The sequence below is a fragment of the Amblyomma americanum genome, chromosome 1, assembly GCF_052857255.1.
Source record: "Amblyomma americanum isolate KBUSLIRL-KWMA chromosome 1, ASM5285725v1, whole genome shotgun sequence".
NCBI lineage: Eukaryota > Metazoa > Arthropoda > Arachnida > Ixodida > Ixodidae > Amblyomma > Amblyomma americanum.
Window position 1 is genome coordinate 16651869 of NC_135497.1, and position 72089 is coordinate 16723957.

Sequence of the window (72089 nt, forward strand, 5' to 3'; positions counted from 1 at the left end):
TAGGGATGGTCGAATAAGAGATCTGTAAGCCAGCAGTTTAACATCTTTTGTTGCCCTCCCCAGTTTTGCTCTTAAAAAACCCAATTTCTTCTGTGCCGCTGAGCACACTCTTTCTACTTGATTGTGCCATTTTAAATCATGCGAAATAGAAACACCAAGATATTTGAAACAAGAAACATTAACTAGATTGTAGCCTGATGCTTTCAATTACTTACGCCTCACTATTGTGGTTGCATATGCTGTGCATCGCGGACAATCAAAAGAACATCTCTGCCTAGTATATATTTCACATTGGACTTGTTACATAATATGAGTGTGGATGTCTACGATACCAATGGTTTTAAACTAAAACTTATGGTTTCTATTTTTTTAATGGACTTGAATTGAAAATACTGCAGAGGTGTTCCACAGACATCTCACAACTAAATATAAATTTTTCTCATTATTATATACATTTCTCATATTAATATATGTAACCGGATGAAAAGGAGTATGTGGTAGAAGTGAAAGGATTTTTTCAACTACATGTTCAGTCAGTAGTGTAATTATGTTTTATTTAAATTATCCATTCACTAACATACACATGTCACACACAAGTCACAGATGTGGAAACTGTATGTGTAACTATGGTTACACATGTGTACAAACACATGCATTTTATTTGTCTGCATCTTAGGGTGCCTTTGCAAGGCCAAGATTTGGTCCACAAATGTGCACCTGTTTCTTTAGATATATTTTCATTGTGACATGGTCACTATTGAATAAGACACAAAGCCATCACAGCTCATAATAAAATATATGAAGCAATATAAGAGCAGGAAACACAGATTTAGTTTACAGGACTAAACAAAACATTTCCATTAAGCATTTCTATTAAGTATTAAGCAAGAATAAGATGGTTTATGGTGTTTAGCATCCCAAAGCGACTCAAGCTATGAGGGATGCCGTGATGAAGGGCTCTGGATAATTTAGACCACCTAGGGTTTTTTAACGTACACTGACAATGCATAGCACACGGGCACCTTACGTTTCACCTCGTTCATGTTAAAGAACCACAGGGTCTATGAATAATGACGTTAGAGTCACAAATGTAGCAAAGGAAGAACAACTGACTTGCATCCAAAAGGCAGCAAGACAGCTTTTTTGATGTTATTAATTGGCCAGTATCTTAATTCAGAAAGCTTAGACACAACAACAATACCAAGCCTTGATGATTCTAATGGTTGCACATAAGGGTTCTCTTGTTTCAGGAATTCGCACCCAATGACAACTGGCGAGGACGTGTTCTCATCACAGGCAAAGTTCTTTGTCAGAATTATATGGCCATTAATAATGCAGCAGTTGTCTGGACTGCTGCAGCTCAGATTAAAGTTGCTGGTTCTGAGAGTTGAATATTCAGGTGCCTTGCACCCTGGAGGCAGCACCTTTTTGTTGTGCGCTCCTGCAAAACTGTGCTCATTACTAACACTGCACCATTGAGACTTCCTGGGCATGCTCTTTTTCGACCATCCTACAGTACAGCTGTTGCAGCAAAGCTCCTGGCTTGCGGAGTTCTCTTTTAATTTGTTGTAGACAATTTTCGAAAGGAAAGGCACTAAAATTGTCAAGGCAGCCATAATGGCGAACATCGTCTGCAAGGTGAAGGAGGCAGTGCACACTGAAAGAAACTTACTCTTGGCCATAATATTTTGCAAAGGTACCCACAAAGCATTCTAGCAGGAGCTGTGCATATGATGCCTGTTGGGTGCAGAGGTCCTTGTTAATAAGCACAGCGATGGCACAGTGAAAGGCAAGGAAATTTGAATACAGTGGTGCTGGCAAAATGTCATTAAGAACCACGGGTCCCGTATACAACAGGAAAAGTCGAAGCTCAGTGGCCTTCCATCTGTCGAATTCCGTTAATGCCCTGCCTTTGCGTACAAACTCTGCTGGCACATACTTGCTGGCATGCAAGGTCTTCTCGGACAATTCATTTCGGGAAGTGGGCTCAATACGAGTTGTCAATGGCCCAGATAGCCATAGCTGAATTAGTTTCCTAACAACACCTAAACAGACCAGGTGCATATAATCAAAAGGGATATCTTTGACTGCATCTATTGGTAGTCTCAACAAAACTGATGCACCACGATGGTGATCCCCATCCGTTTGGTCTCTAAAGGAGGAGTTTTTCCTCGGTGCAGAAGCTACTGGTGGCAGAGCCACCCTGGCATTTACGTATTTGCCTTCAGCAGTGCAGTGTGGGCAACTGGAGTAGCCTGTGTGTGATTTTGTCATCATGACAAAAGCTCTAGCAGGAGCGTCACAAACAAAGCTGTGAATCTGCACACAATACTTAAAACTGCTCATGGTAATGCCACTCTGTATTAATCCCAACAGTTCATCGACAAACTGGGAAAGAAATTCATTTGCATCAGACGCCTTTGTGTCGCCAGCAAACACCCCAACAGGAAACGGGCCCAGTCCTTTACAGTTTGTGACCAAACACAATATAGGAGGTATTCACTGAGGCCGCGCTACCAGACGGCGAAAGCGTCGCCGCGACAAACGCGCCATGTTTGTGGTCGTTTCGCGAAAGCTCACGCAGTGTCACGGTGCGCCGTGAGGTATCCGGCCTGAATTGTTGGTGATCCGTAACATCTTTGCACGTTGTTAAATGCGACAACGTTCAATTTTCTTTGTAGAATGCTTATTGTGCATGAAGTTTGCAGCAGAATTCTGTGCCAAAATTTAACTGAGCTGCGTGCCGCAACTCGGCAGCAAAACTGGCCGGCTGCATTGCACGCAAGAATGTAAACGACTTGCAGCTTTTAATATCAGTTCATAACTGTCAGCTACTCATGCAGCACACATAGTGGATAACACAGCACATGATTAATTACCCATATTCCTAAGCGGATGCTGCTGAAACTCATATTTCCAGCGGTTGTAGTCCGCGAACCGCCGAATACTCATTGTTTCAGCAAAAAGGCATATTGTGTCATATCTGCTTTGTTTACGCGACAAAATGGTCGAGCAAATACTGTCATGCACTCGCAGCACGAATGGCAGACACCAAGAATGTTTTGCAGGTTTGATTGTAGAAACGTAGCGTTGCTTCCAGTGCACAAGACCTGGAATCTGTAGCCGGTTCGCAGCAACGCGATGTGCAGCAATTCCGCTACATTCAGTAGTAACACGTCACTTTCAGCAGACAGAGATGACAAGTTAAGCTAGCTAAACGAACATACACGTTTAACTACTCACCTAGGTGAAAAACGGCACTTCGGCCGTCGGCACCCTCAGCACGGACGTTCGGCTCGACCGCATGTCAAGCAATTGCGCCCTCTCATAGATTTGCATACTTTAATTCCTCGGCCTGTCGGCAAACTTACGCCGTGCACAAGGCAGACCTCAATATCGGTGAATTCAACGCACGGCAGCCGTCTTGTAGTACGTCGCACACCAAGCCGGCACCTGCACATTCCTACGGGTCGACGTTTTCACAAAATGCAACATTTTCAGCGTGCCTGCTCTTTCTGCATCGCGCAGTTCACGGCGTATCCACTCAGTCACACGGTGTTACGGGTCGGACAGAAATGATCTGCGGCGAGACGCTAAATACACTCACATTTCACACATCACAAGCCAGGTAAATGCTGCGGCTGCCGCGCGCGCGACCACCAACATGGCGAATGCCGCGCCGGCCACTAGCGCCCCTTGCGGATGACGTCATGTGAATACCTCCTATAGGCCAAACTTGAGTATGTGAACTTTTAGACACAGGAAGGCCATCGATGTTGAAGGACAGAGAGATGGTTGATGGCACACTGTCCACTGTTTTGAGAGCTTGCTGTAAACCTCTTAACAAACCAAAATGGCAGTACTCGCCAGAACCCATGTCAACAATCTCGGCTCCGGGCAGTCTAGGGGTTTTCAAAAGGGCACGGGCATCACTTGGAAATTTATTGAAACACTGATGCTTTTTAAGCATTTTTAGCAATGAGGTGACAGCAGTCTGTGTGATGTGGTGAGAGACAGCCCAGCTCTGAAGACTTTTCATAATACTGCTTCCAGAACCATCTATTTCGGGTTCTTCTGCATGGCTGGTCTGACTGGCTTCTTTGGTGCCTGCAGAATTATTAGCAGTGATTAAGTCCCAGTCATCAGGCTGCACAGCTGCATGTGGCACATGATTTTCTGCCTCGCCAGCAACAGTTGGGAAGTCTAGCAATGGCCGAAACCTCACCAAAGGCATTTGATGCGCTAGCCAATGCAGGGCCTGAATGCTCGCTCGATTGGTCAATCCGGCTTTCGGATGAATCGTGTTCAATTTGTGGGATCTCCAAGTCCTGCAGTGCTGCAGAAACGCGTTTTGTTCAATGCCACGCATAATTCGCGAGCCAGTACTTAGCCTTGGGCATGACTGCCGCATAGATTTATAAAGACATGCAATGCATCTCTAGCAGCAGCAGTTGTGCTGCCTAAGCTTGCAGCGGTGAAACTCAGGATGGTGCACTTGCGAATATCGTCAAAAAACTACAGAACTGTCCAGTCGCATATCTCCTCAGTCAAGCTCGGTCTGCTCACAGCGTTACTGGTCGGGTGCGCGCGCGCACCACACACACGCATACACAAACGAAGCTAGTCACGTGGCACAGCTGCACAACCAACACAAATGATAATAACGCAATGACAAGACTTGATCGTTGCAACAGCGCACAAAGGAAGAATACGACGAATAGATAGCAGTCCGTCAGCTCAGCTGACACCGCTGACACCAAGTGCTCGGTACCTTGGCAGACAAGATGATCTTCCTGCACTGAAACGACTACAAGCTCAAACGACGTCTGACACTACTTTGAAGCTGACTTACAACTCTTGTTTTGCCTTTTCCAGCGTGTCTGCCATGTTTGTTTACATCTGCGAAATCATCTTTCGGATCAGCTTTCGGTTCGTCTTGGCTGATGACACACCCGACAAAATATTGCCAAACAAATTATAATTTTTACAACAGGTTTATTAATTGATAAAAACAATTTGTCTGCAATGACAAAAATAAATCAAGAGTCGCTGTTGTTGCTATTGTCAAATGTCTGAAAAAGTTGTTTCTATGCGGCGCTACAAGCTGATTGCAGCCAAGACAAGCCTTAACAGAAATCGACTCGAAGGCGCGAGACTTTCAACCGTTTCAACTTGCACGTGTGGCGGTGTCAGGGTACTTCGCTCTTTTTCGGGAGTCTGGTGGTACGTCCTGCTAAAAGGTTGGTATTCTTTTATCTTGCGTCGTGTTTGTGTATCCGATTTTGCTGGGCAATATAAGGCGCGACAACAATTGAACAAAGAGTATTGGAGTTTGAGCTAGTGAGTTCATAATTTGCTCGCAACAAGCTGCGGGATCTGTCCCGACCTTCTCATTTGGTGTTTTCAGCCCTCGTTTTTAGTTTGTTGTACTGCAGGTTTGCTTCAGGTTCTCAATGCCTTATTCTGGTGTCTTCAGCATGCTGTGAGAGTACGAAGCAGTCATATTCCTCCCACATGTGACGTAGAATATAATGGGACTAAAAAAAAAGATAGAAAAATGTGTTCCAGCCTGCTCTCATATGTGATATGAAAAAATCCATTGATTCGTTTTTTTTAGATGTTTGCCATCGTCGAGTTTCTGAACTCTAAAGAAGTTGAAGTTGTGCCGTCGTCATGGGTTGATGACGGCGTCTGTTCCTGGCCCGGCGGAAAGACTGAGCGAATTAATAAGCTCGTAAAAACCGCGGCCAAACCAGACGCAGGCTGGGCGACACACGTGGCCACAGTGAAAGGCCTTTTTTGGAAGTTTTATTATCGGAACATGCACGTTTGCTCTTTGCCTCTGTTTAATAAGTTGCGATCATGACACCGGCGGAAGCTTGTGCAATTGATTTTAGAGGTTTCGTTGCGTTTTAACGTCTCAATAAGTGACATTTGAGCCCGGATGTGGTTGTGCACATTTTGACCACTGCTATTGATCGAAATGCTGTCGCCGCGGCCGAGAATTTCACCCATAACTCCATGCAAGGTGCCAAACGCCGTTAACTTGTTGAAATGTTTCATTAAAGGATTTAACGAAGTGGTAAAAAAGATGACACGTTGGGCTTTAACTCTGCAAAGAATGGCGTGTGTATGCCATCAGCAAAGGAAATACTGACACATATCAGCTCGCAATGGAGATGGGTATGGCTGACATTAAAAACTATTAATGCAGTCCTTTTAACATTGCGAAATAGGCCATTCCCGAGCACGCTGATGGTTGTTCTGGAGGGTTGGAATGTTGATATTGATATTGGGATGGCAGACCATATAGCAATCAATGAAGACTAGTTAAATGAAACAGTGTAAGGAAGAAGCACAGCAATGTCGGCTAGTTGGTTGCACATTTGATGGGAATAACATGCTACACACGGACAAGAACCGACAACTAAAAACGACGGACACAGGACAAGTGTGCACTAACAACTAAAATCTGTTCTGGTACGAGGGCGCATGAATACATTTCATGCACATGCTCAAAACAATGAATTCATTGCCACCGGCTGTGTCACACGCTCCTTCGTTTCTTGATTAGATCTAACTCCTCACTTGATAACAACACCGAGGGTGCGCTTACGCACTCGTCTTCACCAGCCTCCCGTATCTCAAAGGCTTCTTTTTTTCCTGTCCCTTGCACGAGCTAAAATTGTAGCCTGTTAAAAGTAAGGTGAACAATTGTGATTTGCACAATGGGGGGGGGGGGGGCTTGTCCTGTGTCCGTCGTTTCAGTTGTCAGTTTTTCTCCGTGTGTAGCGCGTTATTCCCATCAAGTGAAATGAAGGTCACTATTGAATGTAAGAAAAAGGGAAGGGCCAAGTACAAAACCTTTGAGGTTGCCCGAGATTCCAAAAAAAAGAAAGGCAGGATGACCAAGAGTTGGCATGGGCCAACTGCTGTGAACTGGCTAGGATCACTTAAATCCCACTCAGAACGGTACGATGCAAGACATTATTTTATAAATGATTTTATCACATGCTTTCTCAAAGAGACTAAGGAGCAAGTGTATGTCATGAAGAACGAAAAGTTGGCTATCAAAGGAATTCTTTTCAAAAAGCGTACCGACCTGGAAGGAACAATTTAATGGGCCACAACAATTTAGCAGTGTGCGAGTATATAGTGTTTTTCACAATTAGGAACCCATGCTAGTCATAGAAATGGTGCAATGATTTGGTGCTTGTGACACTATCAGAACTCAAAAATTTACCACATTCTGCTGTACGTAGCCATGCCTCGTTAATACCCACGCTGTGATATGATGGCTTGAATTATGGACAGTTTTTCTGGGGATGAAATTTTATCAAAGCATGCATGCCTTAACATGAAAACTTGCTGTTTGAACAAATGACAGGGCCTAAATGCACAAAGCCAATTGGGACCGACATATTTTTGTCGTGTAATATGGACTGCAATGCGAACATCTGGACTGTGGTAGCCAGATACTATAACATAGCGCAAGGACTGTTAGAAGTGTTTGGCGACAAATACAGACTGAATCATATGGCTGTTGCATCCTGGAATTGCCCTCATACCACTTGCAGCATAGCGTGCAGTTTTTGTTAAACAATGAACTGCCGGGCATGCCGACTCTCTCTGCTTGCACTTTCTGACTGACGAAGCACTTCTCTTTCTGGTGTCAAAATCATTGGCACTGAAAGGCTCGGTGACTCATTTCCTGGTGCACTTTGTTCATTGCACAAATATATAATTAAGCCGCTTGCTGACTGTATAACATTTTTCTTATAATCTCACAGATGTTTACTTGCAACACTAATGTTCTTTTAAACAGAGCACACGGCAAGAAGGAAAAAACTACTTGAGTTAAAGCATGTCGGCCACGAGAATTCAGCACAGGTGCAAAGTAGGGAATCTGCAAATGCAATCCAAGCAGTAGGAAATGGGTTGAAATAAAATGCGATCTCAACCTCAACAGGTCGATGGCTGCACTGGCACTGTAGGACCGTCAGAAACGGCTCAATGTCAGCATTGCAGGGCCAACCACAGTGCAATGGCGCATAGCACATTTTGAAAAATCAAAATAAACCTTGCTAACGTGGTTTTGGCAATATCACAAATGTGGCCCTGTCCCGACCATACGACAAATGTGAACAGATGTGTGTCTACAGAAACCTATAGCTGAGCATTGTGGAAGGTGCAAACAAGCGTCTGCATTCAAGCAAACAAATTTAGAAATGCAGCAAATGCAAAGAAGGCGAAGAAATTCTAAGAAGCAATCTACATTTATGACAAATACATTCTCATAGGCCAATCATTGCCTTCATCCAGCAGGAAAATAATGTTCACTGCAGGCAGTCACACGTAAATAAACACAGTAGATGCATGTGCATTGATGACATATGCTTCTAAAGGCTCTGCGAATGTCTCACACAAGCTGGTACAGCTTACTTGGGAAGCGGTAGTCAACAACTGTTCGACACTAATAAAGTCAAGTTGTTGAGCACCTCGGCGACAGCAGTGTAGTGAAAGCCACAATAAATCGGGGATCAGGTGCTTATTCAAAGAGTAAAGTTTCTATCCCGATTGTCATGGCTCACGGAGCACTTCGAGCTCGCTGCATTTTACCAACAGCCATGGCTACCATGATAATGGGCTTAATATTGCAAGCATTTGTCTCAAATGCAACTTCACTGCACACTGCTATGGAAAAAATAAATTGTAGTCACAGCAATTTACTGAAAATGCTTTTCATTTTTAATCACCATTCACTGTTATGGAAAACTGTGTACAGTTCTGATCCAGAACGAAAGTGTTCATATTAATAAGGCACAATTGTATATGAGTTACTTGCTTTGAGAAGCTCAGGCATCTGCTGTGGTCTTTTTTAGCATCAGATAAAATGAAATCCTCATGAAAAAGAGCTACATTAGAGGGCCCATATTAGGGACTTGTGCATTGGGAAACACCGGTGAATGAGTTGTGACAATGGTTTTTGTTCGTACATAAGTGTTCCTGATCTGGTGATATGTTACAACCCAAACTTAACACTAATGCTTTGGCTCAGACCATGATCACATGCAGGGGAAGCTGGATTCATTCAATTTGTTACGCAAATATTGACTACAGATATGGGCCCGCGCACCCAGCAGGAAATAAATAGACTCACCATATGTGAGATCTGCTAAGCACACCGATGTTTTCACACAGATTTCACAGTGCCGCCGGCATACCATCGTAATCCGGCCACTCATAGTCGCAAATTGCACTTTATGGAGCACAATGCCGCAGATTGCTGACAACGCACCTGTAGTCCCGGCAGAAAACAGCCCAAGGGCTGTGCAACCGAGGTCGTTTCGCATATGCAAAACACAAATTTCAGAATGGTCTCGTCGCACTCAAGGCGGTTGTCTAAAACACAGTACATGCGAACTACGATTGATATCGGTGATGGATACGCCGCAGCACGACGACTTACGCTCGCGATCACTACAACCGCTGCAACGAATGCGACTCGCTGCAGAGCTCGAAGCTGGTAAGTTCATTTCGTCACGTCGCACTCACTCAAACTCAGTACACACGCGTGCACCCGAACCAGGATCTACCGTACAACTCTAAGTTCATTTCAGCCCTCGGAAAACAAGGCGTGCATAATAAGCTTTTCAAACGTAATTATACTTGCAGGCGATATCACTGACTGACGCAAAACCACTCGTTCCGACTGCAATCACTTTCACTACGCTGACGCTTGTCACTGCGCTGTGAAGCTTGCTGTATGCACAGGAAATTCACCCTGGGGAGCTGCTTCTCGCTGCTGTTCGTGAAGATCGTCGCGCGAATAAAGAACACTTGAAGCAATCACAAACGGCTCGAAGTAAACGCATCGCGACACCGGCACTGTTACGTCTGGCGTGCGCGCTCGGTCAACTCCGGCGCGATGCGCGCGCCCGTCGCGGTGGAAAAGGCAAACCGGGTGGGAGACGCGCGCCGGCCCGCGCCGCTCAGATGCTGCAAAACTGCCTGGGAGCGCATCGTATTCCTCCTTCGCTCGTTGCTTTGGGGATATTCTGTGGTCACAGATGAATTTCTGAGCAGGAGCCTGCAATAGCACATACTTGAACTCACCAGGGACGATGTTTTTCACGTCCGCAAACAAGTTCTACGAAGAAAAGCGACAGCAACAGTGGATGGCTCTCGTCCCGGCGGGCAGTGAGGCGGCAATCATGTCAGGATTCGCCGCATGACGTTGTTCCCAAAAGCGAAAAAGAAGGCACTCTACAAACCCCTGCATTTTTCTCACCATCTGAAAAGAATCGAGCTATTCCGCAATGTTGCCCTTGTATTTTGTGTTCTCATTTAGCCTTCCCGACAGAGCGAAAGGAACCACAGAACGCGTGTGGTGGCGCGCGCCGACGTAGCTAGGTAGTTGTTACATAACGTCCAATTAACCTGTGGTTTGGTCACGATATCAGCAAGTGTTTGTCAGTGCTATTGTTTCGTTTTGTTGATTCTAACTTTTTTTTTGGGAAGGGCCCCTCAAACACTCGGCTCCGAAAATGTGTTCATTTTCCAGTAATAATTCAGTCTTTAAATGAAACCATACGAAATGTTATAGTTACGATGATTTCCTCAATCATCATACAAATGCGAAAAAATTTTTAAAGAAAGGTGTATCTTGAAGGCAAATAAAAAAATATAAATTCCTATATTCGAAGCTGGACATTTGTAATTAAAGGGTCAACATAGTATACTGGATCAGCCATCTCCTGTGCGCATACCAGTGCTGTGTGTGGAGAGAATGATCAAAGGGCGTCTTATTGAGATTCGCTGCGGAGACCACCGCTATATACATGCGTCCTTTAAAAACTATTCTGTCATCAAGAGAAGAGGAATCCGACCCACTGGAGAGATAATTGAAGCCTTCGAAAAAAATTCTGCCTATCTACTATGTAAGTTATCTCAATTATTCTCACAGGCAGAGAGATGTCGCTTTCTATGAGCCTAGCTGGCCGACGTACGCGAATTTTCAGGCCTTCAGCTTCTCATATTTTTTCTCCGTTTCAGCTTCCCCTTCGTTCATTCCTCTTCTTCTTCCGTATCCTTTTCTTCCTTCACCACCACTTCCTTCGCAGCATTCTTTTTTTCACTCTCGCAGCTTTTGCCTAAGTGCGTCCCCACCTTTCACAACTATCCGGTTATCCCGCTTGAATGACTTGCTCGTGGCTGGCTTTGTGTCGCGTTGTACCACATGTTGGGGGTGCCACAAATCTTGTTCTGTATTTTTCTACTTCTTTCTTCACATTATTTTTTATCCCCCCCCCCCCCCCTTCAGTTTGTTGCTGTGTTTTGCTTCTTGCCATTGTGCACCCTTCTCCTTGTGTCGTCTGCTTTTTTTCTCGTGCTTTGCTACTTCGAAACAGAGGCCCAGCATAAAGCCAGGGCCCGTCCATGTCTCTCTGTGTTGTGTCTTCATGTTCCCACACTGTTTATTTATCGCTGTGTCACTCCAGCTAGGCCAAGTCGCCACCACTTCGCTGCAACAATCCCGAAAACTTTCCGACGGCCGCCCAAAAAAAAAACCAGGCGGCCGCGACTCTCCCAACGCATCTGCTCCGGCGGCCACCGGCGGCGCTGCCTGTTTGCCGAGAGTGCTGCCCCCTGGGTTCCTGCACGATGCCCATACGGCGGCAAAACAACTTGGGGGAAACTGCCGCTTGCCGCTGTTGCACAGTGAAGCTCGAAGTCGCTGTCAACACTCGTAGTAGTCACATGCGGCCAATATTATGCGTTTCTCGGCAGAGCTACCACCTATCCATGGTAAAGCTTGCTCAGCATTCCGTACTACCACCTCCTAGGCCTAGTTTTTCACTCCGCTTCGCGGGCGGCCATCTTGCTGAGGAGGCGCGACCTGGCGCCGGTGCGCTGCTACGTCACGGGACAGCAGCCAATAGCATGATGCGACCATCTGTTTCGTGCGGAAAAAAGTTTAAGTTGAACCAACTTGTGCGCACAGGCAGATTGCGGAAAAAAAGTGAACGTACAGCGCCCTTAAGCGTCCTCCAATTTTTGTTGCAGCTGTTCTGTTCGCTTGACTATGTCTGTTGCCTTGTTGCCAGACGCACTGCTGATGCGGACGGCGTTGCATGTGTTCTCTCAACAAGTTTTACTGCGTCAAACACCCGAGCGTCCGCCCCTGTTTGTTTATACTGCGTCGCAATGGGGACACCCGTTAAGAACATCACTTATTACCCCAGTCTTTCACGGACTCCCTCAGACGCCACTCCCATAATGAACTGGTCGCAAGACATCTCCAGACACGGCATAGCAGCATGCGTTCACTAATTCCCGCAGAGCTGAGACATACTCGGAAATTGTCCCTCCTGGTTCCTGCCACCTGCATTGAAAACGCTGGCGCTCGATCATGACATGTGACGATAGGGAACATATTTGCTTCAGAGTGGCGACTGTAGCTCTTCGTCTGGGGCGTCCTGGCACATTGCGTTCGTCGTCGTTGCAGGTGGCTGAATAGCTTAATTTTTTCGTGCATAATAATTGACACCATCCTAATCATCGAAGGGATAAATGAGGAGTGCACCTTTGCGCTTTGTTGGCAGCCGCGACCCTTCTTACAGCGACCTTTGGTACCAACTAATGAGAAACCAGGACCCAAGGCCGGCCCGGCTTCAGTATGAACGCCGGTGGCGGCTGCATGTTGAATTTTGGCATAACCGCGTACTGAGGCATTTCTAGAAAAACTGGAGTCTTCCTCGAAGAAAAAAAAGAAAAGTGAAAGTCACTGTTTTTTTTTATGAACGCTGACCTTCCAAGTCTACTACGCAGCGTGGAACTCTCTTGGTTCCGTTAGGCCTCGCATCTGACCATTGCCACCTTGCGCTTCCCACGCGTCGGGGAAGTGGACGCCACCGTCGTGGACTTGCGATTCATGTTACAAAAGATTATTTTTGGTTCCACACAAAACTACTATGTGCTTGGCCCTGTCCTTCTAATTGTCCCTCCATTACGCCTTGGATTAAGGCCGCTTGGCTGTATTTTCTGTCGATGTGAACGGATTGTCGGTTCAAATCTGGCGTGGTGGAACTTTTTTCATCGCAATTTGCATTTCACGTGACCTGAATGAGAAATCTCGTTTTGTTCAGAATCTCTTGAATATTATGCCGCGTTCTGAAATGAACTGCAAGCATCTCTTCATTTGATGCATACAGCGTTAATGTGAGCTGTCCGAAATCCGTTGTTAGCTCGCAGCGGCTTTCGAAGGATGGATGGATACGGCTGAACCCTTTAAATCGGGTGGTGGCTCAAGCCACCTAGCCATGACTTATGAAATGTTACTCTGGTCTTGCTTTTAGTCATGTCAATCATAAAACCTTCGCTTGGTTACTTCCACCCGCTTAAAACCTTCTTTCAATTCACTGTCCTTAAACCCAAATGCCTTGGGTAAATCAGCCCCGCTGCTTTCCACTGCAGTGTGAAGCCCTTTACAGAAAATTATCAAGTGTTCAGCCGTTTCCTCCTCCTCTTCTTTGCACGCAATGCACAGCGTGTCTATCTCGTGGTACCTGACTCTATATGTCTTAGTCCGCAAAACTCCAGTCTTGGCCTCAAACAACAAAGAGCTTCCCCTACAATTATCGTAGATATTTTCTTTGGCAATTTCCTGCTTAAAAATCCTGTATGTTCCCAGTGCCGATTTCGGCATGGCGCTCAATGGATGGAAGCCGGAGACGTCGCGGTAACCTGCCTGGGGAGTCGTTGGCCCGCAGGGGGCAAATCCCGTGTATCTAATGTTCTTAGAACTTTGCGAAGCGCGCGTCTGTTACAATCTTGCTGCAGAGAGCATTGCGAGAGATGTTACGATCGGGCGAAGAAGATCTTGGAAGGCCCAGCCTGCGCTATTCCTGGTCATTTTTCCGACGAGCTTTCGCCGAACGGTACCTCCTTGAATAACGGTGACAAATTTCAAATAAACCCATGCCCCTCTTCTCTATTCTTTCCGCAAGAAACACAGCTAGCTAGGTTCTTGTGTGATGCACACGCGCACAGTGACTTTGCGAGTAGCACAGCGGGCCTGACTGGCCGGATCTCTCCAAATGACAAGAAAATGCGTAGATGAAATGGCAACTGGAACAAGGGGAGTATCAGACATGGTCCTTGAAGGTATTGGTGAGCGCTACCAAAATACGGAAAGGGACGAACACACAGAACAAGCGCTTTCTAACAACTGTTTATTCTGTGAAGAAACATGACTATATACACATATTAACGCCAAATCATACACAGAAGAGGGAAGAGCACACGGCGCTGACAAAAGCGATACAAAGGAAAAAATGTACACTAAAATATATAATAACAGGTCAACACGTGCCTTTACAACAGCCGAAGATTACTATTCCTGAGGTAGTTTAATTCAGTTCACCCTAGCATCAACGAAGGGGAGCTGACGCATTGGTTATCTGGAGCAACATGCATAGCGAAAGCTTCGATAATTTCGCGTCCCTGTCTGTTTCTGGCCCGACCTATTACCTTGGTGTTTTTTAGCATCGGGGTGCATTTGCAGTGTGCGCAATGTGGTGCCAGTTTCCCGGATTTTGCTACTTGCTCGCATAATCTTTCGTGCTCTAGAGCTGAGCCCCTTGTTCAGGCATCTACCCGTTTGCCCTATGTAGGTTCGTTGACAGCTGAGTGGAATGCTGTAAATGACGTTTTCTTCACACTTTACATAGGTGATGTCGTGTTTGACGTTGCACCCAGGTTTCTTTTCGTGGTCTTCATTCTCGTTGACCTTTTTGCACATTCCAGTTAGCTTATTGGGAGCTGAAAAAACCACCTCAACTCCGTACTTGTTCGCTGTCTTCCTTATTCTGTGGGAGATGTTATGAATGTATGGCATCACAACGGGGCGTCCCTCATAGCTCGGTTTCTTATTCTTATCGCACCCAGTAACTTCCCTTACTAAGCATTCTGCAATGCCGCCAAGTAACTGCTCCGGATAGCCACTAGCACTCAATCGGGAAACCTGTTGAACTATGCTGTGAATAATCGAATGGGGGCATGATTTTTTTATAGCTACTTTTAGGCAAGAAGTTGCTACAGCTCGTTTAACAATTTTAGAATGACCAGAATCAAATCGCAACAGTGATTTCTCTGCCCTGGGCTTATAAGCCCAGCAAGTGTGGCTGTCGCTGCAAGTCAACAGCAGGTCTAGGAATCTAATCTGGCAGCCCTGTGGGGTTTCAGATGTGAACTCAAGGCCAGGAAAAGCACTCTTCCATTCATTACGAATACCTTTCACGTTTATGGAGTCAGGCTGTTGGGAAGACAAAGCAGGTAATCATCAACGTACCTAAAGCAAGCTAAAATATTGTGCGTATTTAGTATGCTCGATATCTTCCGATTGCCCTGTGCCAAAAAAATGTCGGATATCACAGGTGCCAAACAAGATCCAATACTTATACCTCCTTTTTGCAAAAAACATTTCGCCTTCATATTCCGCGTACAAGGAGCACAGGTAGCATTCAATCAATTCAAGAAAGCAGTTCTCAATTGAGAATGTTTAAAAAAACAAACTGCGCTTGAAAGCACAGACCCGTACGTGCGTCCTTACAAAGAAAAATGGCATGCGTCGGTGCGATGAAGGCGGTGGAAATTGTTTCTTACTGCAGTTTCAAGAATTTTAGGGAAAGAGGTTTCTTGTGGTACATCTTCGCAACTGCGTTCTTGTCTGAAGGATAGCGGCCACAGGGAAGCACTACTGCACATTATCTGCAAGAAGTTATTTAAACCGTCGCTATATGTCAAATGCATGCATGGTTTGTTAGCAACAGTTTAATTAACTCCTTGCATATAATATCTAGTAGTGCTTCCCTGTGGCCGCTATCCCTATTCTCACACGTAAGGATAGGCACACTCGCGATTTTATTCACACTAGTTGTAGAGCAAGCATGTGTCCAGTGACCTTTGAAGATGCGTCCGGTCTTTGAGCATAATATCGACGAACTTCTTGGAGCCCTGTAACACTCTTCTGAGCATCTGACGTCGGGTAAAAGAGCCCTCCCCTGTCTTGGTGGGCTGTCAAACTGTCTACAGTAGCATTTCCTTGGCTGGAATTGCAAGCTACAAACTGCAAAATGATTTGACTTTGTGCTTGGCTGCTAGTTCTTTCTTCGAATTACGTTCAGCCGTCTTTCCCGGGTCTCTAAGTCAGCAGGAATTTCATGGAACGAAATGCAGGCCTTCTTATTGTTTCGCTGACTGGACATGAAAAACGGAATGCAAAAGTAATGCATTTTCGCTCGCTACTCCCTCCAGCAACTGCTGTCATCGACGCGTCACTTGTCATACGGTAACACTAAGCACACCACACAAATAATTTAAGAAACAGCGCACCAGAAGGCATACTTTTTGCTGCAACGGCAGTCACAAGAAAATTCTGTGCTGCCTGTGTGTCGTCTGCTAGGTGGTCATCTGACAGCGCCTCCATACTGCGGACGCACGCTCTACGGTGGGCAGAAAACCCCTGACGCTTCAGGCATGTTCTTCAGGAGGCATTGGATAGAGATTGCCGCGATGGTGTGCGCGAGGTCTCGCCACCTAGCTGAAGATAAGCATGCAGTAAAGAACGTTTACTAATGTTCTTATTTTAAGAGCACGAATTCACTGAAGAGCAGCAACACCATTGACCATATCGAGCAGACGGCATACACATGGTGATGATGATATGCTGAAACACTGTATCCAATAACACGGCAAGACAACAAGAGTAAAGTTTTATACAAAAAGTTAGACTACATAAACTACCGATATGATTTCGTGAGCCCCTGTTCGTGCGTGAGGGTCGCGCGTCAGCAAAAGATCTGAAAATTTCATCCAACCGTATCCAACCTCAATTGCCTCAATCCAACATGGCGACTTCCATGGCAGCGGCCCTAGCAGCGGTTCGTTAGTGTTTCGGCGCTTCCCGGAGGATGGTAATGGTTTGCGTGGATGCTGTTTCTGCACAGAACGCTGCTGCATTCCGCGATGCAACAGTTTCTTTACAGGTGACCGTCGATAAGCGTGTTTTATTGTCTTGCATTTAGTACATTGTCTGTGGAGTGCAGCGCCTGCCTTCGGAGAATTTTCACAGGGTGCATACAGCAGTAAACGCATATAGGTATCTGTGAAGCGGTTCGAGAGGCTAATTTATTAGGGACTGAAGGAAGTGTTTTAAATAGTGAAATGTACGCGTCGTGACTAAGTGCAAAGGTGAGCATGCGTCTGTACTACGCTGAAGTGGCGTGCCGCGGTACATAACATGCAATCTTGGCGCCGCTGCTCTGTGGAGGGCACTTCGCTTGTGTTTTACAATTCGAGTACCTGTGCGGCTGCGCTTGACCGCAAGTATTTCCTCTGGAAACTGCTACTTGCTTTAAAATTTCGCAGCTTTTGCACCGCCTTCCACACCTCGCACTCTCTGGACCAGCCTGTTCACGTCTGCAAGTACATGAGGAAGGTGCGCTTACGACAAAAGGAGCCAGGATAACGTAGAATGGGCCGTTTTGTGCCATTGTTCAACTTGAAGAATTTGAATATGTGTTGAAAGAAAAGAGTTAAGGATTTGTTTCCCTGTGACAGCAAGGCGCACTTTTACCATTTGCAGAATAGATACACGTCTGAGTCAAAAAGAGCATACAGGCTTTCATTGTTGCATGAACGAAAACACAAGGAATATGGCACCAAATCTGCCATATTTAAATATAGTTGTCTTTTTCAAAAATCAAAGAAAGAGCACATCCTTAATTTTTGTTCGTTACTCGAGCGGGTCTCCAGGAGATGGAAAATTATGCGTAACACATTGCATTATTGTCATGAAGTGACATGGAAGCTCACAGCTCTCACTTTTGAAGCAAGGGAAATTTCTGCGAAGTGAAATTTTGAAAGCAGTGAATATGCCATCCGCTGCTCAAATGTTTCCTGAGCGTCAATTCTGAGGCACTTCCTGCAACCTGGGTGGACAGTCCAAATGTGAAATATTTTTGAGAATACAAATCCAGAGTTATGACATCAAAAAAAAAATGACAGAAAACGAAACCGTGCACATAAGCCTCCAGTAGAAGACAGACCTTCACATGGGTGATTTGTCCTTTCAAACAACTGGTGTAATAATTGCACCTGATTTGTATGCATGAGCACTTTCCAAATTTTGATTTTCTTCTCTTTTTCATAGCTGACAGTTAACACGTGACGTGTGACATTAACTGACAAAGATTTGTTGTATTTTATCCTGCTGCACAGGCAGGTATGCTTGAAAGTAATTCAATATGGTTTCATTTCTTTGAGTGTGCTCGCATCCATTTAGGCTACATTCAAAACTTTATTGGCATCTGCATGCCTTATGCACGCAGCTACATATTTATTCCATGAGCGCTCCCGTTACCGTTTGCAAGTCTTTCCGTTCTTTTTTTCTCCTGCAAGTTTTGAATATTATTTGCAGGTGCGGGACCACTTCTATGTTTCCTAGGCCTCCCCGGGAGATAGGTGTGAAGCCATTTCTTGTTTGAAATGTATTTTCTTTTCCCACTCCTGCGTGGGTTTAAATAACTTAACGCCTGCAGCAATGTGAAACGAGTAAAATAAATAAAACGTCAGATGCTGACAATATCTTAGTCGTGATGTCTACACCTAGGTTCTTAAGGAATGCGTGGTGTTTTACGAATCCCCCTGTACTGTTCAGGAGTTTTTCTCATGGGCTGTAGCAGAGAGCAGCTACTGTGCGCATGCGCAATTCTTGTGCACAGTGCGTACTGTTTATAGCTATTTTTCAAATGACTTGTGAGCCCTGCCACTTACACACGTGATTTTGGAGAGGAAGCTCTTTGTTCGGTCATGAATCTTGCCTATGCAAATGATGGATGTAGTGCATCATGGGTCATGCTATTTCTGATCACAGCAAAAATTTTGCATTGAATTTTTTTTGCAGTGAAAACACAGGTGAATACGGACACCTGCTTTTTGTGTTAGTGATAGATTGTACGTCATTGTGAATTATTGCAGTCCAGCTTTCTGGAAAGCCAAAGTGCAACACGAGGCATCTCTGCTTTTCACACTGTTTTGCGTCATGCATAGCACTGGCTTCAACCTTGGAGATATATTCGTGGGAAATTGAATTGGTGGTCTACCTGCACAGGTCTTGCACAAAGGCAACCTTTTTGACAGTCTCCATCTTCTCATACTGCATACATGACATCGATTTTTTTAGATACTCCCAAAGTTGTGATGAAAAACCGTATTTCTTTGGGCACAAGTTGCAGTCGCCCAACCTGAATCTTGCTGGTGGGGAGCTGCATAGACATATTTTAATTCCATCAAGTATATAGGCATCGCCATCATCAGCCTTACTACACTCATTGCAGGACAAAGAACTCTCGTCTATCTTTCCGATTAACTTTGTCCCTGTGTGCAGGCATGCCCTCTTAAACTATGCAGTGCGGAATGACGCAACATAGCATTGGTGCATTAAAGACACAAACATGCTTCTTGCTGAGGTGCCTGCAAAACCCACCTCTGACGAAGAGACTCAAACTTCAATACCCCCTTGGTAATGTTGGGATTAGCTGCTTTGAATGAATGATATGGTTCTCGCACTGAACGCATCAATAAACCTCACTTCTGTGGATGTGCATAACATCTTTTTGCTCAAACTCTGTCAACAGCAGCCGTACTTGGCTTTGGTATAGTAGCCCAGAGCTGTTTGTACATCATCTAGGCTTATATGGACCTTAATATGGGTTCATGGGCGACCATACACCGTGCTTGTCGCACCAACTTTTGAGATTTATAAATTACATACTTAATCAGATTGGGAAAGACAGCCTGGACTTTTCAAAGCTTGGGTAGTACTGGCAACAGAGTTAAAAGGGAGAGACATTGCTGAAAGAAATGCACCGAATTTTAATCCTGATTCAAGTTGGCCACTCTATCTTCCTTATTTAACAAAGACTCCTTTTCCAGTTAAAGCAGCCTATGTTTTAATAGAATGGGGTTTTCTATAGATACAGATCAGCTTAGCTTGTCCATTGATTACGAATGAACAGCTGCGTGTCATACTGCTGGAACAGTCGCGAGTAAAAAAGATTAGTGCCGTGACATCACCGGAGCGATGAAAATAGCACCGCGCGGTGAAGCGGCGCCATGCTTTGTGAACACACATAGCACTTTAGTTATCGGCGTGTTCTTAGCCCCAGCGCCGAGTGTTGCTGTATGCCACTACTGTGGCACGTCACTAATGCTAGTCTTCTTTACTCTTGGCTGTACAGTCTTAGTCGCGATTAGCGGGAACACATAAATGGCATCGCGTACCACAAGCCCGTTCCAATGGGACTGCTAGGAACTGAGATATATGTGCAATGTGCGCCTCTCATGCCCTGTTCATGTATACGCTGTTTCCTCGCAGCGCCGCTAGAATGCATTGGTAGTAAGCGAGGCTGCGTGTTAGCGTGTTCCCGCTAACCAAAATGAAGGGAGTGGAGACCTCCACACACACACTTGTCAAGGAACGCTCGAACGATGGACCAGGATGCACCGGTGCTACTTGAGAGTGCCATAGGGCTCAAAACATCGCCATATCGGGCATAAACTTTCGCATGAATCATGGCTTACTTGTCGTGCCTCTCAAAAACTGCATCGAGCCCGGCAAGTAGCGACGAATGTCACAAGCGCACAACACACCGCACCGTTCTAGCGCTCTGTAGAGAAGCGTGTAGATATGTCTTTGCCTATGAAACCGGGGTCACTTGTTTGAAATGTGTGACCCGCTCCTGTGTCCACCGTCGCAGAGCTCTGTCTGGCACGCCCTCTCCCAGCGATGGTTTGAAAAGGTGCACCCGCACCCACCGGACAGAAATGACGCGCGTGGCAAAAGTAATTTTTGGCGGATCAACTACCACAACAGGTACGCATCGCCTCAAGTGTGCCTACGGAATGCTGAGCTGCGGAGGCATAGAGCGGCGAGCTTCGGCGGCCGACGCCTCGCCTGAATGCGATAGCATCAGAAGCGTCATCGGGAAGGCAGTGTTACGGTGACTGGCTGAAGGGAAGTGACGTGTTTAGATGGGAGCATTCCCATTTGCTGGAATGAATTGACATCACCAGACGGGAGCATTCCCGCCTGCTGTAGAGAAAAAACGTCAGCAGACCGGTGGTGACGTCACATCCGCTAAAGATAGACATCAACAGCTGCTGATGCTATCGCACTGCCAACACAAAATGAAAAATAGGCGTCCCTGTGAATTTTTCTTCTTTTTTTTTGTGGCGGTTGGGCAAGGCAGTTCCGGCTAGTAAAATGCCTCATCCTATCATCGTTGCTCTCTCCTTCACTGGACTTCCGGCATACTGTGCACTCAGTGTGCGAAAGCTATGTGGAGCACCCTGATTGTAAATATATACCACGGAAAAGGGGAGAAAATTTTTACGCTTTTATTTTTTCTCGAGTCGGCACTTCATAGAGGAGAATTCGCCTCGGCCATCCTACAAGCTGCAGACCTCTTAACCGCAACAGCTTGTAAAACCCATTGACTGGCCGTGTTCTTACCCGAAAGGAAGATGGGCTCTAGCTCATTAGTCGAATTTGAAGGAATATTAGGGAGAACAAAAACACACCCCACACACGGGAGGAGACCATGACCCCCACAAACCTCCTTATCCTCCTATTCCTTCTCTTAAACTTCCAGCCACCAAGGCGGCTCAGTGGTTATGGCGCTCGGCAGCTGACCCGAAAGACGCTGGTTCAATTTCGGCCGCGGCAGTCGAATTTCTATGGAGACGAAATTCTAGAAAGCCGTGTGCTGTGCGATGTCAGTGCACGTTAAAGAACCCCAGGTGGTATAAATTTCCGGATCCCTTTATTACAGCGTCTCTCATAGCCTGAATCGCTTTGGACGTTAATCCCCATAAACGAAACCAAACCTCCTTACCTTGTTTCCGCGTCTTTTTACCCTAGTTACTATCCCCTCCGGCTGGGAGCAGGCAAAGCTCCTCTCGCCATTGCGGCGCATCACTCTTGTCTTCATTGGGTATTGCGGCCATTGCACACTGTGACGTGTTGCGCGATAGCACCCCTTGAAAGACGGAGGAGTGTGAGGACGAAAGAAGGCAAGCTATGCTTTCGGAGGGTCGGTGCTTCGACGAAACATGAAGCCAGTGACAACGAATACGAACGTCACTTCGTTCTTTTCATTTCACTTGTTGGTAACATCGAGGAATCGCTGGAATTACATATTGGAGTGGTCAAGTTCATGGCATATTAAACAGAAAATAAGAAACCCGGCAGAAAAGCGAAGCACAAATTACTGTGGCGTTTTGCAATGTTAGCTAACGTATTTTTAAAATACTGACGGTGTTCAGGACGAGTGGTTTGGGGTAGCGGCTCTAACACCTATAGATGTGCGATAGACAAAGCTTTCTGAACAGCCCTCACACCCTCCCACTTCCATCCTAACCGGTGCACTTGCAGGCCGCGCGGATGGGCCATGCCGGAGGAGGAGGAAATGCCGAGCACTGGCTTCGGGGAGTCCCCAGAGCCTACGCCGTCCGTGTGGTCGCAGCACCTGGACATGGAGCTTGGCCTGCTGCCACCCTTGCAGTCTCCTCCGCCCCAACAGCAGGCGTGCAGGTGTTGCTGTTGCCACAAACGGCGATGCAGAGGCAGCAGCCGCCTGTGGTGCGGCCTATGACGACCCTTTCACCAGCGCCAACCCTCCAGTCAAGCAGCGCGGAACCCTCCTTGATGTCTCCCCTCTACATGCTTCACATGTCGCCGCCGGCCTGGTGCACCGGCATGGACGAGATTCCTGTTGGCAGCGAGTTGGGCCCGCTTTGTGCTCAAGTACGTACTCGGCAGCATCGACGAGATTCCAATTGGCAGCCAGTTGGGCCAGCTTTGTGCTTAAGTACGTACTCGGCAGATGTAGTCAGGTGGGCAGATGACGTTAGGAAGTCTGCAGGAACAGTGTGAACCACAACAGTATCCGCCGCGGTGGCTCGGTTGCTAGGGCGCTCGGCTACTGAGCCCCATTTCCTGGGATGAAACCCTGCCACAGCAGCTGCGTTTCGATGGAGGCAATACGCAAAGGCGCTCGTGTGGTCTAAATTATTCCGGAGCCCTCCACTACGGCACTTCTCCCTTCCTTTCCTCTTTCACTCCCTCCTTCATTCCTTCCCTTACGGCGTGTTTCAGGTGTCAAATGATAAATGAGACAGATACTGCGCCATTTTTCTTTCCCCCAAAACCAATTATTATTATCATGGAGTCGAAGCCTAATGACCTCTCGAGGGTCATTTAAACATCCCGCAATATGAACACATAACAACAGTGATTATGTCACAACACAGTTCCTCATTGGTCTTCATGGACGTGGCGTCATTCCACTACCTGTACGCAGTGCTTGCGAAGAGATAAGAATTGCTGCTGGCTGAGCTCCGGTCAAACCTGGTATGTGCGCGATAGCTGACCCGAAGAATACGCAGCTTCGCTCACGGCTTGTCGCTGTCATTTTTCCGCTTCTTGACGGCGTCGTTTGGAGAGCCGTCCCTCTCGTTGTTCGGCGTCTCGGCCGCGCGCTTGGCATTCACGGCTTTTTGGGCTCGTTGTTGACTCTCCTTATACCACGCCACAACTTCGGGATCCGTCGACGTGGCTTCCCGCAGTCGCCGCTGCGGGATGTCGGTCGCAGTATACACGCCGACTTTCCGCTTCTTCGCCCATTGTTCATCTGAAGAACGAGCGTTTCGCATCCTATGCTTATGAAGGGGCCGAGCAATGACGCGCATCTGTTGCGCGCATGCGCGATGCAACGATGCGTAGTCTTTGGCGGCTGCTGCGGCGATGCCGCAACTCTGACGTCACGAGTGGCGTACCTGTTGCTCGGCGCATACACATTAACGGCTCCTGCTCGACCCTGTGCCTTGGCTTTACATGGCGTAGTCAAGCTTTTGTTTCAATATTGCTTCGAAAACTATTGCGCTGATAAGGAAAATGGTCAAGCCTGTACTCGAAGCGCTGCCCTTTGGTCGTGAGCCGGGCGCGCTACCCCTGGTCCAGTAAGAAAAATTCGTCCGAGTTGGGTCAAGGGAGACCTTGTGTCCTGAGGTATATCACGAATTTAAAAAAGATCTAGAATAAAACAAGTAAGGCTACTGCTTCACCATTCATCATCATCATCATCATCAGCCCTACTACACCCACTGCAGGGCAAAGGCCTCTCCCATGTCTCTCCAATTAACCCTATCCTTTGCCAGCTGCATCCACCCTTTGCCTGCAAACTTCTTAATCTCGTCCGCCCACCTAACCTTCTGCCGCCCCCTGCTCCGCTTACTTTCTCTTGGAATCCACTCCGTTACCCTTAAGGACCAGCGGTTATCTTGCCTTCGCATTACATGCCCTGCCCAAGCCCATTTCTTTCTCTTAATTTCAACTAGGATGTCATTAACCCGTGTTTGTTCCCTCACCCACTCTGCCCGCTTCCGATCTCTTAACGTTACACCTATCATTTTTCTTTCCATGGCTTGCTGCGTTGTCCTTAACTTAAGCTGAATTCTTTTCGTTACCCTCCACGTTTCTGCCCCGTAGGTGAGTACTGGTAAGATTATGCTGTTGTACACTTTCCTCTTGAGGGAAATTGGTAAACTGCCACTCATGATCTGCGAGAATTTGCCATATGCGCTCCACCCCATTCTTATCCTTCTAGTTATCTCCCTCTCATGATCCGGATCAGCTGTCACTACCTGCCCTAAGTAGACGTATTCCGTCACAATTTCTAGGCTCTCGCTGCCAATTGTGAACTGGTGTTCCCTTGCTAGGCTGTTGAACATTACCTTGGTTTTCTGCATGTTAATTTTTAGACCCATCGATCTGCTCTGCCTGTCTAACTCATTGATCATGATTTTTTTTTTCAAATATTTATTCCAACATTACACCATACAGATATAATGTCGAGGATGGCAGGCAAAAAGCCTCCTGGAGGCTTGACCGGTCCTGCATCCTGGTGTACACTTGGCAGAGCAGCGGTGGCAGTCAGCTCATCAGAACACAAGAAGTGAATAAAGAAAGCCCAAAACAAAACATAGAAACATTCACAAATATGTATGAAGGAGAGACAGAAGTATTAAAGAAATAATAAAGACAAAAATATATTACATTTTATGCAGTATAGGAACGCATGAAGGCTTTAAAGTTTAACGGGTTCATGCTTAGAATGTCGATACCCATTTCAATTAGGGAATTCAACAACCTTGGTAAATTATTCTCAAGCATCTGTTTGCTATAATTAGTTCACTTCCTGAGTGACTCAGCAAGGCAATGTCATCAGCAAATCGCAGATTATTTAGGTATTCTCCATTTATTCTTATTCCCAACTGTTCCCAATTCAGGCCTCGAAATACCTCCTGTAGACATGCGGTGAACAGCATTGGCGAGATCGTGTCTCCTTGCCGGACGCCCTTCCTTATTGGAATTTTATTGCTGACTTTATGGAGGACTATAGTAGCTGTGCAGTTGCTATATATATCTTCCGGTATTTTGACATAAGGCTCTTCTACCCCCTGATTACGCAATGCCTGCATGACTGCTGAGGTTTCCACTGAGTCGAATGCTTTCTCGAAATCAATGAAAGCTATATATAGAGGTTGATTATATTCTGCACATTTCTCTATCACCTGATTGATAGTGTGAATATGATCTATTGTGGAATATCCTTTACGAAAGCCTGCCTGGTCATTTGGTTGATTAAAGTCTAACGTTGCCCTCACTCTATTAGTGATTACCTTAGTAAATACTTTGTAGGCAACGGATAGTAAGCTGATCGGCCGGTAATTTTTCAAGTCCTTGGCGTCTCCCTTCTTATGAATTAAGATAATGTTTGCATTCTTCCAAGCTTCTGGTACCGTCGAGGTCATAAGGCATTGCGTATACAGGGTGGCTAGTTTTTCTAGCACGATGTCCCGTCCATCCTTCAACAGATCGGCTGTTGCCTGATCCTCCCCAGCTGCTTTTCCCTTTTTCATTGCTTCTAAGGCTTTCTTTACTTCATCTTTCGTTACTGGCGGGATGACGCATTGCTGTGCACTGCTGTCTTTCTCATTAACGCTCTGATTACATTGGCTACTGTACAGGTCTGTGTAGAACTCTTCGGCTACGTTTACTATCTTATCCATATTGCTAATGACATTGCCCTGCTTGTCTCTTAATGCATACATCTGGTTTTTACCTATGCCTAGTTTCCTCTTCACTGTTTTTAGGCTACCTCCGTTCTTTATAGCATGCTCGATTTTCTCCATATTAAACTTCCTTATGTCGGCTACCTTGCGCTTATTTATTAAGGGCACAGGGTAAGCCCTATACTTCCCATGCATTTTAGGCCATGTTGAGGTACATGTTTCTCACTAACTAATAACAGTAGCCTAATAATACATATATCATTGTTTGCCAAATTTTGTGCTCTTTTTACTGAACTAGAATATTTGAAATGTGTTGAAAATTCAATTTTTAATAAAATTTTTTCCGGTAGTACACAAATCTGGCCTTTCTTTCCGCATTTCAAAATTCATAACAGAATAACTGCTCAGTGAAATTGCTTAATTCTAGTTCAGTAGTTGGCAACACTTATGTAGATAATTGCAAAAAAAAATCAGCCGTCTGTCTTGAAAGGCATTGGAAATAATGGTACCTTTGTAAGAAAAAACACTGTTTTGAGATAATAGAGCGTAAAGAGAAAAAAGATGTGAAAAACCATTTTTTATTTGCAGAAACGCCTCCATAGTAATTGGTTTAATAGCCCCCTGCTTCGTAGTCACTGTCGCCGTCATTTTTTCGCTTTTCGGCTTGTCGTTTTGACTGTCGGGCCTCTTTTGTAAGCTGTCGTGTTGCTCGGTCCGCAAAGTACATGCGCTTATGGTCAGCTTCCCTCAGCCACTTGATGGTGTTGCTCCCTGGGTTCAATCCACATGCCTTCAAAACGTTGGCCCGTGCGATGCTACCATCATTAAATGAAAGAACAGCATCCAGTGTTGCCATCCGTAGGGTCCGAAGCCTAACAAACACATTCTTTGGCGCGCGTTCCCAAACAACATGGTTGAACGACTCATTTGCATTTTGAGTTCGCCCATGCAGGCGCTTCTCTAGGAGCTCAGCCTTCGATAGCTCCCTATAAATGGGTTTGATAGCCTCCAAGACAGATGCAGGCAAACTCTCCTTGTGGAAAAATGGCTTGCCCTCTGACTGACTTCTGTTGAAGGCACACCACGTATCAGGTCCCTTTGGGCAAAGTCCATGGCATGGGTCATCGTCTGTGGCCGATAAGTGGAAGAAGGTTGCCCAAACGGCCTTTCGCATTTCATCCAGGTTTCCTACATTTCTTCTGATGGCCAAACCATAGTACGTCTGGAGCTTGTCTATTACTGCATCAGTCAGTCGGCCTCGGCCCGAGAGGCTCTTTCCATCAGAGAGTTTTCCTGCTTTGTTTCCTTTTTTTAGCCTTCGTAACCTTGTGCCCATCCTTTTTTGCACGTGCCCTATGCACCACTCAACCTTGGATATTTCAACGGAATCACCATATGGCATTTGTGCCTTCACAGCCATAAAAGCCTTGCTGTCACCATCGCCAAGGTATTTGACGTATCGAACGCCGTGAAGCTCCTCACTCCTGCTGAAAATTTTCAGTGCTCCTGCGACTTCCATTCCACCGCTGGTGCCTTGGTAGTTGCTTTGGCACACCTCTCTATGAAGGGGGTCACTGTTTGTACCCTTGATGCTGCACTTTGGACAACGTTTAGACAAAACCTCCACATCCAGCACTTTCCCAGTGTCTACACTGGTCGCAGAGACTATGCCGTTATTGGAAGTATGGCCTCGCTTCTGCCAGCTTCCATCAAGAGCAACTGCGATGTCTTTATCCCCCTCATTCAGCTGCACAGCTTCGTCAGCTGCCCTTTTCATCGACTCCTGAGCAGCAGCTTCGATGTGACCTAGAAGCTCTTGATTGTATTTCGCAAACTTTGTCGGCGGCTTAGGAAGGTTTAGCATAGCACAGAGTATATTTCCTGCAGCTCTGTAGCACATCCTCTTCCTGGAAGCACAGAGAAAATCTTGAAAGCTTCAATGTCGAGGAGCTGGCGCGTTCGACGTTCGGGATCTCATTCGGTCGTGGACATCCTTTTGCTTTTTCACGATGAGCGTAGCGGTTGCCGTGAAATTCACGCCTGACGAAGACCTTCTTTGCCCTGGGCATCTCAACTTATCAGCAGCAACCAACACCGGCACAATTTACAATACTGATCGAAAGGGATAGCACTCGGACGCAGCTGCATGAAGGTTGCAGAAACGTGGAAAAAACGTGCAAAGCGTCTCAGGATTGTCTTGGCTAAAAAAGAGGAGCTGTACAATAGTTGCCAGACAATTTTTTATATGTCGCTGATTTTAGACAAGTTTTGAAATCAGGTGGTGGACTTTTTAGTTGAAAAAATTGACGTTAATCCTGAAAGGGGGCGTGGCCGCTCACTACTTGGTTTCGGAAAAAGCGTTTTTCAGCCGTAAATATGGCTTTCTGAGGAAAGTGCGATCATGGAACATGTGTAGAAAGAATTGAACTTCTAAAATTCCAAAAGAAAAAAAAAACGATTTTTTTCTAATTTTACCTTACTCTGTGCCCTTAACTTTGATAGCTCTGTTAGTTCTATTCTATCGGTATTCTATCGGTATTCTATCGGCTTCCCCACTGCTAAGCCCAAAATATTGCGCGAAAGCAGTTTCCTGAATGTGGACACCACCGCCACGCACCTCAAAGCACAATAGTGGTATCCACTGACCCAGGGAGCCAGTTACACATGCTACTCAAGAGGGTTCACACACGTAGACTAAGGAGACACATCCAGAGAATAAAAAATCAAATAAGGACCAGTGACAGTATTTTCGAAGTGATGTGCAAAAAGTACCCCAGGACCCGTATGGCAGAGCTGTGTCCCCAAATTTATTTTGTAGGGGGCTTAGATTGGCTAATGATAATGGTTGCGCTCTGGTTATTATACAAATATCTCCACTACCTAGTAGCAAGAGATCAAAACACGTGGTCTTATGCTGCTCTTGCAGAAGACTTCCACCTAATTGAGTTATTGCGTACCCTTCAAGAGAGCAATGTCGAGCATGACGGCAGGCCTTTCTTGTGGATAACGAGTCCCCTGCTCCGCTCACACTGCGCGGTATCCTTCCTCTCTTCAGAATGCACAGAGCCGTTTGAAACGCGTGGTGATTAGGATCGGTTTTTTGTGGACTTGACTGTCGTCTCCTTGGCTGTCGTAGTTTCCGCAGAGTCCACAGACGTCACCTAATGCAAAAAACTACTACGCACGGACAGCCTCCGCCTCCTAACATCCACCCAGAAAGCTACGCAGTTGTTATACAGGATGGTTTGCCTAAGCCGTTACACAATTTTTTTTCAATATGCTTTTTGAGTCAGTCCTTATCTCGCCTTAGCAACGCCAGCGTTGTAGTACACTAGAATACAACGGAGACGTGCTAAATATTGGCCTCGTTAACTAATACTGTCACGTAGGCTATTTCCGTAGGTTAACAGCCTTGCAGGTAGATCAAGGACTAAGCCCGAAGAATTAGGCGCCGCAGCGGTCAGCAAAAGCGGCCGAGGAGAGAGCACGAGCCGCTCACTTCTTTTTTACCTCAGTAAACATTGCAAATGCCCACGCGGGTGTTTGCCGGGTTCCCCTTCTAAATTTCTACCTTCACAGATCTGACCTGGCGGCTTCCCCATTGTGCCCTTTTTGTGCCGAACCTGAGACAATAGATCACTTCCTGCTGTTCTGCCGCCGCTTCTCTCATTTGAGGAAGCGTCTTTTGCAAACTCCATTTCATCAACTGGGCTTGCCTGTGTCTTCCGGAGTTGTTCTTTCTATTGGCGCTTCTTTGCTTGGCTGAAGAGATAGGAGTGTGCGCTTAGCTGTGGCAGCGACTCCCATTCTAATTTCTTTTTCCCTCAGTCAGTACGACATTGAAACATTACAGGCATTGTATACTATTATGTACATTTAGCCATTGTCCCATCCTCGATCTCCAAGTTAACAGGACCCCTGTCCTTCCGTCTTCCCATCTATCAGAATACATACTATTACCACTCCTTTTCCCGTCAAAACTTTCCTGTATCCAGCAATTAACTGCCTGTGTCTTGGCCACTCCCCCGTAGTGGGCATGTGCCTGCAACGTCTGAGGCCTTCCTTCCTTCCCTCCCACTCGGGGGGATTGGCCAAGGTGTAGTGGCATAAACAAAGAAATTTCCTTAGGAGATTACGACAGAATTTTACCATGAAGCGTGAATTTTGAAAAATTTATCAATGAAAACGACAGAAGAATATTTAATGTTAAATAACAGACAGAATTCTGGTGAATACAGAGGAGCTCGAAGAATATTAATAGAATATCCAAAATCCTCGTTGTTCCCTTCAGCGCTGGAGGTAATATTGAATATTTACTTGCTTAAGAGTTGCAGTTCGGCTTGTTAATTATTGCGAGGTATGTAGCCCAACGTAAGTAATATGATTATCACTTTCTAGAATTTCGAAACCGCTGTTACTCTTGCACTGCCTCCCCAACAAATGTCGTTACATTGCGCGAAATACATGCGCTTTCGAGAAGCGAGAAGCTTGCAGACAAAACAGCCTGTCTAGTGCAAGTAAGAGTTCGAAAGAGGCAAAATTTCTTAGGCCACAGTGGCGAGGGTAGCCATTTTTTCATTATTTTTAAAACTGATATGGATATTATGGTGGACTACATGCCTTTGAATGATTAATGAGTTTAACAGCAACAGTGACTATGTTAACTATTCTATACTAGTTAACCATTCGGCTAGTTAGCACGCCTTAGCTGTATTCTGACGTACTGCACCACTGACAATGTTACGCCAACAAAATCATCCTAACTCAAAAAGCCTATTTTTAAAAACTGGGTAGAATGTTAGGTGAAAATGTGCACAACAAAAGTACGCAGTAGACGTACGTGCAGTTACAACAGTATTGCATCCGTACACGAGAACGTTGCCATGTGGACTAATTGATATACTCTATTGGTCCGCGTAGCATGGAAGTCTACACCGCTGTTTATAAAATTGGGAACTTTGCGCTGTAGCGGAGAAGTTTTGTAAATACGCCGCCAGTGGACACTGACTGTCAATTTTTCCAAGATTTAGTGTACAGGCTCCTATATTTGTGCGTTTGTTTTCCCTGCGCCACTCACAACTGTATTGGCTAAGCACGATCACCTGATTGAAAAGCATCCATGTGCAGTCCATTCGTGCAGCTAGTGTTCTGGTGCTTTGAGGCATTTTATGTTGACCGAGTGCTCATGTTCAGTGAAAAGAATTTTTTCTTGTCAATAACCCGCAATTCCATCACAAGTGTTCGCTATTTCTTGAAAAAAAAATTGTGAATTGTGCCGTTTGCAACAGATGACGCCACTCATCCACTTGGCGAGTATTTTGTGCCTTATCTTTGCTCGCCGCAACTTACACACAACACGCCGGTGGAACCGACCAGCGGGGGCTACGGCCATCCTTCGCCACACCAGAAGCCGCAGCTGGCTCTTGCACAGGAACCGCATACGCGACCAGAACTCTCTTTTTCTCGTCAGGAAATGCATCCAGAGCAAGAGGCAGTGATGCCTCAGGAGCAGTTCTTCCGCGACTGGGACCATCAAATTCGCTAGAGGGAACCCTGCCGCATCCGGAGCTGCCTCTGCCCCCGCAGTTCCCGTGGCCACAGCAAGGGCACGCACTGCCAGGAGGACCCATTTCGCTCCCGCGACAAGAAGAGACCGGGCCATGGGGTACGGGACCTGGATTCCGGCCGCGATCTGGGCGGCTACAATTGCCGGGGTGGCCATACATAGGGGAGCCTGTGTTTGCAGCGATCGCCAACCCGAGGAGGGTCCTCATGATGGACAACGGGACGTGGTACATCCTGGTGTATTCGGCGTTCCCCGAGAACGACGAATGCAGAACGACGAATGCTTAGCCTGAGCCGTATGTCATTGGGAGGAAGGAACTCCCGCGGATGGTGTTGCACTATAACCAAGCCTGCGGCACCTGCAGATAGCAGCCAGCACCTGGGCGACGCTCTGGCGCCTTCCCTACTCGGGTTCTGACAGGATGACTTTCACGGCGTAACTGCGACCAGGGCAGTCATCTTAAGAGTCGGCATTTGTTATTAGAGAGATTTAGCATAGCGGTGACTTATTAGCGTAGACGTATACTGGCTTACCGGACACGTCCTGCTCACCAGCATTGGCACGGTGGAGCGAGGCAGGGCCACTGCGCGTGCGCAGGCTGTGTCCTGTAAACTGGTATACACCTGCGCTGCTAGTAAGTCCCCGCCAAGCTAAATCTCTCTATTAGCTTTCTCCACCACGCAAAAGAGAATGCGGGTTTCTTTTTAAATTTTTCTTTCTTTCCGAGCACGGGTGGAGACCAGTATCGTGTCTTTGTAGTACAAGGTAGAGCGGCGGTTAAAAGAAGTGGTTTTTCATGTTACGTGTTTTTAAGATGTTCCTTAACACTTGGTCTCATAGTCAGGGTACAAATCTTGCGGTCACTCCGTGAGTGTTCGCGAAGTTCAGGCGAACTATAACGTTTTAGACCCTGAACCCTCGGCGATTTGATGCGCCGTTCAGGAAACTGTGGAGTCGTTTGCGGCATTTTTTTTTCTTTTGCCTCTCGGAGCGAAGATAGATTTCGATTGTTGCGTCCCATCGCTGCTAGACAATGGCAGCTTTTACATGTCTTAATATTTCCTAGTATTGTTGTTGATGCTGCTGCGTGTTTCATTTTTCTTGCCAAGCATGAGGTGAATCATTTCTCTATCTGACCCTTAATGTCGTGTGCCTTATAATTCACTCTGCAGGCAGCACCCGGGTGATATATGGCACCTTTCTGAAGGTAGAGCTGGGAGTGATCCACTCCGACCGCTAGCTAGGTGCGAGTTCATAAGTGGTCATCGTTTGCAGTCGGATGCTGAAATCTGCAATTTTTTTATTCTGGGCTTGCTCTATAATTTGGTTCTATATTGGGTTGTAGATTCATGACCCCAGCTGATTTTTTTTCAGTTTTCATGTTGGATGTTAATATAGTTCGCTACCATCTTTAGTGCACCAGGTGTTTCAGGGAAGGTGATAACTATTTTTTTAAATAAGGTTCTTGAGGTAACGAGAAGCAATTTGTGGCATAGTAATATGAGTGTTAGCGGAGGTTAAAAAACAGGCGAATCATCTTAACTAGCTAAGTGATCAACTGAATTAGAATACTTAACTTTTAAATATTACCAATAGGCACCTGATTCCAATTAGATATATGTAGCCGGCCGTTAGTAATAGCCATACAAGTCTTCAGAATTTCGAAAACGCCATTACTCTCGCCGCTGTGGCACAACAAAATTTGGGTATTTTAACTAGTTGCGACCACTGAAGGGGTTGCTTTGCCTGCATAGTTTCCGAAAGTGCACATATTTTAGCACGATGTAGCCAAATTCTGTCGTGCCACAGCGGTGAGAGTAATGGCATTTTCGAAATTCTAAAAACTGATATGGCTATTATTAACGGCCGGCTACAAATCTATATTTGCAGTCAGGTGCCTATTGCTAAAGGTTAGAAAGTTACCTATTAGAATTTAGTTAATCACTTAGACAGTTAAATGATTCGACTGTTTTTTGACGTCCTCCAATGCTGGCATTACTATGCTGAAAAAGCTTCTGTTTACCTCAAAAACACTGTTTTTACTCACTAGTGGTAACCTTCCCTGAAACACCTGGTATATTACTGGCCACTTTTAGACCACCGAAGTCTCTTGTTTCCTTTGTTCATTTGCCATTGAGTGCGAGGATTTTTGTCCCTAATGGACCAGGTATGATCTCATTTTTTTAATTTTCTGCATTTTTTATTGTACAGTCATTTGTGTGCAGTTATGTGTCTCTTATGCTTGGTTCGTATCTGGTAAGCAAGGCGGACGAAGCTCGTTTTCTGAATAAAGTTTTAGAAGCAAAGAAAAGTCTGGTTTCGATTTGTGGGCGACACATTGTGCACGCACTCCGGGTGGTCTCAGCCGTTGTGCGACTTGAAAGGTTACCGTGTGACCTGTTCTTAACTTTTTGAACTGATAATTGCATTACGACCTTCAGACCTCTCCCTCTCTGCTACGAGGAGTCGCCTATATTGGTGCAGAAATGGATTTTACGCGACTCACGACAGATGTTTCATCCATTTCTACGTATGCACCGCGCAGTTCACTTGGATAACAAACAATTAAGGTTATTTCTCGTGTAGCAGTAGAGGCCGCACTTGTGTTGAAAAGTGGCCATTGTATACATGCATGACTTGACATAACGTGCGCCATAATGGTGATTCAGGCATAGCTTTGCCATTCAGGCCAGAAGCAGCCCTTCTTGCAGTGCTCCTGGTTCCCAAAATGGCGGCTGCTGTGTTGTCTATGCAAGCTATATTACCCTGTATACATGGCTGTTTCTTGCAAGTCATCCGTAGGACCGTAGGCAGTGCGGCTAGATTACACTTGCAGCATTGAAGAGAGAAGGGAGTGAGAACAGAGAGAGAGAGAGTCAGAAGGGTAGGTACAGCATTTCTCAGAAGTCTACAAGCAATCGTGTCTATTCCTGAGCCATGTAGTGTGGTTCGTTTTTGCGTAGCCAACGTTCGCGCCTCAAATTTGAGCGGGACTCGAGCGCCCTCGCGACTCTGGCAATTATGAGGACTACGGTGGTGCAAAGGCGTACAAAGGCTTAACTTCAATGATTGATTGATAGCATTTTTTATTTTAGCAATAGAAATTGCCGGAGCCTTGGGTGGTCCGCCTATTCCGGCAGCCCATTGACCTGCGCCGCAGCGTGGGCCCTGCGAACCAGTCCTGTTTGCTGGTCGGTGGTCCTCGCTGTGCAGAATGGACTCCCACTGCTCCAAATTGCGATTCGGAAGTGTGTAGCAGGATTGAGTTGGAATGCCCACACCGTGTGGAAACCTGTCGCTATTTCTATTTCTCCACAGTGTGTGCACTCTGGTTTGTAGAGTGAGGACTACCATTGATGGAATTACGAGAGTGTCTATTTGTAGTCGGCGAAAGGTGTGTTATTCTTCCTTGTCTAGAGTTTTATGAGGTGTGGGGTATGTTTGTCTGGCCTGCCTGCAGGCCTCTAGGTGTTCGGCGAAGCCGATTATGGGCTGCGTAATGTGTTCCTCTGGCTCTTCGACTAAGGGGGAATCCAAGTACAAGAACTGGGTCTTGCCGGTGGGCAGCATCATTCCCTCCCATGTGGTCCGTGTGGCCTGCAAACCATATGATTGATGCTTGATTACGAGGATGTTTGGCTAAGAGTTGGAGAACTGGGGCTATATTACGGAACTTTCAAATAGCAAAGCTTTCAAAAACTTGTCAAGAACAGGTCAGTTAGTTTCACTCCTCTTATTCGGACGTGTGTGGCCATATTGCTTTTTTTGCGTCATGGGTGGCTGCAGATTACGTCACGTATGGGGCAGAAGTGGTGACGTTGCACACGTAATTATGCAAGTGCAAATTGAGAGTTTTTTGTGATAGCCCCGAGGCGGTCAATTTGACCGTTGTGTTTGTGACAGAAAATGGCGGCGGTGTACGCGGCGATACGAGTGAGGCGGCTGCGCCGGCGCGAGCAACGGCGAAGGAGAGCGCACGAAGACGCGTTTGACTTGCCGGACAAGCTGTTTCGACGCCTTTTTTGACTGGAGAAGCAGACTGTGGAGTGGCTGTGCGTCGAGGTCACCGCGATGAACTGGGAGGCGTGCTTGCGAGCGCAGGTGCTATGTGCTCTGCGGTTATTTGCCACGGGCGGATTTCAAACCGCCGTTGGTAACGAGGCGCACGTCCGCATCGCACAACCGATGGTAAGCAAATGCGTGCGGCAGGTGTTTGAGGAAATCTGCAAAGTAAGCACGCAGATGGGGCGGGCTCCAGCGGTCACCTCTGTGCCACAACTACATATAAATAAAACACGCTAATGCTGTCAAAGCAGTTTATTTTTCCCAGCAAACTGCACTTCGTGGTCGTCTTCTGTTTCCCAGGGGAAAAGAATGAAATAACCACACATCACATACTGCAGCACCACACCTTTTGGCATTTTTGTCATCGATCGAAAGAGCCGAACAACACCGACTTCAACAAGTTGTCTTCGTCGATTTCGTTCCGTGCGGTCCTTGCTGGTTCACTCGGCAAGCACGTATCCTTCACTACATTCGTTCAAATTTTTCTGCGCACTTAAATCATCCGCACAGTAGCTTGATATCAGACGCCGCCTAAAAAAACAATAACACGGCGTGGAATCGGCTGCTTTCGTGCAAAAATGGAGGGGCAAAAAAGACTCCGAGAGTGCAAAGCGGCTGGACGATGGATGGATGGATACGGCTGAACCCTTTACATCGGGCGGTGGCTCAAGCCACCTAGCCATGTCTTGTGAAATTTTACTCCTGTCTTGCTTTTAGCCACCAATCAGATAACCTTCGCTTGGTTACTTCTAACCTCTTAAAATCCACTTTCCCTTCACTATCCCTAAACCCCAATGCCTTGGGTAAGTCAGCCCCGCTGCTTTGCACTGTAGGGTGAAGCCCTTTACAGAAAAGTATCAAGTGTTCAGCCGTTTCCTCCTCCTCTCCGCACGCAATGCACAAAGTGTCTATCTCCTGGTACCTGACTCTATACATCTTAGTCCGCAAAACTCCAGTCCTGGCCTCAAATAACAAAGAGCATCCCCTAGAATTATCATAGATATTTTCTTTGACAATTTCCTGTTTAAAGTTCTGGTATGTTCCCAGTGCCGATTTCGTCAGCATCCCTGTTTTCCACAAAGCTCTCTCTGTTTCTTTAACTTTTTGCTTAACCGATAATTGCTGATTTGCCCCCTTACTGCTGTCCAGATATTTGCTTGTCAATTTTCTAGTTCGCTTTCTCCATTTCGTGTCAACATTCTTTATATACAGGTATCTGAAAACTTTCCTAGCCCACTGCTTTTCCTCCATCTTTCTCAATCGTCCCTCAAATGCTATCTTACTGCTAGCCTCTCTGCTCTCGAAAGACGCCCATCCCATATCACCCTGTACCCCCTGATTTGGTGTATTGCCATGTGCTCCCAAAGCTAACCTCCCTAATCCCCGTTGCTTAATTTCCAGCCTTGCTTTAACATCAGGCCTCATACACAGGACCGCATTACCGAAGGTCAGGCTAGGGATCATCACCCCTTTCCAGATCCCTCTTACCACCTCATACCTATTGTAATTCCACAGTGCCCTATTTTTCATGACAGCTGCATTCCTACTAGCTTTATTCATTACATATTTTTCATGCTCTGTCAGATACTCAGCACTGTTATTTATCCACACCCCAAAATACTTGTACTCATTCACTACTTTTAGCACGAACTCCTGTATTCTATGCTCGCCGCCCTCTTCATTAAATATCATGACTGCAGATTTTTCCTTACTATACTTGAAGCCTAATCTATCTCCCTCTGTACTGCATATGTCTAACAACTGGAGGTCTTCCTTGTTGTCAGCCATTATCACTATATAATAATAATAATAATAATTGGTTTTGGGGGGAAAGGGAATGGCGCAGTATCTGTCTCATATATCGTTGGACACCTGAACCGCGCCGTAAGGGAAGGGTAAAGGAAAGAGTGAAAGAAGAAAGGAAGAGAGAGGTGCCGTAGTGGAGGGCTCCGGAATAATTTCGACCACCTGGGGATCTTTAACGTGCACTGACATCGCACAGCACACGGGCGCCTTAGCGTTTTTCCTCCATAAAAACGCAGCCGCCGCGGTCGGGTTCGAACCCGGGAACTCCGGATCAGTAGTCGAGCGCCCTAACCACTGAGCCACCGCGGCGTTTTACCACCGTCAGCGCTTTCCCGCGGCAGCAAAAGTTACTCAGTGGCAAATTTAGTTACAAAACCTTAAACACTTTTTTTGTTAATATTTTTCAACTTTAAACACACTATTTTGGCAAAATAAAATATTAGTTATTTTTGTCACTGTATATTTCTTAATACTTTTTTGCAAAAGTTTAGCAGACGGTCCCTCACCATGCAAATAAATCGTGGAGGGAAATAATTGCCTTCGGTGCGCCGCCCTGCTGTAATTGGCTGATTCCTCGTTGCGTCAAGCGGGGACGTCTCATCGGTTAGTCATTTTGACATTCCTGTCAGTACAGTGGCGTTTGGGTTGGTAGCTACCGCTAGCGCAATAGTTGGCTCCTCTGCGTGAGCGAGGTTGGACGTGCGCACTGACGCGCAGCCGATTAGTTTGCCCTCGGCGTTCGTTATGGCAATGGTGATCCGCCCTTGGATTGGACAGGCTGCATCCACGTAGAGCGTGTCCCGGTGGCCATCACTTTTCTTGCGCAGGCTCTCGGCTGTGGCGTTTCTTCGCTCCGTGCTAAATGTTGGAAGCATATTTCTGGCTATTTGATGGACATATATAGATCTTGCGGTTGAATAGAAGTTCCCTCCTTTGGGTCGACCGTGTAGGGTACTGTGAGGTGCATCTTGCTCAGAAGTGTCTGGCCTGTTCGAGTAAAGGTCAGGCGATGGAGCTGTGACAGTCTTTGCGTCCCCCAGATTTCTTGTGGCGTGTTGTGGATGCTGAGAGACATGAGGCGCGATGCTGATGCTGTCTTTGGGAGACCAAGTGCCGTGATTAGTGATTCCAGCTTTGCTATTTCTGACTGGGTAAAGTGGATGTAGGCAGTCCCGTACATTACTCTTAGGACGACAAAATCTTGCACCTGGCGAACTGTGTCCCTCACATTTATGCCGTGGTGCTTGTCGCAGATGCAGCTGGGAATCCTGGTTACCTGCTGCGTAGTAGTTGTGAGCTTTTTGACCCCAGGTATGCCCCGGGAAAGGCGGTCGGATGAATTCTATTCGCTAGGTAAAGAATTAGTGCTTTATTCGGTTTTCTGTCGAACAGAGAAATCGCGCTGCATTCAAGTAACGTCTACATCCGTCAGACAACATGGCTGTAAATTTGGAGTCGTTTCATGTTGCTGACGCACCATCTGTACTGAAAAAATGGCAGTTGATATTAGCGTAGTTCGGCCAAATACGAATATGTACCTTTGGGGCCGCGTTCTAGCTTCTGCTTCAGTGGAGTGGCTCAGAATTATTTTCGGTCTTGGTAGGGCCTCTGCGCTTCTTAGCCAGCTGCAGGCTGCTTGAAAATTTCCCCACTAATTTCAGGCCGCTGATGAAGTCCGGAAAAATAAGGGCGCCAAGCGCGGTCGCGACTGCACCGCCCCAGCTTCAAACAAAGCGGCAAAAATGACGGAAGTGGACTACGACCGGTGTGGTCGACGGATGCGCTTCGTGCAAAGAGGTGGTGGCCGTGAATGATCTGATCGGCGGCATAATAATAATAATTGGTTTTGGGGGGAAAGGAAATGGCGCAGTATCTGTCTCATATATCTGATCGGCGGCAGCAACAATCCGTTGAGAGATAACCAACACTCCATTCAGACTCACTCCCGAATCCGGGTTCACTCAAGGTCCACCCGCCGTGTCGTCCTCCAGCATGCAAGTTGTGTCGTTCCCAGGTCTCGTCAATATCAACACGCGGTGAGGACGTCGCCTCAACTTTGCGTCTTGCTTCTCGCAGCCCGCGGCGACTTGTGCACGGCGTCTTTTTTTTTTTTGCCTTGTAGCTCCACGAGTGGAGGTCGCGGTAGGGTCTCCGCTAGCTAGGACCGGGCATTCTTAGCGGAGGCTAACTCGCCTCAGCTCGGGAAACTGCCATCAGCGTGTGACCCGTACGAGGATGTTTCTCTTTTTTTCAACCTCCTCACATGTGTTGTTTCGCGAGAAATAACGCCTCGTTCCGGGTGCATCTCCGAAGAAGTTAGGAGCGCCACTTTCCATGGACCGGCGCATTGTTTCCTCAACTTTCGCAACCGCTTGCGTAACATAGGCTCGATTGACGGAAGACTTCCTGAAAATCAACTAATCGTCTAAGCGAAGCCAAGTACCTGTTGATCACGGTTAATTGACAGGTGCCTCGTGTAGACTTCATACTTTTGAAAGGACGAGGTGGTTGTGTCACGCACTTGCGGCCTGAGGCTTCAGGCTGACGCCAAGGGCAGTGGCTCTGAACCGCTTGCCTGTTTGCCCGCACAACTACAGAAAAAAAAACGTCAAACAGCTGTACAATGCGAACACGGAAAGTTTTCTGAGCGTCGCCACTGTGATGACGGCTGAAATCCTGCGGCAAAAGATTACGAGAATCTTTGTAAAAGGAAGCAGTAAGTCAGCCTACAGCCGACGTTGTGGGCTGGGAGTTAAGAGCGTCTTGTTTTCCTATATTCGTCCTTTCTTGTTTCTAGGGGCAGCGTTGCATTGATAATAATAATAATAATAATAATAATAATAATAATAATAATAATAATTGGTTTTTGAGGAAAGGAAATGGCGCAGTATGTGTCTCATATATCGTTGGACTCCAGAACCGCGCCGTAAGAAAAGGGATGAATGAGGGAGTGAAAGAAGAAAGGAAGGAAGAGGTGCCGTAGTGGAGGGCTCCGGAATAAGTGTCATTGCCAATGCTGCCATCTCGTGTTTACGTTTTGTTTTACGTAAGACGAAGTTTTACGTCGTATTACGCTATGCATATTTATGCTTGTGGTGTCACGTTGTTCACTGATGAAAAACGCACATGGCACGTAGTTTGGCCTCTTGATTTATTCAGCCAGATAAATCATCGTTTTTTAAATGGTCTTGACAGATGGTCTGTCTAGAAAGTACAATATGATAGCTACGATATGATAAAATGCAGTATAATATATAGTGCGGTGATTTTACTCTGCAGAGACTGAGACTGTTTTTGTGATCACTGCGGCATGACCTACACAGATCTGCTGAATTATTAAGGTGTTCTGCTACAGCTGCCTTGCAGGTTGTGCCGTGCCCTTGTACGTGCCAGCTGGCAGTGACATACAGTAATTGGAGCATGCCCGGTGATGGAAAATTTTTCCATCTCGCACCTACGTTATGCAGAGTATAAATGTGACAGCGTTCTCACTGCAGTGTTTCTTCGTTGGTGAGGAAAATTTAAGGTAGTGAATTTTCATGCTTGGTTCAGGTTATTTTCATGTAATCTTTGGTGGAGTTGATGTCCACTCTAAAGGTAATTATGCTTTTGCAATTACATCTTGAGCACTGTTTCTGCTGAACTTCGATTTTGTGAAAGCTGACGCAATCCTAGAGCATTCGTGTATACTCACGTTGAAAACGCCAGATAAAAAAAAACAGGGACTAGAAGATAAGGGCTAGAAGATAAGCTGGAGTGCAGTCGTCAGTCTAGGGAATTTTCATGTAAATTCAGCCCTTCGTTATGCATTTTAATGCATATGTATGTCAAAAATTGCAAAAATATTTGCAAGTAGCATCCACAATGTGCTATATTGTTTGTTAGTGTCAATTTTTTCGTTGAAAATTCTATGTAATGCAATTTTAATTGTAATGAAACTCAATGTAATAATATTAAGTTTTCAGTGTAATAAGTGTTTAAAAACAGTTTGTGCATGTTGCTTTAAAAGCAAGAATTTCAACTCTGTTTCAAACTTGCAGCCAGAAAAAGCCTGTCCCGTTGCTACAAGAGCTCCACAAAACACGAGAACTTTTTTTGCCACATGGACACGCTAGTGTTGCAAGGTTGCAGCTACCTAATTTGTTATATGTTAGCTCTCCACTAATAGTATAAATAACGTCCCTGGTTATTAATGTTACATGAGGCTAGTACTGGTACGTCTACACTGAAAGGCTAAAGGTGGCATCCAGTTAGGGTGAGGATTATTGGCTCCTGTGTCAAGTTAAAGGAGTGTTGTACACCGTTTGCTAACCACACGTGTCCAACTTCCAGGTCTACTCAACGCCACCGTTATTTTCTTCTTGTGGTATTTCTACGCTCCTGTTAATTCTCTTGCTGGAAGGCCTCGGCTTGTATTGAGCTGAAAACACAGCCGAAACCATGTGTTTTTCTACAATGATTTTGAAGTGTGCAGGCCTAGGCGCATTCCCTGCACATTTCATAGGAGCATACCTCGGACATACAGGACACTGCATTAGTGAAAGGCTGCGGGAACGTCATCGCAATTTCCAGGAGATTAGTGCCTCCAGGAATCTTGAAGACCATTGCGAAAGCTATGGCAGTTTGCCGCATTTTGAACAAAGTGGCATGCAGTCTAGGGCGAAGAAAAACTAGCAGGGCTATCTGGGAGGAATTTCACGTCACTAGCAACAAATATAGGAACATCCACAGCCCTTTTATCACACTCACGGAGCTTGATATCAGATTCATTACAGGATTTATCTGAAGATAAAAGTGTACGCAGTGGACACGTTAGCAAGATACTAAGCAGGGCGACTTCGCCAAACCTATGAGTGGCATGCGTTAATAAAAAAATTCAGTTGATAGTCTGGGCTCTCTCCTGGTGTGCAGTATGTCATTGTTTCCAATATCTTTTGAGCGCAATTTCCAGTAATAGACCTCTCCCGGCCTATGTCACCAGCACACGTGTTTCTGGCCCGATAGGCAAAATATGCGCCGTGCCGAGGAGGCTTTTATCGGGAGAAGAAAGGCTGCGAGGCGTCTCGAATCGGGGAACAAAGACACCGGGGAGAACAAAGGCGCCGGAGGGGGGGGGGGGGGCGGCTGCGTTTTTATGGAGGAAAAACGCTAAGGCGCCCGTGTGCTGTGCGATGTCAGTGCACGTTAAAAATCCCCAGGTGGTCGAAATTATTCCGGAGCCCTCCACTACGGCACCTCTTCTTCCTTTCTTCTTTCACTGCCTCCTTTACCCCTTCCCTTACGGCGTGGTTCAGGTGTCCAACGATATATGAGACAGATACTGCCCCATTTCCTTTCCCCAAAAACCAATTATTTTTATTCTAGAAGCCCGTGTACTGGGCGATGTCAATGCAGGTTAAAGAACCCCAGGTGATCGAAATCTCCACAGTCAATCACTACGGCGTCCCTCACAGCCTGTGTCCCGTTGGGACGTTAAACCCCCACAAACCATAAAACCAATTGCTGAGAGATTTCTTTCCATCAAAAATAAAAAAAATAGCTGTGGTTCAACTACTGCGAAACCTGGCTAGAGAGCGAAAGCTGTGGTGTATCGGGCAACTAGACGCGGCTTGGAGTCTGTAACGTTGAGTGCGTTCCGCACACTGCACAGGCAGTGCGCCCACCAGCGGTTGGATAATTGGTTTTCAGGAAAGGAAATGGAGCAGTTACTCTCTCACATATATCGGTAGACACCCGAACCGCGCCGTAAGGAAGAGATTAATGTGATTGGAGCTGAAGGTCGTTCAAGGTCATTCTCCGGCCTACCCGACGACTGCTTTACCTAGCGTAGTGAAGTTTTTTTGCTTCAAAAACTACCCGCTGCGGTGGCCCAATGGTTAGAGCACTCGGATACTGATCCGGAGTTTCCGGGTTCGGACCCGACCGTGGCGGGGGCGTTTCTATGCACGCAAAACGCTAAGGCGCCTGTCTGCTGTGCGATGTCACTGCACGTTGAAGATCCCCAGGTGGTCGCTATTATTCCGGAGCCCTCCACTTTCAGATTCAGATTCAGATTCAGATTTATTTCAACAACACTTGGTTGCCGAGGAGGCGAACAAAAAGGCAATCAAAAGTTGCCTGACGAAGCGTCCGCCCCCTTTACACTCTACAACTGAGCAGTGGGCAGGTTTAACCAAAGAAAAACAGATCATAACACCAAAGAGACATTGCATATAACATTATACACGAAAACATAAAAAAACAGCACATATTCATTTAAGGTACACAATTAAGAAATGCTGTAAAAAGTATATTCGCGAGTCAACATTGTTACACAAAATTGCACATAAAATACAAATATCGGTGTGACTGAATATAACAAAAGGAAAGAAGAGCTTAATTATGCCGGCCAAAGTAAGGTTTTCTTTTCTAATAAAAACATGGATTTTTCTTTTTTTTTAATATAGGGCAGATATGTGCAGAAAAAGTAAGCCATTGCTATGTCACAAAAAGAAATGGGTTAACTTTTTGCTAAATGCTTTCGTGGAACGACTGTTGTGAATGGTTTCTATAATACCCGGGTACTTATTTAGAAGATCAGCGATTCGATATTTTAGCGTTTGTGTACCGTAGTTCGTACGCACTAGTTCTTTTCTACAGGTCATATGCCGAAGGTTATGGTCGTGGTCTCTAAAGAAGAAAGTTTGCGAGAACCCAGCCGGGTCCATTTTTATTTGATCATATATTTTCAAAGCTACTCTTTTGTTCATGATATTCGTGATAGTTAATATCTGATGTTTTTCGAAATGTGGGGCTGAGGGGGCTCTATATGGAGAGTTTTCTATTAATCGTATGACTCGTTTTTGTAGTATAAGCAGGTTTTCCATGTTTGCTTTTGTCGTAGTTCCCCATACAAGAATACAATATTGCAAACGAGAAAAAACTAGACTATAATACAACTGCTTTTTTAACCACATTGGTAGTAAGTTCTTTACTTTGAAGATAATTCCAATTGATCTGGAAATAACTGTTCGTATTTTTTCTATGTGCAGAGACCAGCTCAAATTTTCTTGAAAAATAACCCCCAGAAATTTGTGAGAGTTTACTCGTTCTAGGTGTTCCCCACGAAATTGTATAATAGGTTCTCTATTGATGGCTTTATTTCTGGGACGGAAAATAATGTACTTTGTTTTATTAGTGTTCAAGGATAATTGATTAATGTTAAGCCATTGTGATAGGTTGTTTAGCCAGCTGTTTGTTTGCCTTTCAAGCATTTCTAAGTCTGTTCCAGAAAAAAATACATTAGTATCGTCTGCATACAGGATTATATCTGGCGTGAGTGGAATATCGATAATGTCATTAATATAAAACAAAAACAGTAAGGGCCCTAAGATGGAGCCTTGTGGGACCCCGTATTTTATTGTTCCTAGACTTGATTTTGCCTGGTTTATCTGCACGTATTGTTGTCGACTATCTAAGTAGCTTTTTATTAAGTCAAATGCAATTCCTCTGATTCCATAGTTGTATAACTTTTGCAACATTATATTGTGTTTGATGGAATCAAACGCTTTCTTGAAGTCAAGGAAAAGTCCTATTGTATGATATTTTTGCTCAAAGTTTCTTATTATTTTATCTTTAGTATTAAGTAACGCTTTTTCAGTGGACTTGTCTTTCTGAAAGCCATATTGTTGTTCTACAATTATACCTTCTTGTTTACAAAAATTTAATAAGCGGATGTAAATAATCTGCTCCATAATTTTTAAAAAGACTGGCAAAACCGATATTGGTCGGTAATTATGTAAGTCGTTTTCGTTTCCCCCTTTAAAAATTACTGACACTTTCGCAATCTTTAGCTCATGAGGGAACACCCCAGTAGAAAGGATTAAATTACATATGTGAGAAAGCGGACTGCTGATATGCTGTGCTACTGATTTTATGGGTTGGACCCTGAGATCATCTATTCCAGAAGATTTATTATTACTTAGCTGTCGTATAATGGCACAAATTTCTTCTGAAGTTGTAGGAACCAGGAAAATCGAGTCCCTGAATATTGATTTCATGTATGTTTTATGCTGATTATTGTTGTCTATGTTGGGATTGGGAGCCCCAGCAGCTAAAAAGTGATCATTAAGTTTGTTTGCCAGCGGGGTCCCTGTGTAGGACACACCTTCAATTGTCAATTCGGTAAGGTCCCTTCTCTCACCCTTAGACATCAAATTATTTACGGTGGTCCAAACTTTTTTGGGATTGTTATAAATCTCAGTGAATTTGTTTTCGTAATACATGGCTCGCGAACGTTTGATATCAGAATTAAGTTTATTTCTGAATTTTTTGAACTGAGTAAGAGTGTTTGGATCCCTGGTTTTGATAAATAGTGCGAACATCTTGTCACGTTTCTTTATTCTTCTAACAAGGGCAGCGTTTATCCAGGGTTTCCTTGCCTTTTTTATTTTTCGAAATTCATCGACAGGAAATGCAAGTTCGTATTGCTTTTTAACTTCGCTGACAAAGATATCATACGCTAGAACAGGATCGGCTGAAGAATATACTTGTTCCCAGCTTGTTTCTGCTAGTAAGTTCTGAAAAAGTGTTACCTTTTCTGCACAAAAATTCCTATATTTTATGGTTTTAGAGGTGGTATTTTGGGGTTCCCTAGTTTTAATGTGGTTCAGAAATAAAAATATTGGTAGGTGATCACTTATTTCATATGATAATACTCCACCAGCTTCTAGGTCATTCATATCATAATTTGTAAAACACAGGTCCAGTGAGGACGCAGATATTTCTGTTACTCTAGTCGGTACATGAATCAGGTTTTCACATCCGAAGCAAAGGAGGATATCCTCAAGCTTTTGTTTGTTAGGCTGAGGAGAGGCAAAATCAATATTTAAGTCTCCACATAAAACAACATGCTTGCCAATGTCTGCACAGTATTCTAGCACATTTTCAAGAAAATCCAAAAACACATCTACGGTTCCATTAGGAGGCCGGTACATGATAACAAAAATTGTGTTGACACATCCTATCACGATCGTTTCATAACTAGAATTTATAGCAGTATATTCTGTGATAACATTAAAGTTAAGATTGTTTTTTATGTATATCGTAACGCCTCCGCCACGTTTCTTTGTTCGAAATACTGATGTAGATTTGTAACCTTCAAAATTAATGACGTCGTGTTCATTTGAGAATCAGGTTTCGGTAAATGCCAAGATATCAAATTCATGACGCAAAGTTTCTAAAAGTAAATCAACAGGTTCTTTCTTATTTCTTAGACTTCGAGCGTTTAAATGAAACAAGGAAAAACTAGAGCTATTGTGAGCTTTGCCACGTCTGAAAGAATCTATGCTGTGATAGCCTAAAGTTGGAGGATGATCCAGATCTGAAAAGCAAGCCATCATTTCTAAATGGCCATCTGTTAGAGTGCATTTTGGTCATGGGTTATCGTATCAGTTCCAAGTCTTCAATGGTTGTAATGTTGATAATCTTATCGCGCGCGTTGCGCCGCACGAACAGTTTTCCATTTTTCACCCAGGCAAACTTGTATTCCTTTTCGGTAGCTTTAGTTTTCATGAGCCACAGTAGCTTTTTGTTATGGGTTGTCAGGTTTTCATTCAAAAAGATTTTCGAATCTGCATCCCTTAGTTCTTTCTTTTTTGCAAGCCATTTGTCCCTGACAACGCGTGAAGCAAAACGTACAAGCACTGGAGCTACCTTGTCAACATTATTTTCATCCTTTCTTGTAGGGAGGCGGTGTATTGCTTCTACATCGGACTCGGAAAGCGGCGGAAGGTCGAGATCATTAGCCAAAAGGTTCAGTTTTTCTAGAAGGTTTTCGCTGTTATGCTTCTGTAAACCGTGGATTTCAAGGTTTTGTCGCCTTGAATATTGTTCAAGGTTGTTGATTTCCCTTTTTAGCTGTTTGATTTCTCCTTCTTTTAGCTTTGTCTCGAGCTTTTCCACACGCTTTCCAAGATCGGATATGTCTGCACTTTGTTTTTCCATACGTGCTATGACTTCATCATATTTTGTTGACATCAATTCTACGGATTTCTCAATGTCATCCACAGTTATTTTTATAGTCTCGAGCGTTTCTAGTTTCTCTTTGATTGTGAGAACTTCTGCAAGCATGCGGCGAATCTCTGCAATTTCTTGAGCAAGGTCTACTGTTGCCTCAGTGTTATCTGATGTTAAGCTGCTGCAACGAGCTTTTGTCGCTTTACAGGTTGGACATTTCCAAGCTTTCTTCGTGGCCTGCGACATTTTCTTGTAGGCATTTTCGGCAACACCAGAGCAGGTGCCAATGTGGTAACAAGATTTACATTCAGCACATGTTAGGAAAACCTTGTCATCAGTCAGTGAAACTTTACATGAGAAACAAGTATCCATCGTGCAAAACAAAACAAAAACACCCTTCACTCAGCAACAGTGGCAGCCATTTAAAAAAAAAACTGAATGAAAAATGAAAACTAACCTGTAGCAATTTCTGGAATCAGCAGGCGATACGATTTCTATGCTGTCACCGCTGCAGAGTGAATGCGGTAGTCGACGCTGGTGGGTCCCTTTTGTAGCTGCCTTTCGGTGACGTAACGACCCGAGGTTTCCGGGAGCCTGTCAGTGGGCGTAGCAGACCGGCATACTGCGGTGACGGGGCAGTGGTCCTGTAGCAGTTTCTGGAATCAGCAGGCGATACGATTTCTATGCTGCCACCGCTGCAGAGTGAATGCGGTAGTCGACGCTGGTGGGTCCCTTTTGTAGCTGCCTTTCGGTGACGTAACGACTTCGGCACCTGTTCCTTTCTTCTTGCACTCCCTCCTTTATCCCTTCCTTTACGGCGCGGTTGAATACGGCTATATGGGAGGGAAAAAGGAGTAGCTTACTCCCATTTTACTCATTTATGTTTAGAGTGCACACGTGCGTAGGCATGCGCACGCACGCACGCACGCACACTCTAAACACGAATACGCCTATATGGGAGTAAAAAAAGAAGTAGCTTACTCCCATTGTACTCATTTCTGTTTAGAGTGCACACGTGCGTAGGTATGCGCACGCATGCACACTCTAGACACGAATACGCCTATATGGGAGTAAAAAAAGTAGCTTACTGCCATTTTACTCATTTCTGTTTAGAGTGCACACGTGCGTAGGCATGCGCACGCACACTCTAAACAAGAATACGCCTATATGGGAGTAAAAAAAGAAGTAGCTTACTCCCATTGTACTCATTTCTGTTTAGAGTGCACACGCGCGTAGGCATGCGCACGCATGCACACTCTAGACACGAATACGCCTATATGGGAGTAAAAAAAGTAGCTTACTGCCATTTTACTCATTTCTGTTTAGAGTGCACACGTGCGTAGGCATGCGCACGCACACTCTAAACAAGAATACGCCTATATGGGAGTAAAAAAAGAAGTAGCTTACTCCCATTGTACTCATTTCTGTTTAGAGTGCACACGTGCGTAGGCATGCGCACGCATGCACACTCTAGACACGAATACGCCTATATGGGAGTAAAAAAAGTAGCTTACTGCCATTTTACTCATTTCTGTTTAGAGTGCACACGTGCGTAGGCATGCGCACGCACACTCTAAACACGAATACGCCTATATGGGAGTAAAAAAAGAAGTAGCTTACTCCCATTGTACTCATTTCTGTTTAGAGTGCACACGCGCGTAGGCATGCGCACGCATGCACACTCTAGACACGAATACGCCTATATGGGAGTAAAAAAAGTAGCTTACTGCCATTTTACTCATTTCTGTTTAGAGTGCACACGTGCGTAGGCATGCGCACGCACACTCTAAACAAGAATACGCCTATATGGGAGTAAAAAAAGAAGTAGCTTACTCCCATTGTACTCATTTCTGTTTAGAGTGCACACGTGCGTAGGCATGCGCACGCACGCACGCACGCACACTCTAAACACGAATACGCCTATATGGGAGTAAAAAAAGAAGTAGCTTACTCCCATTGTACTCATTTCTGTTTAGAGTGCACACGCGCGTAGGCATGCGCACGCACACTATAAACAAGAATACGCCTATATGGGAGTAAAAAAAGAAGTAGCTTACTCCCATTGTACTCATTTCTGTTTAGAGTGCACACGTGCGTAGGCATGCGCACGCACGCACGCACACTCTAAACACCAATACGCCTATATGGGAGTAAAAAAAGAAGTAGCTTATTCCCATTTCACTCATTTCTGTTTAGAGTGCACACGCGCGTAGGCATGCGCATGCACGCACACTCTAAACACGAATACGCCTATATGGGAGTAAAAAAAGTAGTTTACTGCCATTTTACTCATTTCTGTTTAGAGTGCACACGTGCGTAGGCATGCGCACGCACACTCTAAACAAGAATACGCCTATATGGGAGTAAAAAAAGAAGTAGCTTACTCCCATTTTACTCATTTCTGTTTAGAGTGCACACGTGCGTAGGCATGCGCACGCACGCACGCACACTCTAAACACCAATACGCCTATATGGGAGTAAAAAAAGAAGTAGCTTATTCCCATTTCACTCATTTCTGTTTAGAGTGCACACGCGCGTAGGCATGCGCATGCACGCACACTCTAAACACGAATACGCCTATATGGGAGTAAAAAAAGTAGTTTACTGCCATTTTACTCATTTCTGTTTAGAGTGGACACGTGCGTAGGCATGCGCACGCACGCACGCACACTCTAAACACGAATACGCCTATATGGGAGTAAAAAAAGAAGTAGCTTACTCCCATTTTACTCATTTCTGTTTAGAGTGCACACGTGCGTAGGCATGCGCACGCACGCACGCACACTCTAAACAAGAATACGCCTATATGGGAGTAAAAAAAGAAGTAGCTTATTCCCATTTCACTCATTTCTGTTTAGAGTGCACACGTGCGTAGGCATGCGCACGCACGCACGCACACTCTAAACACGAATACGCCTATATGGGAGTAAAAAAAGAAGTAGCTTACTCCCATTTTACTCATTTCTGTTTAGAGTGCACACGTGCGTAGGCATGCGCACGCACGCACGCACACTCTAAACACGAATACGCCTATATGGGAGTAAAAAAAGAAGTAGCTTACTCCCATTTTACTCATTTCTGTTTAGAGTGCACACGTGCGTAGGCATGCGCACGCACGCACGCACACTCTAAACACGAATACGCCTATATGGGAGTAAAAAAAGAAGTAGCTTATTCCCATTTCACTCATTTCTGTTTAGAGTGCACACGTGCGTAGGCGTGCGCACGCACGCACGCACACTCTAAACACGAATACGCCTATATGGGAGTAAAAAAGAAGTAGCTTATTCCCATTTCACTCATTTCTGTTTAGAGTGCACACGTGCGTAGGCATGCGCACGCACGCACGCACACTCTAAACACGAATACGCCTATATGGGAGTAAAAAAAGAAGTAGCTTATTCCCATTTCACTCATTTCTGTTTAGAGTGCACACGTGCGTAGGCATGCGCACGCACGCACGCGCACTCTAAACACGAATACGCCTATATGGGAGTAAAAAAAGAAGTAGCTTATTCCCATTTCACTCATTTCTGTTTAGAGTGCACACGCGCGTAGGCATGCGCATGCACGCACGCACACTCTAAACACGAGTACGCCTATATGGGAGTAAAAAAAAGTAGCTTACTCCCATTGTACTCATTTCTGTTTAGAGTGCACACGTGCGTAGGCATGCGCACGCACGCACGCACGCACACTCTAAACACGAATACGCCTATATGGGAGTAAAAAAAGAAGTAGCTTACTCCCATTGTACTCATTTCTGTTTAGAGTGCACACGCGCGTAGGCATGCGCACGCATGCACACTCTAAACACGAATACGCCTATATGGGAGTAAAAAAAGTAGCTTACTCCCATTGTACTCATTTCTGTTTAGAGTGCACACGTGCGTAGGCATGCGCACGCACACTCTAAACAAGAATACGCCTATATGGGAGTAAAAAAAGAAGTAGCTTACTCCCATTGTACTCATTTCTGTTTAGAGTGCACACGTGCGTAGGCATGCGCACGCACGCACGCACGCACACTCTAAACACGAATACGCCTATATGGGAGTAAAAAAAGAAGTAGCTTACTCCCATTGTACTCATTTCTGTTTAGAGTGCACACGCGCGTAGGCATGCGCACGCACACTCTAAACAAGAATACGCCTATATGGGAGTAAAAAAAGAAGTAGCTTACTCCCATTGTACTCATTTCTGTTTAGAGTGCACACGTGCGTAGGCATGCGCACGCACGCACGCACACTCTAAACACCAATACGCCTATATGGGAGTAAAAAAAGAAGTAGCTTATTCCCATTTCACTCATTTCTGTTTAGAGTGCACACGCGCGTAGGCATGCGCACGCACGCACGCACACTCTAAACACGAATACGCCTATATGGGAGTAAAAAAAGAAGTAGCTTATTCCCATTTCACTCATTTCTGTTTAGAGTGCACACGCGCGTAGGCATGCGCATGCACGCACGCACACTCTAAACACGAATACGCCTATATGGGAGTAAAAAAAGAAGTAGCTTACTCCCATTGTACTCATTTCTGTTTAGAGTGCACACGCGCGTAGGCATGCGCACGCATGCACACTCTAAACACGAATACGCCTATATGGGAGTAAAAAAAGTAGCTTACTCCCATTGTACTCATTTCTGTTTAGAGTGCACACGTGCGTAGGCATGCGCACGCACACTCTAAACAAGAATACGCCTATATGGGAGTAAAAAAAGAAGTAGCTTACTCCCATTGTACTCATTTCTGTTTAGAGTGCACACGTGCGTAGGCATGCGCACGCACGCACGCACACTCTAAACACGAATACGCCTATATGGGAGTAAAAAAAGAAGTAGCTTACTCCCATTGTACTCATTTCTGTTTAGAGTGCACACGCGCGTAGGCATGCGCACGCACACTCTAAACAAGAATACGCCTATATGGGAGTAAAAAAAGAAGTAGCTTACTCCCATTGTACTCATTTCTGTTTAGAGTGCACACGTGCGTAGGCATGCGCACGCACGCACGCACACTCTAAACACCAATACGCCTATATGGGAGTAAAAAAAGAAGTAGCTTATTCCCATTTCACTCATTTCTGTTTAGAGTGCACACGCGCGTAGGCATGCGCATGCACGCACACTCTAAACACGAATACGCCTATATGGGAGTAAAAAAAGTAGTTTACTGCCATTTTACTCATTTCTGTTTAGAGTGCACACGTGCGTAGGCATGCGCACGCACACTCTAAACAAGAATACGCCTATATGGGAGTAAAAAAAGAAGTAGCTTATTCCCATTTCACTCATTTCTGTTTAGAGTGCACACGCGCGTAGGCATGCGCATGCACGCACGCACACTCTAAACACCAATACGCCTATATGGGAGTAAAAAAAGAAGTAGCTTATTCCCATTTTACTCATTTCTGTTTAGAGTGCACACGTGCGTAGGCATGCGCACGCACGCACACTCTAAACACCAATACGCCTATATGGGAGTAAAAAAAGAAGTAGCTTATTCCCATTTCACTCATTTCTGTTTAGAGTGCACACGCGCGTAGGCATCGCATGCACGCACACTCTAAACACGAATACGCCTATATGGGAGTAAAAAAAGTTGTTTACTGCCATTTTACTCATTTCTGTTTAGAGTGCACACGTGCGTAGGCATGCGCACGCACACTCTAAACAAGAATACGCCTATATGGGAGTAAAAAAAGAAGTAGCTTACTCCCATTTTACTCATTTCTGTTTAGAGTGCACACGTGCGTAGGCATGCGCACGCACGCACGCACACTCTAAACACGAATACGCCTATATGGGAGTAAAAAAAGAAGTAGCTTATTCCCATTTCACTCATTTCTGTTTAGAGTGCACACGCGCGTAGGCATGCGCATGCACGCACGCACACTCTAAACACGAGTACGCCTATATGGGAGTAAAAAAAAGTAGCTTACTCCCATTTGACTCATTTCTGTTTAGAGTGCACACGTGCGTAGGCATGCGCACGCACGCACACTCTAAACACGAATACGCCTATATGGGAGTAAAAAAAGAAGTAGGTTACTCCCATTTTACTCATTTCTGTTTAGAGTGCAGACGTGCGTAGGCATGCGCACGCACGCACGCACACTCTAAACACGAATACGCCTATATGGGAGTAAAAAAAGAAGTAGCTTACTCCAATTTTACTCATTTCTGTTTAGAGTGCACACGTGCGTAGGCATGCGCACGCACGCCCGCACACTCTAAACACGAATACGCCTATATGGGAGTAAAAAAAGAAGTAGCTTACTCCAATTTTACTCATTTCTGTTTAGAGTGCACACGTGCGTAGGCATGCGCACGCACGCACACTCTAAACACGAATACGCCTATATGGGAGTAAAGAAGAAGTAGCTAACTCGCATTTTACTCATTTCTGTTTAGAGTGCACACGTGCGTAGGCATGCGCACGCACGCCCGCACACTCTAAACACGAATACGCCTATATGGGAGTAAAAAAAGAAGTAGCTTACTCCAATTTTACTCATTTCTGTTTAGAGTGCACACGTGCGTAGGCATGCGCATGCACGCACGCACACTCTAAACACGAATACGCCTATATGGGAGTAAAAAAAGAAGTAGCTTACTCCAATTTTACTCATTTCTGTTTAGAGTGCACACGTGCGTAACCATGCGCACGCACGCACGCGCACTCTAAACACAAATACGCCTATATGGGAGTAAAAAAAGAAGTAGGTTACTCCAATTTTACTCATTTCTGTTTAGAGTGCAGACGTGCGTAGGCATGCGCACGCACACTCTAAACACGAATACGCCTATATGGGAGTAAAAAAAGAAGTAGCTTACTCGCATTTTACTCATTTCTGTTTAGAGTGCACACGCGCGTAGGCATGCGCATGCACGCACGCACACTCTAAACACGAATACGCCTATATGGGAGTAAAAAAAGAAGTAGCTTACTCCAATTTTACTCATTTCTGTTTAGAGTGCACACGTGCGTAGGCATGCGCACGCACGCACGCGCACTCTAAACACAAATACGCCTATATGGGAGTAAAAAAAGAAGTAGGTTACTCCCATTTTACTCATTTCTGTTTAGAGTGCAGACGTGCGTAGGCATGCGCACGCACGCCCGCACACTCTAAACACGAATACGCCTATATGGGAGTAAAAAAAGAAGTAGCTTACTCCCATTTTACTCATTTCTGTTTAGAGTGCACACGTGCGTAGGCATGCGCACGCACGCCCGCACACTCTAAACACGAATACGCCTATATGGGAGTAAAAAAAGAAGTAGCTTACTCCAATTTTACTCATTTCTGTTTAGAGTGCACACGTGCGTAGGCATGCGCACGCACGCCCGCACACTCTAAACACGAATACGCCTATATGGGAGTAAAAAAAGAAGTAGCTTACTCCCATTTTACTCATTTCTGTTTAGAGTGCACACGTGCGTAGGCATGCGCACGCACGCCCGCACACTCTAAACACGAATACGCCTATATGGGAGTAAAAAAAGAAGTAGCTTACTCCAATTTTACTCATTTCTGTTTAGAGTGCACACGTGCGTAGGCATGCGCACGCACGCACACTCTAAACACGAATACGCCTATATGGGAGTAAAGAAGAAGTAGCTTACTCGCATTTTACTCATTTCTGTTTAGAGTGCACACGTGCGTAGGCATGCGCACGCACGCCCGCACACTCTAAACACGAATACGCCTATATGGGAGTAAAAAAAGAAGTAGCTTACTCCAATTTTACTCATTTCTGTTTAGAGTGCACACGTGCGTAGGCATGCGCACGCACGCACACTCTAAACACGAATACGCCTATATGGGAGTAAAGAAGAAGTAGCTTACTCGCATTTTACTCATTTCTGTTTAGAGTGCACACGTGCGTAGGCATGCGCACGCACGCCCGCACACTCTAAACACGAATACGCCTATATGGGAGTAAAAAAAGAAGTAGCTTACTCCCATTTTACTCATTTCTGTTTAGAGTGCACACGTGCGTAGGCATGCGCACGCACGCCCGCACACTCTAAACACGAATACGCCTATATGGGAGTAAAAAAAGAAGTAGCTTACTCCAATTTTACTCATTTCTGTTTAGAGTGCACACGTGCGTAGGCATGCGCACGCACGCCCGCACACTCTAAACACGAATACGCCTATATGGGAGTAAAAAAAGAAGTAGCTTACTCCCATTTTACTCATTTCTGTTTAGAGTGCACACGTGCGTAGGCATGCGCACGCACGCCCGCACACTCTAAACACGAATACGCCTATATGGGAGTAAAAAAAGAAGTAGCTTACTCCAATTTTACTCATTTCTGTTTAGAGTGCACACGTGCGTAGGCATGCGCACGCACGCCCGCACACTCTAAACACGAATACGCCTATATGGGAGTAAAAAAAGAAGTAGCTTACTCCAATTTTACTCATTTCTGTTTAGAGTGCACACGTGCGTAGGCATGCGCACGCACGCCCGCACACTCTAAACACGAATACGCCTATATGGGAGTAAAAAAAGAAGTAGCTTACTCCCATTTTACTCATTTCTGTTTAGAGTGCACACGTGCGTAGGCATGCGCACGCACGCCCGCACACTCTAAACACGAATACGCCTATATGGGAGTAAAAAAAGAAGTAGCTTACTCCAATTTTACTCATTTCTGTTTAGAGTGCACACGTGCGTAGGCATGCGCACGCACGCACACTCTAAACACGAATACGCCTATATGGGAGTAAAGAAGAAGTAGCTTACTCGCATTTTACTCATTTCTGTTTAGAGTGCACACTTGCGTAGGCATGCGCACGCACGCCCGCACACTCTAAACACGAATACGCCTATATGGGAGTAAAAAAAGAAGTAGCTTACTCCAATTTTACTCATTTCTGTTTAGAGTGCACACGTGCGTAGGCATGCGCACGCACGTACACTCTAAACACGAATACGCCTATATGGGAGTAAAGAAGAAGTAGCTTACTCGCATTTTACTCATTTCTGTTTAGAGTGCACACGTGCGCAGGCATGCGCACGCACGCACACTCTAAACACGAATACGCCTATATGGGAGTGCAAAAAGAAGTAGCTTACTCCCATTTAACTCATTTCTGTTTAGAGTGCACACGCGCGTAGGCATGCGCACGCACGCACACTCTAAACACGAATACGCCTATATGGGAGTAAAGAAGAAGTAGCTTACTCCCATTTTACTCATTTCTGTTTAGAGTGCACACGTGCGTAGGCATGCGCACGCACGCCCGCACACTCTAAACACGAATACGCCTATATGGGAGTAAAAAAAGAAGTAGCTTACTCCCATTTTACTCATTTCTGTTTAGAGTGCACACGTGCGTAGGCATGCGCACGCACGCACACTCTAAACACGAATACGCCTATATGGGAGTAAAGAAGAAGTAGCTTACTCCCATTTTACTCATTTCTGTTTAGAGTGCACACGTGCGTAGGCATGCGCACGCACGCCCGCACACTCTAAACACGAATACGCCTATATGGGAGTAAAAAAAGAAGTAGCTTACTCCAATTATACTCATTTCTGTTTAGAGTGCACACGTGCGTAGGCATGCGCACGCACGCACACTCTAAACACGAATACGCCTATATGGGAGTAAAGAAGAAGTAGCTTACTCGCATTTTACTCATTTCTGTTTAGAGTGCACACGTGCGTAGGCATGCGCACGCACGCGCGCACACTCTAAACACGAATACGCCTATATGGGAGTAAAAAAAGAAGTAGCTTACTCCCATTTTACTCATTTCTGTTTAGAGTGCACACGTGCGTAGGCATGCGCACGCACGCCCGCACACTCTAAACACGAATACGCCTATATGGGAGTAAAAAAAGAAGTAGCTTACTCCAATTTTACTCATTTCTGTTTAGAGTGCACACGTGCGTAGGCATGCGCACGCACGCCCGCACACTCTAAACACGAATACGCCTATATGGGAGTAAAAAAAGAAGTAGCTTACTCGCATTTTACTCATTTCTGTTTAGAGTGCACACGTGCGTAGGCATGCGCACGCACGCCCGCACACTCTAAACACGAATACGCCTATATGGGAGTAAAAAAAGAAGTAGCTTACTCCAATTTTACTCATTTCTGTTTAGAGTGCACACGTGCGTAGGCATGCGCACGCACGCACACTCTAAACACGAATACGCCTATATGGGAGTAAAGAAGAAGTAGCTTACTCGCATTTTACTCATTTCTGTTTAGAGTGCACACGTGCGCAGGCATGCGCACGCACGCACACTCTAAACACGAATACGCCTATATGGGAGTGCAAAAAAAAGTAGCTTACTCCCATTTAACTCATTTCTGTTTAGAGTGCACACGCGCGTAGGCATGCGCACGCACGCACACTCTAAACACGAATACGCCTATATGGGAGTAAAGAAGAAGTAGCTTACTCCCATTTTACTCATTTCTGTTTAGAGTGCACACGTGCGTAGGCATGCGCACGCACGCCCGCACACTCTAAACACGAATACGCCTATATGGGAGTAAAAAAAGAAGTAGCTTACTCCAATTTTACTCATTTCTGTTTAGAGTGCACACGTGCGTAGGCATGCGCACGCACGCACACTCTAAACACGAATACGCCTATATGGGAGTAAAGAAGAAGTAGCTTACTCGCATTTTACTCATTTCTGTTTAGAGTGCACACGTGCGTAGGCATGCGCACGCACGCCCGCACACTCTAAACACGAATACGCCTATATGGGAGTAAAAAAAGAAGTAGCTTACTCCAATTTTACTCATTTCTGTTTAGAGTGCACACGTGCGTAGGCATGCGCACGCACGCCCGCACACTCTAAACACGAATACGCCTATATGGGAGTAAAAAAAGAAGTAGCTTACTCCAATTTTACTCATTTCTGTTTAGAGTGCACACGTGCGTAGGCATGCGCACGCACGCACACTCTAAACACGAATACGCCTATATGGGAGTAAAGAAGAAGTAGCTGACTCGCATTTTACTCATTTCTGTTTAGAGTGCACACGTGCGTAGGCATGCGCACGCACGCCCGCACACTCTAAACACGAATACGCCTATATGGGAGTGCAAAAAGAAGTAGCTTACTCCCATTTAACTCATTTCTGTTTAGAGTGCACACGTGCGTAGGCATGCGCACGCACGCACACTCTAAACACGAATACGCCTATATGGGAGTAAAGAAGAAGTAGCTTACTCCCATTTTACTCATTTCTGTTTAGAGTGCACACGTGCGCAGGCATGCGCACGCACGCACACTCTAAACACGAATACGCCTATATGGGAGTAAAGAAGAAGTAGCTTACTCGCATTTTACTCATTTCTGTTTAGAGTGCACACGTGCGTAGGCATGCGCACGCACGCACACTCTAAACACGAATACGCCTATATGGGAGTAAAGAAGAAGTAGCTTACTCGCATTTTACTCATTTCTGTTTAGAGTGCACACGTGCGTAGGCATGCGCACGCACGCACACTCTAAACACGAATACGCCTATATGGGAGTAAAAAAAGAAGTAGGTTACTCCAATTTTACTCATTTCTGTTTAGAGTGCACACGCACGCACGCACACTCTAAACACGAATACGCCTATATGGGAGTAAAAAAAGAAGTAGCTTACTCCCTATTTACTCATTTCTGTTTAGAGTGCACACGCGCGTAGGCATGCGCACGCACGCACGCACACTCTAAACACGAATACGCCTATATGGGAGTAAAAAAAGAAGCTTACTCCCATTTTACTCATTTCTGTTTAGAGTGCACACGTGCGTAGGCATGCGCACGCAAGCACGCACACTCTAAACACGAATACGCCTATATGGGAGTAAAAAAAAATAGCTTACTTCCATTTGACTCATTTCTGTTTAGTGTGCACACGCGCGCAGGCATGCGCACGCACGCACGCACACTCTAAACACGAATACGCCTATATGGGAGTAAAAAAAGAAGTAGCTTACTCCCTATTTACTCATTTCTGTTTAGAGTGCACACACGCGTAGGCATGCGCACGCATGCACGCACACTCTAAACACGAATACGCCTATATGGGAGTAAAAAAAAGTAGCTTACTCCCATTTGACTCATTTCTGTTTAGAGTGCACACGCGCGCAGGCATGCGCACGCACGCACGCACACTCTAAACACGAATACGCCTATATGGGAGTAAAAAAAGAAGTAGCTTACTCCCTATTTACTCATTTCTGTTTAGAGTGCACACGCGCGTAGGCATGCGCACGCATGCACGCACACTCTAAACACGAATACGCCTATATGGGAGTAAAAAAAAGTAGCTTACTCCCATTTGACTCATTTCTGTTTAGAGTGCACACGCGCGCAGGCATGCGCACGCACGCACGCACACTCTAAACACGAATACGCCTATATGGGAGTAAAAAAAGAAGTAGCTTACTCCCATTTTACTCATTTCTGTTTAGAGTGCACACGTGCGTAGGCATGCGCACGCACGCCCGCACACTCTAAACACGAATACGCCTATATGGGAGTAAAAAAAGAAGTAGGTTACTCCCATTTTACTCATTTCTGTTTAGAGTGCAGACGTGCGTAGGCATGCGCACGCACGCACGCACACTCTAAACACGAATACGCCTATATGGGAGTAAAAAAGAAGTAGCTTACTCGCATTTTACTCATTTCTGTTTAGAGTGCACACGTGCGTAGGCATGCGCACGCACGCCCGCACACTCTAAACACGAATACGCCTATATGGGAGTAAAAAAAGAAGTAGCTTACTCTCATTTGACTCATTTCTGTTTAGAGTACACACGTGCGTAGGCATGCGCACGCACGCACGCACACTCTAAACACGAATACGCCTATATGGGAGTAAAAAAGAAGTAGCTTACTCGCATTTTACTCATTTCTGTTTAGAGTGCAGACGTGCGTAGGCATGCGCACGCACGCCCGCACACTCTAAACACGAATACGCCTATATGGGAGTAAAAAAAGAAGTAGCTTACTCTCATTTGAATCATTTCTGTTTAGAGTACACACGTGCGTAGGCATGCGCACGCACGCACGCACACTCTGAACACGAATACGCCTATATGGGAGTAAAAAAAGAAGTAGCTTACTCCCATTTGACTCATTTCTGTTTAGAGTACACACGTGCGTAGGCATGCGCACGCACGCCCGCACACTCTAAACACGAATACGCCTATATGGGAGTAAAGAAAGAAGTAGCTTACTCTCATTTGACTCATTTCTGTTTAGAGTGCACACGCGCGTAGGCATGCGCATGCACGCACGCACACTCTAAACACGAATACGCCAATATGGGAGTAAAGAAAGAAGTAGCTTACTCCCATTTAACTCATTTCTGTTTAGAGTGCACACGCGCGTAGGCATGCGCACGCACGCACACTCTAAACACGAATACGCCTATATGGGAGTAAAGAAGAAGTAGCTTACTCCCATTTTACTCATTTCTGTTTAGAGTGCACACGTGCGTAGGCATGCGCACGCACGCCCGCACACTCTAAACACGAATACGCCTATATGGGAGTAAAAAAAGAAGTAGCTTACTCCAATTTTACTCATTTCTGTTTAGAGTGCACACGTGCGTAGGCATGCGCACGCACGCACACTCTAAACACGAATACGCCTATATGGGAGTAAAGAAGAAGTAGCTTACTCGCATTTTACTCATTTCTGTTTAGAGTGCACACGTGCGTAGGCATGCGCACGCACGCCCGCACACTCTAAACACGAATACGCCTATATGGGAGTAAAAAAAGAAGTAGCTTACTCCCATTTTACTCATTTCTGTTTAGAGTGCACACGTGCGTAGGCATGCGCACGCACGCCCGCACACTCTAAACACGAATACGCCTATATGGGAGTAAAAAAAGAAGTAGCTTACTCCAATTTTACTCATTTCTGTTTAGAGTGCACACGTGCGTAGGCATGCGCACGCACGCCCGCACACTCTAAACACGAATACGCCTATATGGGAGTAAAAAAAGAAGTAGCTTACTCGCATTTTACTCATTTCTGTTTAGAGTGCACACGTGCGTAGGCATGCGCACGCACGCCCGCACACTCTAAACACGAATACGCCTATATGGGAGTAAAAAAAGAAGTAGCTTACTCCAATTTTACTCATTTCTGTTTAGAGTGCACACGTGCGTAGGCATGCGCACGCACGCACACTCTAAACACGAATACGCCTATATGGGAGTAAAGAAGAAGTAGCTTACTCGCATTTTACTCATTTCTGTTTAGAGTGCACACGTGCGCAGGCATGCGCACGCACGCACACTCTAAACACGAATACGCCTTTATGGGAGTGCAAAAAGAAGTAGCTTACTCCCATTTAACTCATTTCTGTTTAGAGTGCACACGCGCGTAGGCATGCGCACGCACGCACACTCTAAACACGAATACGCCTATATGGGAGTAAAGAAGAAGTAGCTTACTCCCATTTTACTCATTTCTGTTTAGAGTGCACACGTGCGTAGGCATGCGCACGCACGCCCGCACACTCTAAACACGAATACGCCTATATGGGAGTAAAAAAAGAAGTAGCTTACTCCAATTTTACTCATTTCTGTTTAGAGTGCACACGTGCGTAGGCATGCGCACGCACGCACACTCTAAACACGAATACGCCTATATGGGAGTAAAGAAGAAGTAGCTTACTCGCATTTTACTCATTTCTGTTTAGAGTGCACACGTGCGTAGGCATGCGCACGCACGCCCGCACACTCTAAACACGAATACGCCTATATGGGAGTAAAAAAAGAAGTAGCTTACTCCAATTTTACTCATTTCTGTTTAGAGTGCACACGTGCGTAGGCATGCGCACGCACGCCCGCACACTCTAAACACGAATACGCCTATATGGGAGTAAAAAAAGAAGTAGCTTACTCCAATTTTACTCATTTCTGTTTAGAGTGCACACGTGCGTAGGCATGCGCACGCACGCACACTCTAAACACGAATACGCCTATATGGGAGTAAAGAAGAAGTAGCTTACTCGCATTTTACTCATTTCTGTTTAGAGTGCACACGTGCGTAGGCATGCGCACGCACGCCCGCACACTCTAAACACGAATACGCCTATATGGGAGTGCAAAAAGAAGTAGCTTACTCCCATTTAACTCATTTCTGTTTAGAGTGCACACGTGCGTAGGCATGCGCACGCACGCACACTCTAAACACGAATACGCCTATATGGGAGTAAAGAAGAAGTAGCTTACTCCCATTTTACTCATTTCTGTTTAGAGTGCACACGTGCGCAGGCATGCGCACGCACGCACACTCTAAACACGAATACGCCTATATGGGAGTAAAGAAGAAGTAGCTTACTCGCATTTTACTCATTTCTGTTTAGAGTGCACACGTGCGTAGGCATGCGCACGCACGCACACTCTAAACACGAATACGCCTATATGGGAGTAAAGAAGAAGTAGCTTACTCGCATTTTACTCATTTCTGTTTAGAGTGCACACGTGCGTAGGCATGCGCACGCACGCACACTCTAAACACGAATACGCCTATATGGGAGTAAAAAAAGAAGTAGGTTACTCCAATTTTACTCATTTCTGTTTAGAGTGCACACGCACGCACGCACACTCTAAACACGAATACGCCTATATGGGAGTAAAAAAAGAAGTAGCTTACTCCCTATTTACTCATTTCTGTTTAGAGTGCACACGCGCGTAGGCATGCGCACGCACGCACGCACACTCTAAACACGAATACGCCTATATGGGAGTAAAAAAAGAAGCTTACTCCCATTTTACTCATTTCTGTTTAGAGTGCACACGTGCGTAGGCATGCGCACGCAAGCACGCACACTCTAAACACGAATACGCCTATATGGGAGTAAAAAAAAATAGCTTACTTCCATTTGACTCATTTCTGTTTAGTGTGCACACGCGCGCAGGCATGCGCACGCACGCACGCACACTCTAAACACGAATACGCCTATATGGGAGTAAAAAAAGAAGTAGCTTACTCCCATTTGACTCATTTCTGTTTAGAGTGCAGACGTGCGTAGGCATGCGCACGCACGCCCGCACACTCTAAACACGAATACGCCTATATGTGAGTAAAAAAAGAAGTAGCTTACTCCAATTTTACTCATTTCTGTTTAGAGTGCACACGTGCGTAGGCATGCGCACGCACGCACACTCTAAACACGAATACGCCTATATGGGAGTAAAGAAGAAGTAGCTTACTCGCATTTTACTCATTTCTGTTTAGAGTGCACACGTGCGTAGGCATGCGCACGCACGCCCGCACACTCTAAACACGAATACGCCTATATGGGAGTGCAAAAAGAAGTAGCTTACTCCCATTTAACTCATTTCTGTTTAGAGTGCACACGTGCGTAGGCATGCGCACGCACGCACACTCTAAACACGAATACGCCTATATGGGAGTAAAGAAGAAGTAGCTTACTCCCATTTTACTCATTTCTGTTTAGAGTGCGCACGTGCGTAGGCATGCGCACGCACGCACACTCTAAACACGAATACGCCTATATGGGAGTAAAGAAGAAGTAGCTTACTCGCATTTTACTCATTTCTGTTTAGAGTGCACACGTGCGTAGGCATGCGCACGCACGCACACTCTAAACACGAATACGCCTATATGGGAGTAAAGAAGAAGTAGCTTACTCGCATTTTACTCATTTCTGTTTAGAGTGCACACGTGCGTAGGCATGCGCACGCACGCACACTCTAAACACGAATACGCCTATATGGGAGTAAGAAAAAGTAGCTTACTCCCATTTTACTCATTGCTGTTTAGAGTGCACACGCGCGTAGGCATGCGCACGCACGCACACTCTAAACACGAATACGCCTATATGGGAGTAAAAAAAGAAGTAGCTTACTCCCTATTTACTCATTTCTGTTTAGAGTGCACACGCGCGTAGGCATGCGCACGCATGCACGCACACTCTAAACACGAATACGCCTATATGGGAGTAAAAAAAGAAGTAGCTTACTCCAATTTTACTCATTTCTGTTTAGAGTGCACACGTGCGTAGGCATGCGCACGCACGCACACTCTAAACACGAATACGCCTATATGGGAGTAAAAAAAGAAGTAGCTTACTCCCTATTTACTCATTTCTGTTTAGAGTGCACACGCGCGTAGGCATGCGCACGCATGCACGCACACTCTAAACACGAATACGCCTATATGTGAGTAAAAAAAGAAGTAGCTTACTCCAATTTTACTCATTTCTGTTTAGAGTGCACACGTGCGTAGGCATGCGCACGCACGCACACTCTAAACACGAATACGCCTATATGGGAGTAAAGAAGAAGTAGCTTACTCGCATTTTACTCATTTCTGTTTAGAGTGCACACGTGCGTAGGCATGCGCACGCACGCCCGCACACTCTAAACACGAATACGCCTATATGGGAGTGCAAAAAGAAGTAGCTTACTCCCATTTAACTCATTTCTGTTTAGAGTGCACACGTGCGTAGGCATGCGCACGCACGCACACTCTAAACACGAATACGCCTATATGGGAGTAAAGAAGAAGTAGCTTACTCCCATTTTACTCATTTCTGTTTAGAGTGCGCACGTGCGTAGGCATGCGCACGCACGCACACTCTAAACACGAATACGCCTATATGGGAGTAAAGAAGAAGTAGCTTACTCGCATTTTACTCATTTCTGTTTAGAGTGCACACGTGCGTAGGCATGCGCACGCACGCACACTCTAAACACGAATACGCCTATATGGGAGTAAAGAAGAAGTAGCTTACTCGCATTTTACTCATTTCTGTTTAGAGTGCACACGTGCGTAGGCATGCGCACGCACGCACACTCTAAACACGAATACGCCTATATGGGAGTAAGAAAAAGTAGCTTACTCCCATTTTACTCATTGCTGTTTAGAGTGCACACGCGCGTAGGCATGCGCACGCACGCACACTCTAAACACGAATACGCCTATATGGGAGTAAAAAAAGAAGTAGCTTACTCCCTATTTACTCATTTCTGTTTAGAGTGCACACGCGCGTAGGCATGCGCACGCATGCACGCACACTCTAAACACGAATACGCCTATATGGGAGTAAAAAAAGTAGCTTACTCCCATTTGACTCATTTCTGTTTAGAGTGCACACGCGCGCAGGCATGCGCACGCACGCACGCACACTCTAAACACGAATACGCCTATATGGGAGTAAAAAAAGAAGTAGCTTACTCCCATTTTACTCATTGCTGTTTAGAGTGCACACACGCGTAGGCATGCGCACGCATGCACGCACACTCTAAACACGAATACGCCTATATGGGAGTAAAAAAAAGTAGCTTACTCCCATTTGACTCATTTCTGTTTAGAGTGCACACGCGCGCAGGCATGCGCACGCACGCACGCACACTCTAAACACGAATACGCCTATATGGGAGTAAAAAAAGAAGTAGCTTACTCCCTATTTACTCATTTCTGTTTAGAGTGCACACGCGCGTAGGCATGCGCACGCATGCACGCACACTCTAAACACGAATACGCCTATATGGGAGTAAAAAAAAGTAGCTTACTCCCATTTGACTCATTTCTGTTTAGAGTGCACACGCGCGCAGGCATGCGCACGCACGCACGCACACTCTAAACACGAATACGCCTATATGGGAGTAAAAAAAGAAGTAGCTTACTCCCATTTTACTCATTTCTGTTTAGAGTGCAGACGTGCGTAGGCATGCGCACGCACGCACGCACACTCTAAACACGAATACGCCTATATGGGAGTAAAAAAGAAGTAGCTTACTCGCATTTTACTCATTTCTGTTTAGAGTGCACACGTGCGTAGGCATGCGCACGCACGCCCGCACACTCTAAACACGAATACGCCTATATGGGAGTAAAAAAAGAAGTAGCTTACTCTCATTTGACTCATTTCTGTTTAGAGTACACACGTGCGTAGGCATGCGCACGCACGCACGCACACTCTAAACACGAATACGCCTATATGGGAGTAAAAAAGAAGTAGCTTACTCGCATTTTACTCATTTCTGTTTAGAGTGCAGACGTGCGTAGGCATGCGCACGCACGCCCGCACACTCTAAACACGAATACGCCTATATGGGAGTAAAAAAAGAAGTAGCTTACTCTCATTTGAATCATTTCTGTTTAGAGTACACACGTGCGTAGGCATGCGCACGCACGCACGCACACTCTGAACACGAATACGCCTATATGGGAGTAAAAAAAGAAGTAGCTTACTCCCATTTGACTCATTTCTGTTTAGAGTACACACGTGCGTAGGCATGCGCACGCACGCGCGCACACTCTAAACACGAATACGCCTATATGGGAGTAAAGAAAGAAGTAGCTTACTCTCATTTGACTCATTTCTGTTTAGAGTGCACACGCGCGTAGGCATGCGCATGCACGCACGCACACTCTAAACACGAATACGCCTATATGGGAGTAAAGAAAGAAGTAGCTTACTCTCATTTGACTCATTTCTGTTTAGAGTGCACACGCGCGTAGGCATGCGCATGCACGCCCGCACACTCCAAACACGAATACGCCTATATGGGAGTAAAAAAAGAAGTAGCTTACTCTCATTTGACTCATTTCTGTTTAGAGTGCACACGCGCGTAGGCATGCGCATGCACGCCCGCACACTCTAAACACGAATACGCCTATATGGGAGTAAAAAAAGAAGTAGCTTACTCTCATTTGACTCATTTCTGTTTAGAGTGCACACGCGCGTAGGCATGCGCATGCACGCACGCACACTCTAAACACGAATACGCCTATATGGGAGTAAAAAAAGAAGTAGCTTACTCTCATTTGACTCATTTCTGTTTAGAGTGCACACGCGCGTAGGCATGCGCACGCACGCCCGCACACTCTAAACACGAATACGCCTATATGGGAGTAAAGAAAGAAGTAGCTTACTCTCATTTGACTCATTTCTGTTTAGAGTGCACACGCGCGTAGGCATGCGCATGCACGCACGCACACTCTAAACACGAATACGCCTATATGTTAGTAAAAAAAGAAGTAGCTTACTCTCATTTGACTCATTTCTGTTTAGAGTGCACACGCGCGTAGGCATGCGCATGCACGCACGCACACTCTAAACACGAATACGCCTATATGGGAGTAAAAAAAGAAGTAGCTTACTCTCATTTGACTCATTTCTGTTTAGAGTGCACACGCGCGTAGGCATGCGCATGCACGCCCGCACACTCTAAACACGAATACGCCTATATGGGAGTAAAGAAAGAAGTAGCTTACTCTCATTTGACTCATTTCTGTTTAGAGTGCACACGCGCGTAGGCATGCGCACGCACGCCCGCACACTCTAAACACGAATACGCCTATATGGGAGTAAAGAAAGAAGTAGCTTACTCTCATTTGACTCATTTCTGTTTAGAGTGCACACGCGCGTAGGCATGCGCATGCACGCACGCACACTCTAAACACGAATACGCCTATATGGGAGTAAACAAAGAAGTAGCTTACTCTCATTTGACTCATTTCTGTTTAGAGTGCACACGTGCGTAGGCATGCGCACGCACGCACGCACACTCTAAACACCAATACGCCTATATGGGAGTAAAAAAAAGTAGCTTACTCCCATTTGACTCATTTCTGCTTAGAGTGCACACGCGCGCAGGCATGTGCACGCACGCACGCACACTCTAAACACGAATACGCCTATATGGGATTAAAAAAGTAGCTTACTCCCATTTTACTCATTTCTGTTTAGAGTGCACACGTGCGTAGGCATGCGCACGCACGCACGCACACTCTAAACACCAATACGCCTATATGGGAGTAAAAAAAAGTAGCTTACTCCCATTTGACTCATTTCTGCTTAGAGTGCACACGCGCGCAGGCATGTGCACGCACGCACGCACACTCTAAACACGAATACGCCTATATGGGATTAAAAAAGTAGCTTACTCCCATTTTACTCATTTCTGTTTAGAGTGCACACGTGCGTAGGCATGCGCACGCACGCACGCACACTCTAAACACGAATACGCCTATATGGGAGTAAAAAAAGAAGTAGCTTACTCCCATTGTACTCATTTCTGTTTAGAGTGCACACGCGCGTAGGCATGCGCACGCATGCACACTCTAAACACGAATACGCCTATATGTTAGTAAAAAAAGAAGTAGCTTACTCTCATTTGACTCATTTCTGTTTAGAGTGCACACGCGCGTAGGCATGCGCATGCACGCACGCACACTCTAAACACGAATACGCCTATATGGGAGTAAAAAAAGAAGTAGCTTACTCTCATTTGACTCATTTCTGTTTAGAGTGCACACGCGCGTAGGCATGCGCATGCACGCCCGCACACTCTAAACACGAATACGCCTATATGGGAGTAAAGAAAGAAGTAGCTTACTCTCATTTGACTCATTTCTGTTTAGAGTGCACACGCGCGTAGGCATGCGCACGCACGCCCGCACACTCTAAACACGAATACGCCTATATGGGAGTAAAGAAAGAAGTAGCTTACTCTCATTTGACTCATTTCTGTTTAGAGTGCACACGCGCGTAGGCATGCGCATGCACGCACGCACACTCTAAACACGAATACGCCTATATGGGAGTAAACAAAGAAGTAGCTTACTCTCATTTGACTCATTTCTGTTTAGAGTGCACACGTGCGTAGGCATGCGCACGCACGCACGCACACTCTAAACACCAATACGCCTATATGGGAGTAAAAAAAAGTAGCTTACTCCCATTTGACTCATTTCTGCTTAGAGTGCACACGCGCGCAGGCATGTGCACGCACGCACGCACACTCTAAACACGAATACGCCTATATGGGATTAAAAAAGTAGCTTACTCCCATTTTACTCATTTCTGTTTAGAGTGCACACGTGCGTAGGCATGCGCACGCACGCACGCACACTCTAAACACCAATACGCCTATATGGGAGTAAAAAAAAGTAGCTTACTCCCATTTGACTCATTTCTGCTTAGAGTGCACACGCGCGCAGGCATGTGCACGCACGCACGCACACTCTAAACACGAATACGCCTATATGGGATTAAAAAAGTAGCTTACTCCCATTTTACTCATTTCTGTTTAGAGTGCACACGTGCGTAGGCATGCGCACGCACGCACGCACACTCTAAACACCAATACGCCTATATGGGAGTAAAAAAAAGTAGCTTACTCCCATTTGACTCATTTCTGCTTAGAGTGCACACGCGCGCAGGCATGTGCACGCACGCACGCACACTCTAAACACGAATACGCCTATATGGGATTAAAAAAGTAGCTTACTCCCATTTTACTCATTTCTGTTTAGAGTGCACACGTGCGTAGGCATGCGCACGCACGCACGCACACTCTAAACACCAATACGCCTATATGGGAGTAAAAAAGTAGCTTACTCCCATTTTACTCATTTCTGTTTAGAGTGCACACGCGCGCAGGCATGTGCACGCACGCACGCACACTCTAAACACGAATACGCCTATATGGGAGTAAAAAAAGAAGTAGCTTACTCCCATTGTACTCATTTCTGTTTAGAGTGCACACGCGCGTAGGCATGCGCACGCATGCACACTCTAAACACGAATACGCCTATATGGGAGTAAAAAAGTAGCTTACTCCCATTGTACTCATTTCTGTTTAGAGTGCACACGTGCGTAGGCATGCGCACGCACACTCTAAACAAGAATACGCCTATATGGGAGTAAAAAAAGAAGTAGCTTACTCCCATTGTACTCATTTCTGTTTAGAGTGCACACGTGCGTAGGCATGCGCACGCACGCACGCACGCACACTCTAAACACGAATACGCCTATATGGGAGTAAAAAAAGAAGTAGCTTACTCCCATTTTACTCATTTCTGTTTAGAGTGCACACGTGCGTAGGCATGTGCACGCACGCACGCACACTCTAAACACGAATACGCCTATATGGGAGTAAAAAAGAAGTAGCTTACTCCCATTTTACTCATTTCTGTTTAGAGTGCACACGTGCGTAGGCATGTGCACGCACGCACGCACACTCTAAACACGAATACGCCTATATGGGAGTAAAAAAAGAAGTAGCTTACTCCCATTTTACTCATTTCTGTTTAGAGTGCACACGTGCGTAGGCATGTGCACGCACGCACGCACACTCTAAACACGAATACGCCTATATGGGAGTAAAAAAGTAGCTTACTCCCATTTTACTCATTTCTGTTTAGAGTGCACACGTGCGTAGGCATGTGCACGCACGCACGCACACTCTAAACACGAATACGCCTATATGGGAGTAAAAAAAGAAGTAGCTTACTCCCATTTTACTCATTTCTGTTTAGAGTGCACACGTGCGTAGGCATGTGCACGCACGCACGCACACTCTAAACACGAATACGCCTATATGGGAGTAAAAAAGTAGCTTACTCCCATTTTACTCATTTCTGCTTAGAGTGCACACGCGCGCAGGCATGCGCACGCACGCACGCACACTCTAAACACGAATACGCCTATATGGGAGTAAAAAAGTAGCTTACTCCCATTTTACTCATTTCTGTTTAGAGTGCACACGCGCGCAGGCATGTGCACGCACGCACGCACACTCTAAACACGAATACGCCTATATGGGAGTAAAAAAGTAGCTTACTCCCATTTTACTCATTTCTGCTTAGAGTGCACACGCGCGCAGGCATGCGCACGCACGCACGCACACTCTAAACACGAATACGCCTATATGGGAGTAAAAAAAGAAGTAGCTTACTCCCATTGTACTCATTTCTGTTTAGAGTGCACACGTGCGTAGGCATGTGCACGCACGCACGCACACTCTAAACACGAATACGCCTATATGGGAGTAAAAAAAGAAGTAGCTTACTCCCATTTTACTCATTTCTGTTTAGAGTGCACACGCGCGCAGGCATGTGCACGCACGCACGCACACTCTAAACACGAATACGCCTATATGGGAGTAAAAAAAGAAGTAGCTTACTCCCATTGTACTCATTTCTGTTTAGAGTGCACACGTGCGTAGGCATGTGCACGCACGCACGCACACTCTAAACACGAATACGCCTATATGGGAGTAAAAAAAGAAGTAGCTTACTCCCATTTTACTCATTTCTGTTTAGAGTGCACACGCGCGCAGGCATGTGCACGCACGCACGCACACTCTAAACACGAATACGCCTATATGGGAGTAAAAAAGTAGCTTACTCCCATTTTACTCATTTCTGCTTAGAGTGCACACGCGCGCAGGCATGCGCACGCACGCACGCACACTCTAAACACGAATACGCCTATATGGGAGTAAAAAAGAAGTAGCTTACTCCCATTGTACTCATTTCTGTTTAGAGTGCACACCCGCGCAGGCATGCGCACGCACGCACGCACACTCTAAACACGAATACGCCTATATGGGAGTAAAAAAAGAAGTAGCTTACTCCCATTGTACTCATTTCTGCTTAGAGTGCACACGCGCGCAGGCATGCG

At 45.6% G+C, this 72089-nt stretch overlaps 1 protein-coding gene and 1 long non-coding RNA gene across 2 annotated transcripts; one reads left to right on the forward strand and one right to left on the reverse strand.

The window, feature by feature from the left end:
• Positions 1 to 777: 777 nt before the first annotated feature.
• On the reverse strand, positions 778 to 4915 carry LOC144110382 (uncharacterized). Its single transcript, XR_013309824.1, has 2 exons — positions 4226 to 4915; positions 778 to 4107 (listed from the first exon to the last, which is right to left on the reverse strand). It is a non-coding gene; the product is annotated as an uncharacterized LOC144110382 (long non-coding RNA).
• A 285-nt stretch (positions 4916 to 5200) lies between these two features.
• Positions 5201 to 34056, forward strand: LOC144110388 (uncharacterized). Its single transcript, XM_077643243.1, has 4 exons — positions 5201 to 5240; positions 20823 to 20938; positions 22499 to 22870; positions 31670 to 34056. Exons 2-4 carry the CDS (start codon positions 20890 to 20892, stop codon positions 32050 to 32052), a joined length of 804 nt encoding a protein of 267 aa, XP_077499369.1. The 5' UTR covers positions 5201 to 5240; positions 20823 to 20889; the 3' UTR covers positions 32053 to 34056.
• The last annotated feature ends 38033 nt before the right edge of the window (positions 34057 to 72089 follow it).

What these genes read in the sequence shown, in the direction of transcription:
- LOC144110388 (XM_077643243.1), top strand. Translation starts at nt 20,890, where the DNA reads ATGACGCGCGTGGCAAAAGTAATTTTTGGCGGATCAACTACCACAACA. An exon ending in CGGATCAACTACCACAACAG is followed by an intron (nt 20,939 to 22,498) that starts GTACGCATCGCC and finishes GTGCACTTGCAG; the next exon opens with GCCGCGCGGATGGGCCATGC. An exon ending in TGGGCCCGCTTTGTGCTCAA is followed by an intron (nt 22,871 to 31,669) that starts GTACGTACTCGG and finishes TTTTCTCGTCAG; the next exon opens with GAAATGCATCCAGAGCAAGA.